This window comes from Ixodes scapularis, unplaced genomic scaffold (genome assembly GCF_016920785.2).
Source record: "Ixodes scapularis isolate PalLabHiFi unplaced genomic scaffold, ASM1692078v2 PGA_scaffold6__148_contigs__length_123643588, whole genome shotgun sequence".
Lineage (NCBI taxonomy): Eukaryota > Metazoa > Arthropoda > Arachnida > Ixodida > Ixodidae > Ixodes > Ixodes scapularis.
Genome location: NW_024609881.1, coordinates 18,942,956 through 19,015,044, shown reverse-complemented (window position 1 = coordinate 19,015,044; position 72,089 = coordinate 18,942,956). Strand labels below are relative to the sequence as shown.

The window sequence follows — 72,089 nt, the reverse complement described above, 5'->3', positions numbered from 1 at the left end:
GTTTTCTCTCTCCGATTGAACCAATCACACACAATAAATGCACCGTGATCCGAGTATTTTGTGTTTGTTTCGTGTGCCTGGTTGGTTTAGACGACGACAGCAAACCCACAATCAGAACGAGGGCCGTGACGATTTACTTTTGGCGCCGATTGGTTGGGTCCATTGGATCCGACTGACGTTGACGTTTGGGCTAGTTGCTCTTTCATGGTTGAAAACTAAAAACAGCGCGAAGACACGGACAAGAATGAGAAGGCAGACGAAGAACAGCTTTGACTTACGACTGAAGTTTATTTGTGCTAACATCGAGTGTGAATGCTGCAGCGCCACGCAAAGAAACCAAAAGAAAAGACGACAATTCCGAGGGCACCTAAGCACTTCCTACGAGTTCTGAATGTAAAAGCATTATCGGTGCCAAGAGGAGCAGAAACGGCCGCAGTACCGGCAGGGAGTACGGCGGTGCGCCGCGCAGACCGCCCTGGCTCGCTGGTGACTGCTGTGCCGCTGGATGAAGCAGCGGCGGGAGTGCGAAGCTCGACGCGGCGCCCGAGTGCGTGACGATGCATCTGCGTTGCTGTGCTTTTCTTTGTGTTCTATTTCTGAGGCGCGTCTGCTTTGACCTCGAGCGGCCTCGCATGCCTCCTTGACGAATCATCTGATATGACGCGTCGCAGCGAATGGGAATTTAAGGCTCGTTTTGCTGCTACAAACAACGCCGGCTTTGCTTCATGAGATCTTCCTGACATTAAACATGTCAGGAAGATTCGTTGGTGGATTCTTAGAGAATGCGTTACCATGACCCTTGGGAAACGTTAGCGCTGGCCCCTTAACTTTCCTCTTTTAAATTTTTCTTTTGGCTTTCTCTTTTGCTTATTTGATTTTTTCTCTGCCTCTTTTTGGCCCCATTATAGGGTTAGTGTTAGCGTTTCTAAAAAAGGGGACGTGAGTAGCGTTTCCCTAGGACCATGCTAACGAGTTCCCTAAGAATCCACCAGTGGATCTTCCCGTAATATTTTCGCCTCCTTTTATGTACTCTGTCAGAGTACGTCGACGCCCTTGGATAGGGTCATCCATATCACTCGTGAAAAGAACCACATCCATACCACTCATGGAAAGGACCGCATTCAAATCACTCGTGGACAGAACCGTATCCATCGTTTTTAACTACAAGCACACATCACAGCCCACGCACCGCTACTACGGAAACGCAGAGTGAAGAACAACCGCCGACGGCAGAGCGGCAACTGAGCACGCCCGCATTCCACAGCGCCGCGGTGCAACACCTCCTGATAACAAAGTGGTAGCGCTGAACGAGGCGGCGTCATCAGAGAAGGCAAACGCTGGGCACTGTTTGACACGACGATTGCGTCAACGTTCGCCTTAAACTTGACTCGAGGCCGAGCGCTGACGCAGCACTCGATTGCAATCGGTGTCTAGCGTTGACCTTCTCTGACGGCGCCATCTCATTCAGCAATATGGATTTGTTATCTAGGTGTGGCGAGGCGCGTCCTCCTCTCTGGCTCTGCGCCAGCTGTGCGCGTGACTTTGACGAAAACAAAAGAGCTTGCTTGGACGAAAACCCGACGGTGTCTGTTAGTTTGACAGCGCCGGGAAGAGAGGGCGAGGTCGACGAGTGCTGACGTCAGCGCTTGCGAACAATGGGAGCGTGCACGTGTCACCCGATCCACCTCCTTCTCTCTCTTTCTTCCCGTCGCTGACAAACGAAAGTCACCGCCGAAAGTCACCGAAAGTCACCAAGCACTTTAATACCAACTCGTTAAAGGGACGCCACGTGCTCCTTAAGCCACTGTCACACATTGCTTCAGTGCACCTAAAAAGTAACATTCTTTACCTGACAGATATAGTGATGCTGCGCTGGCACAGTTTGGTCCTTAATTGTCTCCCAATTTCTCTTGCTTCTATCATTTCTTGAGTGAGCTTATTTCTTTCTAATCACTACGCACTTGTCAAAGTTGGGACTGTACTGAACGTCACGCCAATGCGAGCCCAGAAGTCCTCTACTTACGCTCTCCTAAGTGATCATTTAAGCATCCCCCGTTTTTTTTTTACGTATTATGACCACTTGACAGCGGCATGGAGTACACAACGCCCTCTACACAAGTTACAGATCAGTCGTGGTGTATCTTTGTGCATTCCTGCTTTTCTTTTAACATTAAAGTTGACCTTCGTAGAGAGCCCAGATAGCTTTGCGGGAGCTGAAAAAAAACACATCGACACCAACCCTACGGTCAGCTTCCTTCAGGTTATGTGGAATCTTATGGAGGTAAAGTAAGATGGCAACTTTTTTTAAACAGTATTAGCTTGCACAGTAGTTATCTGACATCTTTTCATAAGCCAGCTCTCTGCAACTGGCGTCAACAAGTAAGAAAAACTCTCCGCTGCCCCGATCCTTGAAGCTTGTCTTTCAGAGATTTAATTACCTTTGTGAGGGCGGGACTTGAACTGGGAATTTCTAAAACGGAGGTTAATAATTCCTCTTTTCACGAGCTTCGAATGCGCTGAGGTTCCTTAGCCATCGCGTCATGCAACCAGCACACATGTACATCATCAAAGTGAAGGCTCAGATCCAAAAACTTAACGGCCCTATTCACAAATATTTCTTTCTTGAAAAGCAGTTGTTCCAGACACTCTTGAAGGGCTTAAAATGCACAAGACACCTCGGCCTTAAAACCTTTTTTGTCAGAATATAAGAAATGCTAACAGCTCTGCATATATGTTGCTATGGACAGAAGAAATGCAGGCCCCTATGCACGTGACATTTCTTTCAATAAAGACGCCGTCATTCCATGTTACGAATGTCGCATTTAGATAAAAGGATAAAAGTTTTAAAAAGTGCTTCACACTCCGTAAACATGTATTCTGAAAGTCCACGGAACAATGACTGCAAATACTGTCTTCAACAGACGCCAACAGATTGTTAAGGGGAATCGAGTAGTGCAAGTCTTGTATACATCTGTCGAGCAATTTAACAAACTTCCGACTGTTTGGTCATTAAAAAGCTATATGATTTGATCAGAGATTTTATCCAGCAAAAGATCATCAGACACGAACATGTTCAATTTTAGTTGCAGAAAGGAAGCCACAGATTTTCGCAATGTCCCGTTCTCTGACACTATCGCGCGCAGTGGACAGTCAGTCTTTTCCGTCCTAGCAGAAAATACTAACTCCACACTTGAGCTTTTTGGCCTTATCGACCACTTGGCCCAGTTTACCTAGGTTTATCAATTTGCAAACTATACGTGCGCGAGCCTTTACCTGTGGTAGTGTCATATTTTCCCGACGTATCAAAATGGCCGTTATGGCGTCAAAGGCTTTGGACATGAACATCCCCCAGAAACTACCGCAAACCCTCTATTTATTCGCTGGCAAAAGCGACAGGGGATCTTTTTTTAAGTAAGCGACAGTGGTTCTCAGCGGAACCTTAAACCTAGAGGGCTTTCAGTCTAACCAACATGTACACACCTTCGGAAATACATCTTTCCAGCTTTGATTCCGGAGCCCGTCCGGAAACCTGTTTCAACAATGCTATAGCAGCTCGGGAGACGATTTTTTTGGCTCGACAGCAAAGTTGGGGCTGCGGCTCAAGACTCCTTCCGCATTGACTGGAAGTTCGACGCCCCCAAGTTCTAAACCAGTTTTCCCACAGCTAGCGTTGTCTTTGCTCTATTTTTCATTTGTATACCCATAGAATCGTAGCTCGGCTGCGGTCGAAAGGTAATTTCGTTTGCTCTCCTTCCCTGCCACGTGGTGGCAGCTTGTTCCTAATTTCCGCAGTGGGCATAAAACTTAATATAACCAATACTATTATCGATCTTTGTGTTAAAAAGACAAAAAAAAGCTTCATTTTGCCGACCTCCAATCTCAAAGGGTTTGCCGCAAGTCTACTCATGGACAGTTACCAATTCAACAGGATCAAAGGGGCATGTCCAAAAGTCACTTTGCCTGCCTTTCTTTTTCCACTTGGGAGAATTGTAAGATATGTTACCATTCAAAGTTAATTCTACGTTGAGTTGCATGCCTATTCTTGGTGAGACAGCATACCCTGTTCATTACAAATATTGTCACAAAAAAAATGTTTATCACTCAAATTAGGCACAAAAAAGTCCCGGCACGTTCATTCCCGTTTGAACCCGTCCCGTCCTGACCCATTCCCGAAACAACCTTCCCGTTTGAACCCGTCCCGTTTCAACCCGTTCCCGAAACGCCCTTCATATTTGAACCCGTAGCCAAGAGATATTTTACGTTTGAATTTGTCCCGTTTGAACTTGTTGGCATAAAGCACCGCGCACTCAACCTCTTGGCGAAAAGTGTCCATCGTTCTAATCCTGGTTTACGCAGTTTTTCTGTTTAAGAATGTGTCCCAAAATCATGTTAATGCAATTAATGCAAAGGTGCAGGCAAGCCGTTCAGTTATGTTGTGAAATATTTTTGCTTGTAAACGTATTCTTAAAATATGCAATACTTTCAGACAAGCTTCAACGAAATAAATTTCTACTGGTTTCTTTCAAGATGGTCCCCAAAATGTGTAACTACGAAATGGACTATATACACTGCGCGACAACGTTACCACGAACACGATGTGACGATTTTTCGAATTTTACTTCGAAATGGTATTAGAAGGTACCACATTTTACCGCTTAGGTTAGTGGCCCAGATGTGCACTTCAAAACACACTAATAATATTAATGGCAGTCTTTTGATTTTTTTTTTTAGACAAACAGCTAAAACCAACAATCGCTTGTTTGCGCTAACGGTTTCGCGCTCTGTACAATAGGGAGTTTTCGTAGATCGTTTCTGCTGTCCCGCAACGCTCTCCGCAACCAACTACGCTAGCCGGAACTCTACAGTCAAGGCCATCGGCGCGCCGGCGCAGTAGCGGCTGCTTCGTTGCGGAGGGCTTAGCGGACGGGGAAACGCGGTCTACGAAAACTCCCTATTATCAGGGAGCTTTCGTAGACCGTTTTCGACGTCACCCGACGCTCCTCCACAACCCGCTACGGTATTCAGAACTCTACAGTCAAGGCCATCGGCGCGCAGGCGCAGTACCGGCTTCTTCGTTGCGGAGGGCTTAGCGAAATGGGAAACGCGGTCTACGAAAACTCCTCAATAAAGTCTTAGAGTAACGCAGGCAGGCACTTTGAGTAAGCAAAAATTAGCGTTGCCTAAGTTTTTATATCGCGACGCTATATTTCGACATCTTGTAAACCCTGAGATGGGGAACGATAAAAAAACGGACGAACACAACAAAATCTCAAACGCAGCTGAAGTTTTATTGATAGAAGCATACCAATAAATAGACTTTTACACAAAAGGAAAAGAGAAAGGGCAACAAAAACTCAAAAGCAAAAACAAGACGGCCAACGCGTTCACCCCAGACGGCCTAAGCAACTCCCCGGCTCCAACAAACCCCGGAAAGGGCGCCGACCACTCGAACAACAACGACCCCACGGTCACCACACATGGTGACCTCCAAACCGCTAAAGCCTAATCCCCAAATTTCTTACTCGAAGCAAACGCTTCCCGGTCCCCCCCCCCCCCCCGCCCCCCCCCCCCCCCCCGCCTTTTTCAAGGTTTACAAAGCTCCCTTCATACAAGCAAAAACTCTTTCATTCGATCAGTGATCACCAAGGACGGCTGGCTGACACAATTCCCCCGCTCGCGAATGCATAAAGTCTCCTTAATTAGCCTTCTAAACAATTATTTTTCGTTACACAACACAGAAGTCTTTTCCCAAAGAGGGGAACAAAAATTACAAGAACTAACATGATTAACCAATTCAGAATTCTGCGCCAAATTTTTTACACACCTTTTATGCTCCACAAGTCGGTCATTCAAACAACGCCCCGTCTGACCAACATAACACAATCCACAGTCAAAGGGGATCTTGTAGACTACCTCTGTGACACAGGAGACTGAGGGATCTCTGTGTTTTTTCCTGCAACATCCCTCACGTCTGAAGGAAAACGGAGTAAGCCTGTCTAAACGGAAGTCCGTCCTAAAAACTACATTAACGTTAAACTTCGCACCCACGGCCTTTAGGCTATGAGAAAAACCATGAAAATAAGGAATTACAGCAAAGGTTCTACCCTGAACCCTCTCAGCGGTCACGGACGCGCGTACAAGCATCAGACTTGGACGTAGTTCAACTACTCTACTCAAACTACTGTAGTTTAACTACTTTTTCGAGTAACTTGGTAACTTTCAATTACAACTTGATTTGGGTAATTAGTAGTTTAATTTAACTACTTTTTTTCAGGTAACTTCTACTCAAATTACTAACTACTTTCGAAATTATATAGTGCTAATTTTGCCCTTTACGAGAGTTTGAGCACAGAAATGAATAAGACGCCGGCAGATGAAGGGGCATTCCCCAACAAGGGGGCCCCTTGTTCGGGAAGGCGTCCTTGGACCAAGGTGACGACGAGCAGCCAAGACATAACACCGGCACGCACGAACGAGGGAAGAGATGCTTAACAAGCCTTGGTCGGGTATTGACCTAATCCGGTAATGCACGCAGACGCCGCGTTTCCAGCTGCAACCGTGAAAGACGGGGTCACTCTGAGAGTTGTTGTTTTCGTGTTGTCTGTCTTTAGTGAGTTCTGAATCAAGCGGTACGTTCCACGGGAGGCGCCACTGGAATGACCTCGCAGCTGGGCGCCTGTTCCCATGGTCGCCTTGTCGTCAGCGCATACGCCTTTGCAAAGCCGGACTCCCCCGCGCACAAACCCTGGTACGGATAATCCGTTCATGGGAGCACGTTCCAGCTTCCAGCTGCAACTTTATACGAGCGACGATGCTTGTTCACGTAATCCTTCGCGTCCTTTCGAGCATCCATGCCTGGGAGACCTCCTCTTTGTTAAAGGGGCACTGACACATCAAAATCATATTTTTTTTTATTATCCGAAACGATTGAAAACGATGCCGGGACATTACCCTCAAAATTTGAAATTTGGGAATTCAGTATTTGTGAAGTAAAAAAACAATTTCCAAATGCCGAATTCGAAGTTCCCGCGCGATCGGCGCCGGTGCCTTGACGTCAAAAATCGCGGAGACCTGAGGGTCGACTTTCTTTCACCACTCCCTTCTGTTGCCATGGCGACCCAAAGCGAGGAGGAAAGGAGTGAGCGGCGGCGTTACGGCGGACCGGTTTTGAGCGGTGTCGCCTGTTTTCCGTTGGAGGATACAAATCCAGGAGACGGCACCACAACGAACTCCCGATTTTTGGTATTTCAAAAAGAAGGGCCGTAGTGCGTTCGCAATTGCGTTAAAAAACATGTTTTACGATTGCCGTTATTAAATGTTATAGAGATGTCGCCTACAAAGCTTCTAAATTTCCTGATTTTTGACGTCACCGATCAAAAGAAGCGAGGAGGCGAGAGGCGGGAAAATCAAACGCCAAAAATAAAAAGGCGCGCGCGCGCACGGGAAAATTTTTTTTCGCGATGCGGTTTTTTTTGCGTGTCTATGACTGCAACTTGCATCGTTTTAGACAATAAAAATAAATACGACCTTTGGGGTGTCAGTGCCCCTTTAAAAACGATTCAGGCGCGTCAGAATATTGTTGTCGCCGGCGAGGATTGCAAGTTACCCTTGGGATATCCTTTTTTTAGGCCCGGCGTCAGCGGCAAAGTATACTTCGGTTCATCTTCTGTTAAACCAAAACAATCTTTTTTTTCAGTAGCGTAGCACTAGCACTACAACGGGACGCGCAGCCCTCCGGATGATCTCATCGTCGTGGCGCGAGACTTGAACCCTTGGCTGCCTGGTGCACTCGCTCAGCGTACTCTCAGAACGCCGTCGGAATAAAGAGGGGCCAGTTATAACAATCTCAACTTGACGAAGAACAAAGAAAAAAGGAGGAAAGTTTGTTATAAAAGACCCTCTACCCGAGGCAAACCTCACATGTTTCGTCATGGACACCTAAGATACCGACACTCGCTTACCGGACCTTGCACAGCCTGTTTCTGAAATTCAACGCTGCCGTTCCATCCAGCCCGTCGGTGGAACGTCTATTTAGCTTGGCTGGGGACGTCTTTAGAAGAAAAATATGAAAACTCTCCTATCAAGAACTTTAAAAGTCAATTCCTTTTGCGAGCGAATGAACTATTTTGGCGAAAACGCAAGCCATAAATAGACTGTATTTATTTTAGGCTCGCAGGGTTTTTCGTTGATCAGAACTGCTGTTCATTTTGCTACCACAAAAATATAAAAAAGTAACTCCGAAAGTAACTTCAAAGTAATTCGCTACTTTTTACAGTAGTTAGTAGTTTACTCAATTACTATTACGAATACGTAATTTCTACTCTACTCCAATTACTTTTGGCGTCGATACTCAGTAACTTAACTTAACTACCTTTTTTGAGTAATTTGTACATGTCTGCAAGCAGTCTACGTGCACTAGAAACGATAAAATCCAAACTATAACCCGCTGACAGTAAACGTTTGGTTTGAACGTCGAAAGCGTTACCAACACAATGAGAGCAAGATTTTTTCAGTGCACTGCCAATTAATGATCTCACCGCCCCCCCCCCCCCCTTTTACCAGTTTAGAATGAGCACTCCATCTAGAAAGAACCTTCTTTACGGTTTCCCTACCATAAGACCAACAATGCCCCCTTTTATTAAATAGTTGCAAGTCCAAAAACTGTAACTTCCCATCTTTCGCTGATTCAGAGGTAAATTTTAATTCCGGTGCAGCGGTCAAAATAAAATCATGGATCTGAGTAGCAGAAAGCTGATTCGGAGCACAAACCAAGATATCATCAACAAACCTCCGAACCAGAAACCTTTCTCCATCCAAACAGCCAATAAAATCTGTTATTTTCTTGTCAAGAGTGTTAAGATAAAACTCAGTCAACACGGGAGCCACCGCCGAACCGATGCATACACCTTTCTGCTGTATATAACTGTCACCATTAACGTTAAGCACAGTTGCCCTCAGATAGCACGTCAGAAGCTCCAGTACCGCATCTACAGAAGTACCCGCTTTGGCCTGAAAAGAGACCAAATTATTTTCTAAAAGCTCCCAACCCTTTCCAGCAACAACACGCTATCTAAAGAATAATACAAATCTTTGATGTCCAGGGACATCAACGTGCACGAGCTGCGATGCAGGGGAGAAATGCCCTCGATTAATTCTTCCGAGTTCCTAAGGGCAATACTGCCCTCCAGAGTCACATGGCCCAAACATCCCTGAAGGAAAACCGCAAGCGACTTTTGCCAAGAGCCATTTTCGTTAATTACCACACGAAAGGGGTCACCCAAAGCGCTTGCGTACATTATTCTAAAACTTCCTTATAGTGAACGGGATATTTTTAATAGTGATAAATCAGACCGGCTGACGGGCATATGATAGCGACTTCATTATCTTACAACTTGAAACAGAGGACCATCGCGTACACAGGCAAAAATCATAAACCACAAAATGCTATCGCCTTGGTTGAGGAAGTCGAGCAGGAAAATCGCGCCATCATAAAGGCGACACTCCAATCGTGATATTTCGCGGCGGTCACCTGGCCCGCACGGCACCACCACTTGCAAGCTGCTGCGACATCCTTGTCAAGGCCTCATCCCGTTTGCAGGCCGATGAAGTCGTAAATGTTCGGGTGAGCCTTCCCTGACACAGCGTTTATATTACGGTGCCATGTCTCCGAGGTTGTTTCGGGAGAGGAAGAAGTGATGTGAGCAAGGAGAACAGACACTGGACACTTGAACCTAATCAACTGTTAGCGAACAACACAAACGAACCGAACGATGGCCGAAGCGGGAACGTTGTTTCGGGAAAGGGCGAAATGGGAAAGGATGAAAGAGAAGGTCGTTTTGAGCCGGGTCGAAACGGGAAGGTACAAACGGCAAGGTTGTACTGGGAATAAGTCGAAACGGGAACAACCCGCCCAGGACCCTTGACCGATACCAGTTTGTTACTACCAATGAGGCAAATTCTTGCCTCAGTGCCGTCACTTCTGGTGTTCCCCGGGGGTCCGTTTTGGGACCCCTTCTGTTATTTATATTAATGACTTACCAATGTATGTATCATCCCCTATTAGCTTATTCGCAGATGATTGTGTAGTATATCGTGAAATTACTAATGAATCCGACGCGGCACTTCTTCAAGCAGATTTATGCGCGGTATCGGAATGGAGCAACTTACGGCAAATGACTCTGAACACTAACAAATGTAAAAGTATGAGGGTGTCTCGTCGTACCACATCACCATCACCATACTCAATATGTAATATTCAGCTGGCATCTGTAACGTCCTTCAAGTATCTCGGTGTTCACGTCACTTCTAATCTGTCGTGGAAAACTCATTCTGATCATATAATCGCTGACGCAAGTTCAATGCTTGGATATTTAATAAGAAACTTTCCTTAACCCCTCTGTTCCTAAAACTTATCTTGTATAGGACTTTAATACGTTCAAAGTTGGAATATGCCGCAGCTATCTGGGATCCAGGTGACTCAACTTTTGTAACAAACATCGAAGCCCTGAAAAATCGCGCTGCACGATTCATCGTCTGCAACTATCATCGCACCGCAAGTGTCTCACCTATGAAAACCACCCTAGCCCTGTCTCCTCTTTCCTCACGTCGGAAAATATCTCGTCTATGCCTCTTCCGTAAAATCTATCATTCCAACGCTTCACTGAAAGAACAAACTATTCATTAGCCTTTCATCAGGTCATCTTATTCATTAGCCCCCCCCCCCCCCCTTTCATTTCTTCCCGCATTGATCACAAACTTAAAGTTGGCATACCTCATTGCGAAACTTCTGTTTACATCAACTCTTTCATGCCTAGAACGTCATCTGAATGTAACCACCTTCCCGCATCATTAGTAACTATTCCATCAATAGATTTATTTAGAAAAGCTCTAACTACTCGCTCACTTTCGCTAGGATTATGGGGTACTCACATTTATAACCAAGTTGCCTTGTTAGAATTTTATGCAGAGCCAATATTTTATGTCCACCCCCTGTGTAATACCCCTGGGCCCTGAGGGTATTGAAATAAATAAATAAATAAATAATGTATTTTTAAGGGGGGGGGGGGGAGGGGGAGGACATCGGCAAATTAAAATTCGGATTTTATTCGATAAATTCGAATTAACCAGAATTTTACCAGTGAGTGTTTTTCGTAGTTCTTTCGGATTTTTTCCGAAAACACAGAACCCTAACTATGATACAGGGAGCTCCGGGAAAAAAGAGAATTGTATTCTTTTGAGCCCAGGTAAATAAACATCGCAGAAAGATCAAGCTCCTTGAGAATGAGAACTTAGCGGTTGGTATACAACGCAAAAGTTTGAGACGGTAACATTGCCTGGATGAAAGGGAGGCTGAACCAAACATTTCAGTGTCGATAATAAGTAGCTCACGATCTTTCCACGCGCCAGCTGCCGCCGGTGTGCGCGCACACACACAACGAAATCGACGTCATCATATCCCCCATTCAGGCTTAATAAGCGTGAATGGGGGATATGATGACGTCGATTTCGTTGTGTGTGTGCGCGCACACCTGTGGCAGCTGGCGCGTGGAAAGATCGTGAGCTACTTATTATACACACTGAAATGTTTGGTTCAGCATCCCTTTAAAAGATAATGGAAAAAAACGAAACTTCTCGATGAGCCGGCGTTCACTTAAGCCTCATACGTGAAAACAAGAAATGATATTGCGAACGTTCTTGGGATTTTTAAAAGTGAAAAACACTTGCCACCAAGTAAGTATTACTTTCGTTCTTGCTGATAAAGTTGCTTCCTTAAAATAGATGCGACAGTAGCTCACAATGTCTCGTTTTTTGTTTGTTTTTTTACGAAATTATGTTTAGGCGGACGTCGGCTCATAGAGAAAGTTCGGTTTTCTCAGTTGTCTTTCGATCCAGGTAACATCATGTTCTGAAACTTCCACATTCTTTCACAACAGCTTGCGTCTCATTCTCACGGAGTTTGAGCATTCTGCGAAGCATACGTAGTTTACTTACCTGGGCCGAAAAACAAGGCCCTTTTTTGTTAAGCCTTGTGGGGTCAGTGATGGATGAGAAAATTCAGGAGCTCCAGTGTTTTATGAGGGTACTCTGGGGGACCCCTGGTTATCCAGGAAGACAGTCTGATAACCCATGTATTCCAATCGTTAACGGCCATCAAGTTCCTTTTATTCAAATAGTTCGTACCGGGACATTGTGGCCTTCTTTTTCAGGTTGGAAACCGAAGTCGTCTGGCCTTTCCCGACTTTACCCACCCGCTGAGTGGAGACTATTGGAGCAGGATGCTCTCCTATTTCCACGATGTGGTGTCTTTCGACGGCCTCTGGCTCGTGAGTGATGCTTTGTGGACCGCAACTTTTTCCCGCTCAGTTCTGCGCAAAGCATGCACATCTTTTGGGGTCTTTTAGGTCCTTCAAAATGCTCTGCGCGTTTTTATACCATCTGAAAGGGGTGGTGCAACGGAGTTTCCGAAATCCGAAAAATCATGTAGACCAACGCGCGGCTCTGACGTCATGCCGCGGCGGTGGCGCTGCTGTTTGCACGGCACATGCCCAGAAGCTTCGTCACACGCAAATCTGGTTCCTGCGAACACGCAGTGCCTACAGCTGGCGCGGGCAAACGCGGGATTGTTTCTGACAATATGGTATATGCTTCCTGGACAAATATCCAAATCTTTCTCGTGTTTTTGAGACATTTCATATATTACTTTAAACTAATATCAATCTATAAGTTCCGAGTTTTTTGCGTATGTGTAGTACATTTTGCACGAAATAAGTGAACAGTTTAGTTCAGCTGGTATATTTTAGTCGAAAAATAATGACGCCGTAAATTTCCAGATACAATTTGGTCGACTCCTGACGCACGAGTTTATAAATGCGATACTATTTCTTTCGGCAAGGCCGAAAGAAATAGTATAATAGAAAATATGGTGTCCAACTTATTATATGCCGCTGGGAAAGAAGGAGCATAAAGGACGTTTCCATAAATCGTCGCGTGCTTCGCTCTCGACCACTGCTCACAGAATTTTGCAAAAGGGCTATGTAGGCCATTTTTACGTTCGAAGCTACGGGGTAAATTCTCTTGAAGGGGGGGTGCAACGATTTCCGGACTTCGGTCAAAGATTTCTGGAAGTTGCCCTCTTAAACTTCTGAAGTAAAGAACAGAAAAGGGATTTCGCCTGCGTGTCCTAGTTGTTGCGTAGAAAAACGATAAATATTGGCATTTCGGGCACCCCTCAACTCACTCCTAGCCTTCAGGGTCACACCTGGTCCCCCTCCTAGTGATGTCATTCGGAGTGCCGTGTAGGTTCCCGTGTGTTATCTCGAAGAACGCTTCCTCTCCCTCTCTCTGCTGACATTAGCGGGCGTTATGCTGCAGCTTAGAGCCGAGCGAGGTCACGTAAGCTTTTCGCCGTAGTTCCTCCGGCTGCCACTTGGGGCTGCAGGTGGGGGAAAAAGCTCGACTTTTGCTTTGCGATTATGCAGCGGAATCGCGACATTTTTAATGAAGGAGATGTTTTCTCTGTCCTCCGGGACATGATAAACAACGTAAAAATTACGAGATGCAAATTCTTTTAATCTTAAAATCGTTGCACCGCCTCTTTAAGTGCGACCGAGTTACATTGGTCTTTTATGTTCCTGTTACTTTTGTGAGCCCCTTCGCAGAACCTCCCTGGAAGCAAGACCATAGTGCTGAAGTACCTCCGTCACCAACCGGAGGCCAACGCTGGCCAAGGATTAAACCCAAATCCCGCGCAGCGTCCAGCTGAAACTCGTGTCTTCGCTGATTGAACACGAGCCCTAGCAAACGCTGACGCAGCAATCGTTTTCAATGTTCGCCCCGCATTGGCCCTGGTAGGTGACGTTGAGAAATCATTACAGAGGCCTTGCTGTCAAGGAAGTGTTAATTAAGCGTGCCAGCTGTGAAAGGGACCATAAAATGATTTTCCAGCTTTTTTTCAAACGAAGAACCCAATTAATCTTCAATGTTCATAGAACCTTGAGCAGGAATTCGTTTTCGTTTTATTGACTCCAGTTTTACACACACAGAAAGAAAGATAAATATTTACGTCTGCTTTGCTCTTCGACTTGACCGGACTCGGCCAGCAACGTGTGATATCACGTGGCCGTGACGTAAAGTATGATTTTCTGCCGGAAAGGTATGTTATCTCAGCCGAGCAAAGGAGCCACGTTGTATACTTGCACAGATCGCCACTGACAACGAAGCTTCTTTGTCGCGGTGAAATTTCGAGGATAAAGGGGACTATTTTCTTCAGTCTTGCCATCGCAAAGCTTGATGACGTAATTGTGGGATCGAAACCACCCGCCTCACGACAATGGAGCGCGGCTTATGGATTGGACAGGAAGACTGCGTGAGCACTCCACTCCGGCTCATAACAATCAATGTCTCTGCCAACACTCGGGTACTGGCTCGTGTCCAAGCACTGCGGTGATGAGAATAGTCGAACTCTATCAATTCCTGGAACTCAGCACGCGTTTTCAACTTTGCCAACCCCAGCGTGTGCTTATGATTAACGTTGGCTGCATAGGATAGTCAGCAGATCACGAGGACGCTTGTTCTGGCTCCGAGTTGAGGGAATCAGCGGTGCTCATCTTTCTCGAATCTTTTTGGCAACTACCATTGCCTAGAAAAAAGAAAAAAAAACTAAGGGAAGTTTGTTCAGTCAGTAACTTTAGGGAGTGATTCAAAGCCGTAATTAGCGAAAGCATAAAAATCGTTCCATGGCTCCTTTAAGGACCTGAACGAGCCGTCCAGCCTGTACAACGGATCCGAGCGCGGCTGCCCGTCGTCGGTGCTCGAGGAACCGCCTTACGTTCCCGGGGAAGGCCGCGAGGCGCTGCGAACCAAGACCCTGTGCATGAGTGGGAGGCAGTTCCTCTCGCGCCACTACAACCTGCACAACCTCTACGGTTACACCCAGACCCTCCGGACCTACGAGTGAGTAGGGCGCTCGTCTCGCGCTTCGCTTACGGTGCCGGGAACGTGTCGCCGACACTGCTGGACTTACTGCATCTGCATTTGTGGTCTCTCTATGTCCGCTTGATACGTCACCATTGCGTCACGCTGTTGCCCAATGCAATGCTGGCGCTGACACAGCAGCTGAGTGAGATTGGGCAGACGACTATAGGTCGCTTCTTACCCTTACAGACCATGAAAACTTCACCAGCCACGAGTTAGGACGCCGCGACGACAGCGACACTTGCGTTCCCTCGCACCTTTTCCAGGAACTTTCACGACTAACCACCAGGATCGCAACGACACACAGCGTTGCAGAACGTTTTAGAGCGCAGCTCTTAGGGGCCCGTTCCCGGCTTGAGCGGCGTCGCCGTCGGCGTTGGCGTCGCCGTCGCCGTCGGCGTTGGCGTCGCCGTCGCCGTCGGCGTCGGCGTCGGCGTAACCAAGGTCATCCCAAGGTCACGTGACCCCCAAGGTCACGTGACCCCTCCCAAGGTCATCTCAAGGTCGCGTGACCCCCTGAAGGTCACGTGACCCCTCGAGGTCACGTGACCCCTTCCAAGGTCATCTCAAGGTCACGTGACCCCAAGATGACCCCACGTGACCCTTTGAAGGTCACGTGACCCCCAAGTCACGTGACCCCTCTGAGGTCACGTGACCCCCGAGGTCACGTGGTCGCCTCCCCAAGGTCACGTGACCCCCGAGGTCACGTGACCCCCAAGGTCACGTGACCCCTTCCAAGGTCATCTCAAGGTCACGTGACCCCACGTGACCCCCAGGTCACGTGACCCCTCCAGGTCACGTGACCCCAAGGTCACGTGGGGGTCACCTTCGGGGTCACGTGGCCTTGAGGTCACCCCCAGGTCACGCCTCCCCGAGGTCACGTGACCCCCTCCCCGAAGTCACGTGACACCCCCCCCCCGGAGCATATTAAAGAATGAGGGGAGGAGGAGGAGAAGGGGGAGGGGTCTACCCTCCCCTCAGTACCCTTCACTCCTCCTCCTCAAGAGCTGCGCTCCAATTCGGCGTTACAGGGATTTGTAAACGGCTTTCACTTTTTTTGTAACGTAATATCTTGCCCCTTCTAAGCCACTTTCGATACATTGACGGTATAGGAGAAAAACACCAGTCGTAGACGCGATCTAGGCGCAGTGGTGCAGTTCTCTATGGAACACCTGTCGTGGTCTCTATACTGATCGAAAGCGAAGGAATCTCATACTTAGATTTATTGCAAATAAAGCCAACTGAGTAATATAACGCAGTCGAGGGACAAAATGTACTAATAAATGCTTTAACTTCCAATCCGAAGACAAACAGCGCCGAGGCGGAAAGAAGCAAAACAGAGAGACCCAAGTAAAGAAAGTTTCCGATGTATGCGTGCAAGTTTATCCATAATCTGGGTTTAGCCTTCTGAAGTTTTTTGTTGTGCAGCTAGACATACTTTTGTGATGATTCTCGAGAAGGGACAGCTCCGTAATGCTCCCAAAATTTGACGGGTATTTTTGTTTTCTTAGGCTTGGCTTTTATGTTGATTTGATCGGATTTTTATTGAGAATCCAATTTTAGTTTTACCATTATACTTTTGGGGCTTCTAGTCAGTTGATGTTAATATATAGTCAAAGAAGTTAAATTAGCGCAAAAAGAAAAGATCCACTGCTGATTTTTTAGTGATCAAACCTTCACATGAAGAATTGTGCTTTTGGGGGAACGCTGAGCAAGCCGACCTTCAGTCTGAGTCTCCCTGGCGCGCGCCGCCATATCTTCCCAAAGCGCCGCCACGTCCTCCTTTTGTATTCCTTTTGTTTCTTCCATCTGTTTGCAATCTTTTTTATAATCTTGCCTAATCTTCGATGCACCCCCATCTTCTCGGAGTTCTCTTTCCTGCCTCCTTTGTTTCCTCGTTGTTGTTTTTCTTTGTTTTTTTTTTTTTTGTAAGTTTTTGATAATTTAAGAACTATTACTCTTGCATACGACGCTCGCAACGTGGCGCTCTGAAATCTGGGCTTTCCTCCGAATTAATATAATTCTGCATTAAGACATTTGATATCTTTATTATAAGCGTTAGAAACCCAAAACGGCTAAAACCTCATTCACGTGCGTTCAATGCAATCTAAGATATTAAAGACCATGCTTTGTTGCTTAGGACGAAACAAGTCATAACTTTTCAAAAACATACACCGTCTGTTTCAGCTCCTTACGGCAGGTCACCTTGCGCCGACCGTTTATCATTTCCCGGTCAACGTTCTCGGGCCAGGGTCGTTACTCGGGGCACTGGAGCGGAGACATCGAATCTGACTGGGACTCCCTCCGCTCTTCCATATCGTGTAAGTATATGGTACACGTGGAATCCGTCTTTGACTGGTGTGTTTAGCGTCCTATACCCCCCGTGGATCGAAGTTTCGACAAAACTGCATCAAATTACGTAAATAAAAGTTAATCCGAAGGCGAGCTAATGGTAAATACCCACTGAAAAAAAAACAGAGATACGGAAAAGAACGAGGAGAGGCAGCGCAACAACGTAATAACAATACGTTTCGAAGGCCGCGGGATGAGCATCAGAAATAGTCAACCTGGTCAACTTGTCTTAGAAGGGATGGAACAGTTGCTGGCGTCGCTGTGCACCAAACAGGCCTCCTGTACCAGCGCTGGCTGGACGTTCGGTCGGCTGTGTCAGAAACACAGGGCAAGGCGTGGCCTATTGAACTGGTTAAGGCGAGCGTGTTGTGATTATGAATGCTTAAAATCGAAAGATTAAAAACACGAAGAACATTCACAGACAAGCACACGCTTTCATAGAGTTGTTGTGAAAGGGTGTGGTTGTCTGTGAAAGTCCTTCGTGTTTTTAATGTTCTTATTCTTTCCATTTTAAGTGGCCTATTACGTTTCTTAGCTCGTGGTTGGCTCCTCGATGTTCTTGTCACATGATACCGCAGTCTGATTGGCTCTGGGGCAATAATTAAATGCTCAGGACTCGAAACGCCCTGCATTTCCTAAGCTGTCAGTTCTTGTGTTCTGCTAGAGAGCGCTGATGAAGCAAAAGAAAAGTCTGCTGCCTCCGCCGACGTTATATTGTCGGACAGGTGACTGCCTGCTATGACCATGGTTCGTAATGTCCGCCGACAAAAAAGTTATGTGTATCAGATAAAATAAAAAGAGGTGAACAAACCAAGTAGATATGTGTTTCAAGCATGGTTCCACGTACTACTGTCTTGTGCGCAATATCACGCTGGAGCTCAAGACCTGCAGCCTGACCGAAAGCGTCGCTTTGGTCAGCCTTTCATGAACGGTCTTGAGCTCGCTGTAGCATTGTTATACTTCGTTTTACCTTAAAACAAACTAACCGAGAGGCAACAAGTGCCAGCGGGTAGTTTTGCCTGGTGCTCCAACTGCACAAAGGCTCTTGCAGCGGTAGCGCCGATCACAACAATCAGCTCGCACTTGCTGAGTAAGTACCATGAACCAGCCGTCTTTGCGGTTAGTAATTGACAAGTGGAGACGAACTATAGCAGGATTCTGTTTAATTGCATACACAAAATTAAGGGGAATATCAATTTGTCGCCAAGACCAGGGGTGTACTACATTTACCGTTCGTTCAGCAGGAAGGCCGGCGATGCGAAAACACGAACGATACGAACATCATGCGCTTCCTCGCATCGTCGGACATGCGCCTGCGGCACGAGTGGTAACTTTAGTGCATCCCCGCGCCTCCCACCTGCTTCGAGTCGTCCAAAAATACTGATTTAGGAGTTTTCCGTGACACTCAGCATGTTTCAAATTCAAACCATGCGTTTATTTAAAATAATTAAGGGGTTGCTTAATTTCAGGTAATTATTAATCTGATTCGTAGCTTTTGGCAGTCCTTGACGTACGCCGTGACCGGCAGTTTGTTTATGAAGACAGTTTCGCTTCTTTTCTGAAACACCTTACTTTTATGAATGTTTAAAAGTCTTCGCAGAAACACCCTGTATATTGGTTTAATTCTGCACATTTTTGTTTTTTGTGCTTACGTTGCCATGGTAACAGAACCAGTCGTGCTGACGTGCACTCTCATGAAGTATGAGTCGGTTTCCTGTTTACTGGGTTTACATTTTTTTTTTTGTTAAAATATGTTTTTTTCGGGATTCCTTTTTATCGCAGATTCGGTGTTTTTCAGTGCAGAAAAAAAAATTGCTGTTAATTGGATTCCCTAATCCGAAGTTGCGCGTGACTCGATAACTTAAAAAAACGTTCCTTGTACTGATAAGGGAACAAACGAGACAAATGGTTTTGTTCTCGAAGACTGTAGTAGCGTCGCAGCGGTTTAGTGACGGTTGTGTTCTGGACGTAGAAAAATTTTTGTTCCGGCTAAGTTTCGGATTATTTTATTCAAGGGCCTCTACAACTCGGGCTCTTTCGGCTTTCCCCGATTTTTGTCAAAACGGTCTCGGGAAGCCCGTTTTCGGGGCCTATAAGTATGCACGGAAAACGGAAAACTGTATAGGTACGGCGGAGAGACGGGCACTTTCTTCGAATTTTGAGTTTCCGTCAAAGCTTACAAAAATCTTCAGCCTTTCCAGCGAAGCTGTACTATGGTGGGAATAAAGTTTTTATAAATGTGAGCATTAAGGTGTGATGGTGTAAATGGGTATTTGAGCGATTAAAGAACCACACATATAGAACACAGAACATAGCTTTATTGGTAGAACAATCATTTTTCAAAATACAATAGCGAGCCGGAATAAGCCTCAAGGGCTTGTATATATATAACGATCCACGGTACTTATTGATTTCGTAACCACGAGGACGACGTCCTCGTGGTTACAAACGAAGACTTTCGCGAGGACGTCTAGGACGACCTCAAGGACGACTTCTTGGACGACCTCAAGCATGATGCCTAAAGGATGACGTCTAGGACGACCTCAAGGACGACTTCTAGGACGACCTTGAGGGCGACTTTTAGGACGACCTCGAGGACGACCTTAAGGACGACATCTTGGATGACCTTAAGGACGACTTCTTGGACGACCTCAAGCATCATGCCTAGCGGACGACGTCTAGGATGACCTGAAGGACGAATTCTAGGACGACCTCAAGCATGATGCCTAGAGGAAAACGTCTAGGACGACCTCAAGGACAAATTTTAGGACGACCTCTAGGGTGACTTTTAGGACGACCTCGAAGACAACGTCTAGGACGACCTTAAGGACGACTTCTTGGAAGACCTCAGGCATGATGCCTAGAGGACGACGTCTAGGACGACCTCTAGGATGAATTCTAGGACGACCTCAAGGAATTCTAGGACGACCTCGAGGGCGACTTCTAGGACGACCTCAAGAACACGTCTAGGACGACTTTAAAGACGACTTCTTGGACGACCTCAAGCATGATGCCTAGAGGACGACCTCAATGACGAATTCTAGGACGACCTCGAGGGCGACTTCTAAGACGCCTCGAGGACAACGTTTAGGACGACCTTAGGGATGACTTCTTGGACGACCTCAAGCATAATACCTAGAGGACGACGTTTGGGACGACCTCAAAAACAAATTTTAGGACGACCTCGAGGGCGACCTAGGACGACCTCGAGGACGACGCCTAGAACGACCTTAAGGACGACTTTTTGGACGACCTCAAGCATGATGCCTAGAGGACAATGTCTAGGACGACCTCGAGGACAAATTCTAGGACGACGTTTGCGACAAATTCTAGGACGACGTAGCGTTTGTCCTGTGTGCTTCTTCGTCTTTTTGTCCCGTCTCTTTTGCGCTATTTTTAATATGAATGTCCACTACCAACTTGCCCAGCAGACCAAGCTTCTAGGACGACTTCGAGGGCGATTTCTAGGACGACCTCGAGGACATCGTCTATAACGACCTTAAGGACGACTTCTTGGACGACCTCAGGCATGATACCTAGAGGACGACGTCTAGGCCGACCTCAAGGACAAACTCTAGGATGACCTCGAGGGCGACTTCTTGGACGACCTCGACGACAACGTCTAGGACGACCTTAAGGACGACTCCTTGGACGACCTCAGGCATGATGCCTAGAGGATGACGTTTAGGACGAACTCAAGGACGAATTCTAGGACGACCTCGAGGGTGACTTCTAGGACGAACTCGAGGGCAACGTCTAGGGCGACCTTAAGGACGACTTTTGGACGACCTCAAGCATGATGCCTAGAGTATAACGTCTAGGACGACCTCAAGAACAAATTTTAGGACGACTTCGAGGGCGACTTTTAGGGCGACCTCAAGGACGAATTCTAGAACGACCTCAAGTACGAACTCTAGGACGACCTCAAGGGCGACTTCTAGGACGCCCTCGAGGACAGCCTCTCGGACGACCTCAAGGGCGACGTCTAGGACGACTTCAAGAACAACGTTTACGACGACCTCGAAGACGTCACCTAGAGGACGTCGTCCTCTACGCGTCGTCTTCGAGGACGACTTCTAGGACGATGCCTAGAGAAATTGAGCCTTTCTACTCTAGTAAAAACCAGCCCTATTGAAAATTCTATCAAGATACGTAATTTGGGACACTGACTGCCAGTCAGCAGCCCTGGTGGAACGTGCCCTGACGGTCCATCAGATGACGTCCGACTGCCACTGATGGAATGTCCCAAATTTCGTATGTGGTGGTCTTTGATGGAACATACTTGATGGAAGATGTGATTGTGATCACTGCTGAGCTGATAGGATAGGCTAACCATATTGCAGCGTTGCCAGAGAAACTTTTACATACTTTCGACTGCCATAGGATCACTGGAAGTTAACTTGGAGGAAAACAGCCCATAAAATGACAAGTAAAATGCTAAGTCAAACCTGTTGTATCTTTATTAGGTCACAGAAAACAACTGCCTTGAGCGATGCTCGATCTGAAAAGGTAAAACAAACCGCACTGTTAGAATAAATTAAGTTAAAGCAAGTGGGAACTAAAATGGTGGAACTGACAAGTGGTGATTTGGAGATCTTGTAGCAGGTAAAAACTGGTTTTGGGGCAGAGATTCTCACTTTGGGAGCAAACAATTTTGAGCTTTCAAGTCAAACAATTTTATACAACCTCTTTAAAAGTTAGCCCGTAGAAAAAACTGCAGTTGCTGGAGCATAGAGAGACTAAAGTCTTATGCCTAGAAGACCTGGCCTGTACACATATTTATCTATGCATTGAACAATCATACGCCGGCAATTTTGTAGACGTCTTAATTAACCTATTGGCAGTACCGATGGCGTCTTCAATCTTTGCTTGACGTAAAAAGATGTTGTGGGCTACTTTGTAGAGAGTTTGTATCACGGTGACGTAATTGCCGCGAGTTCGACATCAAACGGACACTTCTGTGTTGAATATGTCTCACAGTCCCCTCGCAGGTATTTAACCTGCTGCTGTTCATAGAACCCGCCGCTAAGCGGAGCACATAGCTATTCATTGCAATCAATATGAGCACCATTTTCACAAGACCCGACAACTCTTCGTTAGGCATGTGCAAATAATGAATTTTGAGTTTGAAGCAAATTCAAAGTGAACAGTGGTTTTGGCCGAATAATTTCGAATTGAATATTGAAGAGTTTTTTGCACCTTTCTCCACGCCTTTTCCTACTGTTACACCATTCTTAAACAAAAATTCTGCTGGACTCGCAAAAGTTGTTCCTAATTGCCCACTCATGAGCTCCGTTAAATTTAATCTAGCAATATTTATAGACTGCAGCCTCAGAACGTTCAGTACCTACATTGGGATGGAAAGCAATTGACAGATTTGACATAAAATTAAACCTATAAAGGAGCCCAGTCACACCTAATTCAGGGGATTTATATATTTTCTTCCTATACGAGAAGTTTTTTTTCAATTTTGAATTTAAAGTAAAAACACAAATAATAAACGCAGGTTTTTAGAACATCACTGCCTAACGTATACCCTTGCATAATAGCCATAGTTAAATTTTGAAGATTTTACTACAATGTAATATCAACGATCACAAAATTTAGTGCTTTTTGTGTGCGTTTTTTTATATACACCTGGCACGCAAGCACCATACTAGCTTGAAGGTGTGCTTTAATTTAAATTTAAATTTATTGACCTAGCTGGTATCCAAATCTATAGCAACACTAAAAGGTTTTCAACCTAAGAGGAGTGCACAATAAATTTCTTGGAATACAGAGATAATGCAAAAGCACAAACCATTCTTTTTTCTCTCGATCGATTCTTACAAAAACGACGCTTCCCCTCCATTCGAAATTTCTTTACATCTTCTTCAGGGTCTGAAAATTGTGCAATCTTATATTACATTATGGGTCATTACCGCACGTTCAAATTCGAATAAAATATATAACATTTGACCAGAAGTTCGAAAATGCTATAATAATTTGGAACCTAATGCCGGGGCTGAGGGTTTCTCAGCAATGGTGACAGGTGCTCATATTGAATTCGAACAAGGGAATTTCATCAACAAGGGCAGAATTTATAAAAAAGCTCGCATTCCGAGATGGCCACCTTGGATTGCTATGAAACGGTTCGCAAGCCGAGGTGGCCATCTTGCATGGCTATAAAGCGGTTCACAATGCCTTAAAATGAATGTACTTCATGACATCAAAAATAAAAGTGTGTACCCGTCCTTATTTCTTGTTTTTTTTTTCACTTTTGAAATTTGCGTTTTTTAGGAAAAAGGGGCATTCCTTTACAAACGGGCCCACGTGCACCTAAAGCATCGTTCAGAGAAACGCCCTCGATTTCTGAACCTTTCGGGACGACCGTATACACTTTAATTCACAAAACGTATGCGACTCCGTTGAAGCTAGAGAGCAAGCATGCATGCTACGACAGGCAGCCCTGGCTTCCACGGACGAACGCGAGCAGCAGACATATCTGAACTACGCTCGCGGATGCTTTTTGTCTGCGCTCTTCATGAAACAATAATAATGAGCTGCGACGCAGCGGTAAGGCCAATAGCCCACACCAGATAGAAAGGTATGAACTTTTTAGCCTAAACCTCTCGGACCTAGTCAAGAGCATTTCAGTATTGCAGCGCGATGTTCCGACAATGAGTGCATCGCTCTAAACAGTGCTTCGGCTGTATATGCAGTTAAACCAAGCACTCGTACATCAATCGCCGTATTTCAGTTCTAGTCACCTGCCATGTAGAGTACTTTCGCGTCGATAGAATCCTCCTTTCGTTCGAGCGTCTCCGGCCCAGTATACCTGGAACACCTTGTCGTCTTCAACTACGCCACTAAAGTTCCTTATGTAGTCGGAACTCACGACGGACTGGGTCTTGTCGAGGAGAAATTCCACGACAACATAAGCCATTGTAGAGCAGGCGGGCAAACAAACGGGTCGAGAGCGATCTTTCATGGAAGCTCGGCAAAGCCGCTATGGGCGAAGCGAAAGTGGCGTGTTCGGCGTTTCGGTGGGCAAACTAAACGAGTCGAGAGCGATCGTACTACATGGAAGCTCGCCGAAACCTCGAAGCGAAAGTTGAAAGTGGCGTGCTCGGCGTTTCGGTGGGCACGGCTTTTCGGTGGGCAAACTAAACGAGTCGAGAGCGATCGTACTGCATGGAAGCTCGGCGAACCTCAACGGACGAAGCGAAAGTAGAAGTGGCGTCGGTGGCGTGTTGGGCGTGTTCGGCGCACTGGTTCGGCGTTTCGGCGGGCTTCTGATCAGGGTTGTCGGGTGTCCTGCTTGTCATATCTCTAACATTAGCGGTTTTATAGGCTCAGGTCCCAAAATCGTTTTCTCGTGCACAGATTATTTACGTATCCATAGATTTGACGAAATAGTGGTATCCGAACGAACTTTACGTCCTTTGACCGTACGTCTGTCTGCACGTCAAAGCTTTTTGACGTAGAGTCAGAGACAATCGATGTACAATCAGAATCGCCACCAAGAAATCTTGACGGAATTTCGCGGCGGCCGACTGCACCAGGAAACCATCAGAAAGCCGACAAGCGGGGTCTGACTGGAGTTTGACGGTCGGTCAGAGTAACTTGTTGGCCAGTCAGATATGCTTGACGTACAGTCAGGCACAGTCAGCGGTCCACTGGAAAACATTGACTGCCAAACAGGGTTACATTGATGGATTTTTCCTTCGGGAGAGTAGAAAGGCTGGAAAGGTTGCCGCCATCTATGAGTGACGGCGGCAACCACAGAACCGGCACACCGATTTCTGTTTGCCACCGTCACTCATAGATGGTGGTAACTGTCCGGAGTTTTGTGTCAAGATTTGTTTGCCCGCAGACACGACACTGGAGAAACTAGCCCTTAACAGCTCCGCTGTAAAATTTCGTGTTTAAACACACCTATTGTCTCGACGTGAGCCAGGTTAAAGATGCCCCAACAATCAACGTAATAGAGTCAGCCGGTTGAAACAGCGCATTTATGTTGAAGAGCGGGGACTTGTGTGGCCGCAGCGATGCTCACCTTCAACATTCTGGGCGTTCCGCTGACCGGCTCGGACATCTGCGGCTTCTGGGACAATACCACCGTGGAGCTGTGCAACCGCTGGCACGCCCTGGGCGCCTTCTATCCGTTTGCGAGGAACCACAACGCCAAGGGAAACATCGTGAGTCGAGTACCGACTTATTGCGTGTTACAATTACACTCGGCGTCACTTTCACGTCCATGGCCGCCACGGTAATGCTCTTGGCACTCTCGGCGCAGTAAGAGGCAACGTGAACGACGCTCTCCGGGTATGCGGAGCGCAAGTTCGTCTGCTTCTTGCAGGGGGGTTTCGATGATGTCAGAACGCCCAGCTCCTATTGGATGATTGAAAGAAAAATAGGGGGTAGACCTCGAGGCATCAAGCATTGAGGTCTACCCACTATCTTTTCAATCAAAGCCATTCAGAGCTCGGAGTCGATCTGGCGTCAACGCAACTCCTGCGCAAGAAGCAGACGACTTGCTCTCCTAGTAAACCTTGATCTGCGGTCTGGCACGCCGTCTTTTGCGGTTGCCTGCTACGATCGCGGATGAACCGATCACGCGCAAAGAAAAGCGCAAAATCACAGCGCTTTCATTGCGCGTGATGACTTAGACGGCGAGAGCAAGCGCTCGAAAACGACGAGCGCCGTGACGGTGCATTTTTTGGCGCTGCTTGGTAGGCTAAGGTGGATCATAGCGTCGGCTGCGGTCAGACTTCGAAGGGAAATGGATATAGGGGTTCGTGTTCACTGTATACAGGGGACTTTTCTAAAAAAAGGAAAACAATTTAAAAAAAGAGGCTATGAAAACAAAGACCGTAAGTTATTTCCACGAGATAAAGTTACCTACCCCGTCAAAGGATGTCAAGTATGGAGTTTAAAGTGTTCATTAGCAAATAGTGACCTAAAAACTCGCCACTTATTTTTTTATCTATGTGCTTCAGCTGGCACACACCAATTATAAATGTGTTGCTCGTCGTCAAAATAAGCCATAGTATTGTCTCTTTTGCTACATTTTCTAGTGCAAGTGATGAACTTTTCTTGATGATAATGCAATTAGTGCAAAGGTGCAAGCGAACTGGACAAGAATGACGATAATAAGTCCCGGAGCAGGGGAACAAGGGGGACAAAGGACAAACACAAATCTCCAAACACAGCTATGTGACTGGCGCGCGACCGAAAATGTTCATTCTTTTCCAGCTCGCTTGCACCTTTGCATTAATTTCGTCATCAACATCAACTTAAAATGCAGACCGTTCATCCTTGTTGGTGTTAGACCAGTGGCGACAGATAAAACCTGTTTGCTCGTCTGACGCCTAACTCCTGCTTAGCTCAGTTGGTAGAGCATTCTGCTTCTTGCGCTCGCACCGCACAGACGTAGAATGGCTGGCTCCGATGGAGCAGTGATAACGGCCAACTCTGGCCGCGGCTTATCTGTTTTTTCGTCGACGGATGATTACCGTGTAGTTCTTCCTGCCCTGCCATCAGGAATCTTCGCTGCCAACACAGTCTTCCTTCACTGCGACGTGACCGGTCGCCCTTACCGGGTGGAACATTTCAGGGCCGAACTCGAACGCTTGGGCGTCATGAAGGAGACCGCAGCGATAGGTGCCTACCAGATGAATCATCTGTGGATGCTGTCACTTCACTCGGCGGCGGCCAAGAAGAGGCTGGTCGAAGCGCGAGAGCTTACGGTGAAAGACAAAAGATGTCTTGTGATCGACCCGGACAAGACCGAAGTCCGTCTGAAAGTGCACTGGGTGCCTTTCCCAGTCCCCGACGCCGCCCTGCGCAGGGTCTTCGAACCATACGGGAAAGTGCAGGAAATATCCCGAGACACGTGGAGGGCAGAAGGCTTTCAAGGAATACAGTCATCTACCAGGGTGGTTCGCCTCGACATGAAGCAGGGTGTCACCATCGACAGCCTTCCACACCAGCTCAAGGTATGCGGCGGTAACGTCTTGATTGTGGCTCCCGGGCGCGCACCGCTGTGCTTACGGTGCAAAAGAACTGGCCACATCCGGAAAGATTGCAGAACACCCCGGTGCCAGCAGTGCCGCAGATTCGGACACGTGACCGAAGACTGCGTCCGCACGTATGCCGCCGTCACGGATGTTACCATTCGAGACGAACCGCATGACTTCGAGATGGATGAAGACGAGGCAGAGGCCACAGCACGTAGCGAAGGGCGCGAAGAACTACAAGCTCCGACTGGTGACGTCCAGGAGAGCTTAGAAGCCCACCCTGCCACCGAGCCGGCCGAGGCCAAGATTTTGTACGAGGTCCTCCCGGACATCTCGGAGCGAGGAACCCAGGGCACGGAACTCGTTGCAGCTGTTGACTCCACAGAAGGAGCGGCGGCGAACTCCGACACCCTACTTGCGAACCAGGCTCCTCCACAAGAAGAAACTGCCGCCGACACCGTCGACCTGTCAAAGATGGACGACCTCCCAGAATTCCCACCCCTTGGCCCCTATCCTCCGACGGACCCTCAAGACAAGCCACGCAAGGCTGACCAGAAGTGGAAGGGAGGACTCTCCAAAATAGGACGCTTTAGTCCTATGCCCCGCATTCCCCCGGACGACCGGCGGCGCCCAGACCCCTCATAGGCGACAACCGGAGGAAGCACTCCGGGAAGGCCAAGTCTCGCTCGCAACACGGTGAACTTGACTTCATTGTACTTTCTGGTTCTATTTCATGTTCTAAACTATGAAGCAAGCTAAAGTTGCAACGTTCAACTCGGTTAGCTTAATTTCGAGAATAAGGAAACAGTGGCTGTTAAATTTGCTTCTGAAAGAGAACGCTGACATAGTTTGCTTGCAGGAGACCAAACTTTCTTCCGATGCCCATGTAGATGACATGACGCTTTTCTTTGATAGACACTTCTTTTCTTATCACGCGAGGGCGGTTGGGCACAGCGGCGGTAGCACTATCATGATACGTAAAGACAGAGGCTTCATAGTGTACCCCGAGTGGGAATCTGACAAGAACGGGCGGGTTTGCTCGGTGGAAGTTATCTGGCGGCATGAGTCGTTAAAAGTGATATCAGTATACGTCCCCAACGAAGCGTCGGATCGAAAATTTTTTTTCGACAATCTCCGGCAATATTTGGACACGCCGGTCAAAACAATTGTTGCGGGGGACTTTAACTGCGTTTTAAATGCACAGGATTGTTCGCGCGGCTTACAATCAGACTCAAGCCTTGCGGAACTCAGGAAATTATTACGCGACTTTGACCTCGTCGATGCAACCGACGGGTGTAAAGGCCCTCTTCCTGGATACACGCACTGGCAAGGCGATTGTCACGCACGACTAGACCGGGTATATATGTCCAGTGAGCTTACAAGTTCGGTCACTGCATACAAGGTGTCCCCAGTAGCCTTTTCTGACCACGCAATGGTCACGATGCGAATAGGAAAAGCGGACCGGCGAACGAGAAAGCCGCTCTGGTGGAGCTCTTGGAAACTTAACGAAAGTTTTCTTGACGACGAGAATCTGTCCTCTCAGATAAGAAATATTTTATCAGAAGCAACTGCGGAAAGGAAAGTTGACGCGGTAGTGTGGGAAGAGGTCAAGGAAAGAATTAAACTGCTCTGTCTCGAACACGGACAAACACAGGCAAAAAAAGGGCGCGAAACAAAGTATGTGCTAGTACAAGCCCTTGAAATGCTAATTGCTGAAGAAAACAAAACCCCTGGAGTCTTCAGGGAAGATATACGTGATTGCAAAGAGCGTTTGCTTCACCTAATGGAAAGCGAATACAAAGGCGCAATGATCAGATGCCGACTCCGAGCACAAGAAATGGAGGAAGATCCTTGCAAAATTTTTAAAACCATAGAAAGAACTCGAGCCCAGCGTAGCAGGATAGACGCACTCAGTGTCGACGACAAAGTGCTAACAGAACAAGAAGACATTGAGAAGGAACTCGTAAGAGTTTTCCAACAACTATTTACTAGGAAAGACGAGGCGGCAGACATCCCGCTGGATGAGTGGTTCAAAGAGCTCCCAAAGATCCCCTCAAGTGTAAGGAAACGCATGAACAAAAAGATCACGAAAGCTGAAATCGAGAGGGCTATAAAAGAGCTACCAACGCGAAAATCCCCCGGGGTGGATGGTCTAGGCTCAGCCTTCTATAAAAAGTTCGCTGATATTTTAGCTCCAATGCTATGTGACGTGTTTGATGACATCCTTCAAAGAAATTTACTTCCACCTTCTATGCGACAGGCACTAACGGTCCTTATTAAAAAGAAAAACACGAACTCCGACTCTCTCACATCGAGCAATTTAAGGCCAATCAGTCTCCTCACCACTGATTACAAACTACTGGCGAGAATACTAGCAAAACGCTTGGAGATGGGTCTTAAGTTTGTTGTAGGTGACCACCAGGCCTATGGCTTTAAAGGGAGGTCCATCACCTCCAACGTTCACACTATGCGTATACTTACCGAAACCGCTGAAGCGACAGGCTTATCCGCAGCAGTGCTACAAATTGATTTAAGTAAAGCCTTCGACAGGGTTTCGCATTCTTTTCTGTTCAGTGTACTCGAGGCCTCTGGTGTCGGGAGAACTATAGCCAAATATATTAAGCTGTGCTATAAAGATATATCCACGCGATTATTGATCAATGGAATAGTAACTGAAAAGATAGCAGTGCAAGCCTCTGTTAGACAAGGCTGCCCGCTCTCGCCAATACTTTTCTCACTTTATCTTGAGCCTGTGTGTAGAAAGATTATTAACGATAATAGAATTCAGGGAGTCTCCCTTGCCAGAAATGCAACGAAAATATTAGCATACGCAGATGACGTTACTGTTGTTGCTGCATCTAGACATGAGGTTGTCCTCGCCGTACAACACCTCCTTGATTTTTGTGAAGTGTCTGGGGCTGAAATGAATCACGAGAAATCTACAGGCGCGTGGCTAGGAAATTTTGATGTAAAGCCAGAGCGTTTTATAAATATTACCTGGAGCTCAAGTATCCAAAACTACCTTGGTGTTAGTCTAGAACCTCACTGCTTAAGTACTGGCAAGGGAGGAATTCATCTCAACAGTTTGAGGGCCAAAATGCTGGACTGGCGCGGCCGAAACCTTTCTATGCTAAACCGTGCCTTTGTTTGCAACTCCGTTTTTTTCCCTACCGTATGGTATGCGGCTCAGGTTGTGCCGTGTCATGCAAGCGAAGTCCATAAGATGCATCGTTTTTGTGCTACCTTCGTCTGGAATTCTAGTTTTGAACGCATGAGACGCGCAAACATTTTTATCGGTCAAGCCAAAGGAGGTTTCGGAGTCGTGAATCTTGAGATCAAGCTAAAAGTTCAAAGGTTTTTATTTTTTCGTGACCAGCGTAACTCGGTCATAGTAAGATCATTCGTAAAACTTTGCGGACGTTTTTTAGAGCGCAGCTCTTAGGGGCCCGTTTCCGGCTTGAGCGGCGTCGCCGTCGGCGTCGCCGTCGCCGTCGGCGTCGGCGTAACCGCGCGGTGCATCATGCGAAATGTCCCATAATGCACCGCGCGAGCCCCCCACCGGGGTCACGTGACCTCGTGGGGGGGCACGTGACCCCCCCCAAGATCACGTGACCCCGGTGCATCATGGGAAATGTCCCATAATGCACCGCGCGAGCCCCCCACCGGGGTCACGTGACCTCGTGGGGGCACGTGACCCCCCTGAGGTCACGTGACCCCGGTGCATCATGGGAAATGTCCCATAATGCACCGCGCGAGCCCCCCCACCGGGGCCACGTGACCTCGTGGGGGCACGTGACCCCCCCCCGAGGTCACGTGACCCCCCGAAGTCACGTGACTCCCCTTAGGTCACGTGACCCCCGCCGATGTCGCGTGACCCCCCAATGACGTCATCGTGACTGATGACGTCACCGACATCCACATCGTCATCGTCATCATCACTGATGACGTCACCGGCATCCACATCGTCATCATCACTGATGACGTCACCGGCATCCACATCGCCATCGTCATCATCACTGATGACGTCACAGGCATCCGCATCGTCATCGTCATCATCACTGATGACGTTACCGACATCCGCATCGTCATCGTCATCATCACTGATGACGTCATCAGTGACGTCACTGATGTCGTCACCGGCATCCACATCGTCATCGTCACTGATGACGTCACCGGCATCCGCATCGTCATCGTCATCATCACTGATGACGTCACCGGCATCCGCATCGTCATCGTCATCATCGCTGATGACGTTACCGACATCCGCATCGTCATCGTAATCATCACTGATGACGTCATCAGCGACGTCACTGATGACGTCACCGACATTCGCATCGTCATCGTCATCATCACTGGTGAAGTCTTCAATGACGTCACTAATGACGTCATCGGTACCCGCATCGTCATCGTCACTGATGACGTCAGTGATGACATCATCGGCATTGGGGGTCACGTGACCCCCAAGGTCACGTGACCCCCAAGGTCACGTGACCCCCCCTGGTTAGTTTAACCCCCCCCCCCCCAGTGCCCTTCCCTCCTCCTCCTCAAGAGCTGCGCTCTAATTCGTCGTTACAGGGAGTTGTAAGCAGCTTTCATACTTTTTAGCCCCCTGGCTTGTTGTAACCCTGGAAGGAGCGACGTCAAGTGCAGTACTGAGGTTCTATAAAGAAATCGCTGATGCCATTAAATTTTTTGAAGCGCGCTTCTCTCGGCAATGCCTGAGCAAAGTGAAAAGAAAAGCGCTATATTGGGACACCATAGACACTGTCTTTCCACCGCCACTTTATCGCTCCTTCCAAGGGACCAGTGAGAAATCCACAGTCTTTAAGCGCCTCCGAAATTATCCCGTCCGAAAAGCTGCAATGGACTTCTTTATTTGCTTTCACACCGAAGTACTGCCAGGGAAGACGTGGCAGGAGAAAAAAGGTTTTTTTGTTCCGTGGAATTTGAACTGCGCACTGTGTCCAACGCCAAAGACTCTGCAGCATGTCTTCATCTTCTGCCCAAATGCAGAACTGTTCTGGGCGGACTTACGCTCTAAACTGCAAGTTGATTTGTACATGGACTGGCACAGTGCAAAATACCTCGAATTCGGCACTGGCCCCGACAGTAAATGTTATGAAGTACTTGCTTTGCTCGGGTTGCATGCAATATGGAAATCCCGCACAGATCACCTCTTGATTCTTGAAGGGGGCAAGCCGGCGTGGCGCCACTTTGAAGAAAGCTTCATGAGTACGACCAGCCTCGTTGAGGCAGCGAAAAGCTGTGAATTAGATGGATGGTCTGATTTGGCAGCGCGTCTCAAAGCGCCAAGGTCACTTCGAAGCCAGAGGTGATGGGTGCTGTTTTGTCAAACTGGAACGCTGAGCACTCCCTACGTCAATATGTGTTTTTAACCATGTACATAGTGCCCATTTTATGTAAATAAAAAAAAAAAAAAAAAAAAAAAGCTCAGTTGGTAGAGCGCTCCAGTGGAAATGGATAGGTCCCTGGTTCGATACGGACCAGGCGGATTTTGTCGGTCGCGCACCAGTCACTAGCCGTGTTTCTAGATTTTTGTTTTTCCTTTGTTTCCCTTCTCCAGGGCTTATTATAGTCAACTTTTCTTCGTTAGATTGGATTCCAAGGACAAAACTGATTACTCGTTTTACTCAATGTTTGTCTGTATATTTGCTTTGCTGGGTTTTTTATTGTTCTGCCTATGGCTATGACTTGGCCCGCTAAAGTTGGATAGCAGTATCTTCAAACTAAATAAATAAATTAATTAATTTTCTGGTAGGCTGTCCTGTGTCCACCACACTGAAATAAAAAAAAATGCCGAAAACTTCGTACTGAGACAGCTGAGTAGGGCGCGCCTTTTCAATGGCCACGCGACCCTTATTGGCTCGTGGTGGCCCGAGCCGTATCTCTGTAGATTTTTTTCATTAATTGGTAAATATGCCTCAAAAATAAGGACTAGTCATTGGCCGAAATTGTTTCAATTACCTTGGGCACGATGATTGACAGCTCTTGTGACCAACCATTAGCCTCAAATATTCCCCTAGTGGAGCAGTGAGCTTAAAAAATATCTTCCAATCACCATTTCTAGGTAGAGATGTATTTAAGTATATATTATTTCAGTGAGCCAGAGTTGACATTTGCGACTCTCCGTAACTAAAAGGGCAACGCACGTAACGTTGTCATAACTCGACATTCACAACGCACTCAAACTTTCTTTTGACTGCACTCGTGACCGCGGCTACGACGGAGTGGGCAGTAAAAACTGCGGATTAGGCTTCTTGGAAGTTTTAACCGAAACATCGAACACGCACCACACATTCTGACGTTCTGCAGGAATCCTTTCTTTTATTTAAATAAAAGAAAAGTTTCCTGCAGAACGTTACAGACTACCACGGACGTGAGGTTACGAGTTCAAAGCGACAATTAGCAAAGTAATTACCTGAAATTTTCTAAACGTTTACCCTCTTAAATAATAAAAATAAACATCGAAAATAACTACCTGCATTCATAGTAAACCTGAGAAAAAGAGTAATTAAAAACGAAATTCTATCCACGGGATGTACTATCAATGTCATTCACCAACACGCCTGCGTTTTTATTTTTATTTTCTTTGTAATATTACCTATTTAGACGGATTTAATAAAATCGCGGAAAACCCTAGTGAAAAATTTTTGTATGTATTAGAAATGTGTGGGTTCAGTAAACGAATGTGATCAAATAAGATCATATAACAGCATATAAGAACCTTATAAGAACATATAAGAACAATGTAGGATTATATGAGTAGTTATAAGAAACTTCTTATCAGTTTCTTATAGTTTCCTATATACTCTTGTACGGCTCTTTAATGCCCTTATGTGATAATATTTGATCATATGCGTTTATTGGGGAAAGGTATGTTTGGCACATAGAATATATTTCACTCGGAAACCGAAAAACCGAAAACTTGAGTTGTCTTTGAAGGACAAAAAAAAATGCGAGCTTCCCGGAAATAAATATCCCTTATCTACAACTGCATGTTTGTTGTGTTTACCCAATACACATGTCGACTAAACTGTCCATGATACTGCTTTCTTCGGAGACCACACCCTGTAGCTTGTTTGCTTCTGTTATCGGTGCCGGGACCCTTAGCCGGTAAAGTTCGAGATTCGCAATGTCAGCTGAATTGAGTGACTGCGGCCACCAGCACGTAAAAACAATGCCTTCGCCTTTTCCCTCCAACGGCATTACAAGCGGATCTACGCAGCGCGCCGTCTAGGTGGCCTCAGCATCGCCGACAGCGCCTCGTGGAGCGTCGTGGAACGTCATGGAACGTCGTACAACGAGCACGACGTTATCACGAGGCGTCAAGACGCAGGTGTTTGCCGCTTGGCGGTGACTTTCGTCGATCCTCTGCGTGACTGCCGCTTGGGGCGGGAATCCACTAACGATGGCGTGATGCATATATGACGTCACGCATGACGTCGTGCGCTTTCAGTTGCGTGGTACGTGTTGGCGCAGCCAGCATTGAGATCAGAGACACTACTTGTTGCTTATTTTCACTTCCTCGGACGAAAAGCTAGAGGTCGCACCAGCATAGCTCTACGTGCGTACGAGGCTATAGCCTTTCGTTTCGTTGCATGCGAGATCGCGCGACAGGTTTCTTACCACGTACGTAGCCGTGCATCTGACAACGCGGCACAAATGTTACCTGTCGGAGAAACCGACTTCAGTTTCTGATTATGGGTAAATAACGATTGCGAGCGAGCATGTTTTACTATTTGTGGAAGGTACTCATCAGTGTGAAATCAACCATTTGTACCCATCAGTGTGAAATCAGCCATATTCCCGAATTTTTTGTTAATCGACCAGAGTTGCTTTTTAGGAACTACGGGCACTAGCTTACCCCGGTCCATCTTCTTATTGCCAGTAGGTGGGTGAGACTGCAGCATAACTCGGTAATAACCGGAAACCAAGACCGTCTTTATAAGGAGATGTGACCCCTGAGTGTGAATGCGGCTAGCAATCACGTGCAGACGTAGGATTCGTGGCCATGTAATAAATGCAATTTGATTTCAAGGGTATTCAATTCATAAGAACCTGAAGTCCCACACTTGTGAATTTATGGGTCGCATTAACGAACGCGGACGCGCCCTGCCTCCAAGGACCAAGACCCCGTGGCCATGGGAAGTCAGGTGGTGGCGACGGCCAAGAAGACGCTCAAGATACGCTACTGCTTCCTGCCCTACCTGTACACGCTCTTCTACCGCAGTCACGCCTTCGGAGACACAGTGGCCAGGCCACTTTTCTTCGAGTGAGTCCACTGAATTACTTGAGATCAAAAATCAATGGAAGTAAGGTGATCCACAGCTCTGATTACGAAGCAAAGTATCACAACACACTAAAATGTGTGACTCCTTAAAGTTCTCTCAGGGCGGCGCCATTTTTTTACCACCGGGCATTTCACCGAGTTTGGCGGAGTAATAGTGGGAGAGGGCACCCGCTTGATATTGATAGCAGACGACAAACCGGATATCCTCAATTTTTGGGCAGCGCCCGTGGGCTGTAGCCAGGCTTGTACGCAATGAGTTACAACTAACTGATTACTTGTAGTCAATTACATTTTATTGTATTTTAACTCTTTAATTACTTTTTTTTCTGCCGGTAACGTTCGCACTATTCGCGACTCCAGCGACCTATAGGGGGCGCCACCACCATAAAAACATGGCGGCTGAGTCCAGGTCACGTCGGCTCGGCCGGGCCACCTGAACAGGGGGCGCGTTGAATTTAACATATTTTCTTTCGTTTAATTCCCAATTTTATAGGTATTTGAACCAGGGTATCGGAACAAAACGAAAACCAAAAACGAAAAACGAAAAAAACGATATTTTTTGGCGGAACGGAAACGTAATCGAAACGTTATTTATTATTTTGTTCCGGAGTGAAACCGAAAAATTTTCTTATCGGTTTTCGGTTCAAGGGAAAATATCAGGTATTTCAGTAATTCGTTTCACGCAGCGAAGGCAGCGAAGAGACTGCCGTTGGTTTGTACCATAATTAAAGAGAAGACAAGCAAGCCATCGCCCCCGCGTCTAAACTCCGGGCGAACAGGCATAGCAAAAACAAAGACAAAAAATACAACGAGAAACAAAAAACATGACGCAAGGCGCCATTGCTTCCCACCAATGAGAGCGCGGTGACGCGACGCTTGGCTCTTGCGCCCTCTCCCTCCATGCTTTCTTCGGACGACACAGACAGGCAACAGATCACGGCAAGCGCGGGAATTTGTGACCTGGCGTTGTAGAAGTCCATCTTTTGTTTTTCTACGGATACAGCAGTCTGAGACTCTGTTGCAAAAGTGTACTTCTTCATCCCTGTGGGCCTTCAGGGCCTTCTCGGCGCTGAAATTTATTTTATCGGACCAGAGGTCTTGCCTTTCACCGAGCACACTTGATGACGTGCTGCTTCTGAGATCATGCTCGGGGCCTTGATCATGATCTAATTCTCAAGGCAATGAACATGATCTCAGAAGCAATGTCGTTTCCGCGGATTCCTCTAGAGCGCCTGAATTATCTATTTTTGTGTAAAAATAAACGTTACGTTCCTTTTAAGTTTTGCTGCGATTTTTTTTTTGCATAAAAAGAAACCGTTACGAACCGTTATGGAGCATTATTTTTTCGTTCCGGAGCGGAAACGGAACGGAACTTTTTTGTATGGAACGAAAATAAAAACGGAACGAAAAACATTTCGTTCCAACACCCTGATTTGAACTGAGACGGTTAAGTGTAGCCAGTGGACATAAACCTGCAGAGCATAGTTTTGTTTTCCAAGTGTGTTTTATCTTATTTTTGTGTCAAACTTTCGTTTCGGAGATTTCGTTCGAAACCGAAACTACGGGCTCTGGAGAGACGGTAATATACTAATCAGTTTTGATCATCTAAGGAAAGCGGCAATGACTGCAGAATTCTCCCACCGACGGTAACTCTCAGCCAACTCGCATGCCTCGACCATGCGACTTATCTGTCCGCGAAATCGAGCTTTTTGTGCGTATCCGCGTTGAAGAAACAGCTTCAGTCGTCTGCTCGGTCAACAGCACAGGCTGAAGGAAAATTACGGAAATTAAGCAAGCGCTTCTTGAGCCGAGGAGCATGTTAACCTGCTGGCGCCTCACTAAGCAGCTGATACTCGCATTTCAATCCAGGTTTTAGTAGCATTCGAAAAGTCATTTTGACGAGCGGGTTATGTATTATATTACATACTATGTCCCACCAAAGCGATATAAGTATATTCTTCGGTTTGAAACATGAGCTTAGTTAACTAGCTATTAGGTGAACTGCTGAATAAAAGTATATTTGACAGACAGAGAGATACTAAGTTAAACTTAGCCAAATGGTTCTAGCCGGTAGCACGGAGAAGAATGCGGACAAACTGAAGAGAATCTTCATTGGAGATTCACGCAGAACCTCTCTGCATTGAACATGACTTCAAATCGTGAACGAAAAAAATTAGTATTTTTGTGGCCGGTCAGCCTGAGCAATGTAGACGTATATTTCTGTTGGCTTAATTCGACGGGGGTATAATATAAATATTGAAGGCGCGATAGGTCATAATGCCATGACAGCTTCTAACGTTGCGAGACGCGTGCCCCACCTATTGAAAGCAGATAATTTCCCTCATTCATCATTTGCAGCGAGCAGGTTTTTCTGAATCAAGTAATTGCGAAATCAGCCCAACTCCTTCAGAGTGGTCCAGAGGATTTTTCGGCGAAAAGCAGCCAAGATGAATAGCCAATGCACCCACCGGCGTGGGTGGCTCAAACTTGAAGCTAACCGAATACAACCAAACTCAAGAAAAGCAGCTATCGAACTTTCCCATTCACTTCACTGCAACATTAGTGTTCCCTCCAGTGAAATGCCTCGTCCGTCGTCCTCCCACTGTTCTACATCCTTCTAAAGAAACCCCTTATCAGTTACCCAGTAGTCGTCACTTTGAATGCGATCGAGACACAAGTAACAAAACGTTTTTCCGCGAATCCTCCCCATCCAAGAAATCGAAAACACGTGATGGAAGGAAACAATCTACTGAGGCTTCGCCACACTAATGAACACTCAGGCAAACTTAAGAAATTTTCGGACCTTCGTGAAATTACACGGCTCGCCACCGCGTCGACAACACGTGTCCGCGAAAGCCACCAGAGACGCGGAGGGGCGCGGAGCGACCTGGACCGGCTGGTTCCCGATTTTTTCGCTTGGTGGCGTCCGTTTCGCTGGAGTCGCGAATTTCAATTACCATTTTAATGTAATCAATTACAAGATGATCCATTATCTTTCCGAAAGAGCTAAAATTTTTAGTTGAATTTCTTTATGTAAGAAATCGCTCTGTCTGCTAGTGCATCACTCGTCTATGTTGCACCAGCGTTGGATTTATTGTTACCCCTAAACGACTAAAAAAAATTAGAGGACGCTTAAGCTTTGCCTTTAAAAGTGGAACGCGATAGCGTTATCGGGCCCCGTTCGTATCGCCTTCTCATTCGCTTTTCACGTTCTTCCTGCCAGTGAGCAGGAATTGCGGAGGGCCCTGCCTCGTCAGTAGCGTGTCTGGCTCGCAACCGGAGGGTCGTGGTTCTGAATCCCGCCTAAAATTCTTCCAAATTTTCTTTAAGGCAAATTAATTGCTTTATGAAGTGAAATCATTTGAGACATGAGGCAACCTCTAATTCGCATTACGTGACACGATTTTTAATCGCTTTCATTCCACGCATGACGTCATGTTTCAAGTAAGCGTTGTAAGTTGCTTGAAATTCCCGCGCGAGACCATGTGGCTCCGCGCGATGTCAGAGTATCAGATGTTTGAAAAAACACGACCTTTTTTCCCCACCCTAAATTTTCACGTATGCGCCATTCAAGGGGGGTCAGGACATCTCCAACCTTCCCCCCCCCCCTTTTCCTCTAAATCCGCCAGGGGGACAACGCCGATGTGCTTCAAGCACTGTTTGCGCATTGTGTTAGTTGCATTGCGCGCTCGGGTGGCGAGATAAAATGGGCGAGCACAGAAAGCTTCCACTGCTATTCACAAAACAGGTCTTGTCGGCACACCTTCGTATAAATTGTACAAACGACAGTTTGAACGATCGCTCACCCTATGGCGCTGCGTGTCCGCGAGGCAGCGGCTCCACCGTTCCACGCCCAAGGTCAGCGCGTTGTACGCCGCATATTGAAGGGAGCGAAGAGCGGCGTGCGTGCTTTCGCATTCACAACTCATAAGAAGTGCTTAGGTGTACCTTGAGCCTTTTCTTCTTTGTTATGGAATTAAACGTTTCTGACTGACTGAATGACTGGCGTTTTCCAAAGGCGTTCTAAATGCATGGCAATTAAAGGGCTCTTTGCGCTATTACGTAGCCTAACGTGATAGTTACGCCGCCTAAGGCCACGTCACGTCATGGTACCACGTTAGTGTTAGCTGACGTCTGCATCACGTGATGTCACGGTGCCATATGAAGTCATATTACCACGTAACGGTGTAGCGAGACGTCACACTTTCATATTACGTCACGGATGACCTATAAATTTTATGTATTTAGAGTTCCTTTAGAATGACATCACAGCGCTACCTGACACTGTGACGTCGAAGAGACTGTATGCAGATATACGAAAACTCTAAGGTGTGACCCTATTAATTTAATGCAATTAGAATGAGGCGGGCGGTAATTCTAGGTTGAGTGTTCACTCCCGATATCACGGTTGTCCCGTTTAGTCTTTTGTGCGCGATACATGCACACTGAATCGTTTTGAACACAAAAGGTATAAAATGCGTAACAATATCGTCGTCTACGCTATGAAGCTGACCTTCTACATATGTCGCTTTAAATTAATCCAGGTTTCCGAAGGATGTGAACACGTTCGCCATCGATTCCCAGTTCATGTGGGGACCGGCACTGATGATCCTGCCTATTCTTGAACCGGTGAGAAGTTCCGTTTAACGCGTAAAGAGCGCGAATGACAAACAAGGACACAATAGAGTTCACTGTACTCCGTTACATGCAAATACTGGGAATGAAGAAATAACTCAGCGCCTTATTCCATTTTCGTCTGTTTCTTCAAATATGACGGCAGATGTGTAAAACAAATGATTAAGGCCTACTGTCACTACTGCTTTAAAGGAGCTGTGCAACGGTATTTAATTGGAATGGTTTTCTCTCTACACGAGCTTACTGGCACACATGGGACTCAAGGATACTCACACGCAACGCCATTGGCCAAGAAACTCCTTTGTTGCGGTGTAATTTCAAGGACAAAAGCGATCATTTTCGTTCAATCTCTCCTTTGCAAAATTTGGTGACGTAACTCGGGGATCGCAGTACACCCCAATGACGATATCTGAATGCGGTTCATAGATTGGACCCGCGCATTGCGTGGGCACTCGACTTGGGCTCGTGACAATTGCTAGCTCGAGAAGCATTCGGGTTGTGACCCGTGTCCAATCGCTGCAACGACGACAACAGCCAAGCCATAACAATGTCTGGAACTCAGCGCGTGTCCTGCGCTTTGCCAACCCCAGCGCGTGGCTATGATCAACACTGGCGGCATATAATCGGCTCCAGATCACGTGGCCGCTTGTTCTGGCTGAGAGTTGAGGGGGTGAACGCTGCTCGTTTTTTTAAATTTTTTTCTGGGACTTCTATTGCGTAGGGTGAAAAACGAACGCGTGTTTCATAGGTCATTAACGTTAGGGATCCGTTTTAAGCGGTATTTGTGCACAGTACAAAAATTGTTGCACAGCTCCTTTAACTGCTTCTGAGGCCATAAACAATAAACGTTCCTCCGCAGAACATGACGGACGTGAAGCCATACCTTCCCCGGGGCATCTGGTACGACGTGATGCTGGGCGCACCGTTTCACAGCGCGGGCGAGGACTTCCAGATGACTCCCCTGAACGATACCCTGTGCCTGCTCATTCGGGGTGGCCACGTGGTGCCGTCGCAAGAACCGGCACAAACAACAGCAGCTAGGTAAGCAAGGTTTGAAATAAACGTCAGGAAGCAAAACCCTATTAGGCCGTAAAAAGAATCGTTAAAGTGCAACGAGTTTTGTACTTTCCGTGAGTACTGCTTAAAACTAGTCCTTGACGTTCATCACCTACCAAACATGCGTTAAGGTGCAACCCCACCGATAATGACGTTTCGCTACTTCTTAGACGATTTGGAACTTTTTATGCGTTTACTAGCGTCATAAATGTAATGTCAAATTAAAGAGCCCTTATTTAGCTATACTTTAATGTTTCGACATTATGTTTATCCTTAAATGTTACTTTGTTTTCTAGCGTTTAATCAACCATACTATAACATATTGAAATTTTGTTCTCTCAAGTTTAAACCTCCCAACGTCCACAATAATTTATGTGAACGGTCGGGGGACACAATAAATAAAAAACGTAAGCAATAAACTGTGCGAAGAATGTATATATTAAAAGAAACGATAAAGTTTAAAATTGTGTTATTTTCCCGTGCTATAGCAACTGAACTACGAATACAAATTATGAGGCATTAAATTACGAAACATCCTTCAACATTACATTTTCTAGAATTTATATATCGATATATTACTCGTGAAGTATAGTATTTGACCTCAAACTTTTCCCCTTCAGTCACGGCAAGTTGCAGTTTCTTAATATCGAATATAGACGGCGACACTTGTTCTAGGGTAGCTTGATGTGCAATTGCAGGGGTGTGCCGCTTGGAAAGCCACGTGAAGGATAGAAAGGGCGCCACGTGTTTGGGTGTCAGGTGCCTGGATGCTTTGCATTGAGCGAGTCAGAGATGTCAGATCAACAATCGCGAGGCTGCGCGTACACCACAGCTGCTTTTGCGTGCGCTCCACTGTGCGTGCGTCAGTATATACATGTCTGACGTGATCCAAATCAAATAAGCGCCATGAAGGGGATTCCGCCACGTATGCCAAAACAAAACAACCCTTTCCGAAATCAGTTTGGCCGCATTGATCACTATCATTACCTGAAGAATGGCATCTGTACCGTACTAATGGCGGCCTTCTATTGACTGATGAAAGGCGTTGAAGATGCTCCTAAGCGGATGATGCGACGCCTATACACTCGAGGGATTAGTACGATGAGACGCAGGCATAGAATACAAAAGCTTCGTAAGCATTCATTCCTAACTTAGATTAAGTCAGTCTGTTGGTGGCACACAATCGGCTCTAAAGCCCTTCGGTGTTGAGAATTTTATTGAGGCATCGTTCTGACTGAAGTAACTGGACCGTAGGAAAGTAGCGCCAAGCTTACCGTAAGGTCGCCGTTTTGGCTCATTAAATGAGCAATTTCTCCTTGACCTCTTCATTCTTGGTGAGCGGATCTCGATTCCCTGGTAACGGGTAACTTTATAGAGATCGTTTCTTGCATACCGAGAGTTTGCTATTCACGTAGTTTTGAAATACGTAAGAACAATATAGAGATCCTTGGAGATGGGCATGATTGATAAGTTGATGGCATACACAGTGCCAGAGACGCTTATATAAGCGAGGAACGCCTTCAGTATGATGATGCTTTATTGTCATGTTAGTGCGACTGGATTAGAACGACACTCTCAAGGCTTCGAAGATTTGAAGGGGCCAAAATGGCGATTGCCAAAGTTATGGTGACCGATTAGACAATCACCTTGCGAGGTTTTGGTCGTCTGTATGTAAGTATTTGTTTGTGTTCTGCTAGCAAGCAGGGAAGGCAATGGCCCTACTTTCCTCGGATCTTGTGACTTTAGTTCTGACCAGCTGTATATTCGCTACCATTGAAACTGAAAGTGATCGAGAAACAACAACACAGTTACGATTCCTCACCTCGCGAGTGTGACCTTGCCCGAAAATACAAGTTCATTACCACCATTGGTATCGCAAATATTAAATTAAAAATTAAATTCAGTGCCACGAGGTGGCACTGAATTTTGGGAAGGGTCACGGGCGTACCAACTGGGGAGGGGGGGGGGGGGCAAGGGGGCGTTTGTTCCCCCCCCCCCCTAGTTCTCAGAGTGGAGGGACAAGGCATGTGTTTTGCCCTCCCCCCTCTCCCCCCTGAAACAGCCGCCACTGGGCAGGGCAAACACTGGCCGGCGGCACCCAAGGGATACCAAGGGCACCGCCCCCGGCACTGGAGGGGAGGGAGGGGGGGGGGGGGGGGAAGGGTCTGGTTTGCGCCCACTCAAAAACAAGTTGGTACGCCACTGGGAAGGGTCTATTGCAGAAATCATTTTCGCAATCAGACTATGGCTTGTCGGAATGGTTCGAAAATATTTTCTTTCACAGCCTCCTGAATAGCGTTTGCCTGGCAAAGTTATTAAAAAAAAAAGTAACAACATTAAAACGCCTTGAAGTTGCCTGTCCGCAGGCTGCAAATGACTAAAGCCAGGGTCACACTGCTCTGCTCATACCAGCATACAAAAGACAGTCTACAAACACGCGTCACCGCAATGTTCGTGGTTTGAAAGCCGCGTGCCAAGTTTCCTCCTCGAACTCATTGCCATGCGGCATTCGAAGCAGGAATTTCGCGGTGACTCGCGTTCGAATCTGTATGCAGACTGTCATTTGTTTGATGTATAAGCAGTGGGACCCCGGCTTAAGAGAAAGCTAAAAGAAATCTTTTGCAGGGCGTTTCTTTGCTTCTTGCGCTATGGTGGTTGGCCGCGTAAAAGCAGTCTGAACCATGACATTACACTCCTTAATTGTGCAACCCAGTGGTGGTCCACGTAGATCATGGTTATTATTGTTAATAAAAAATGGCTATAAATAAACAAGGATTATCTGTCAGTGTTCGAGCAACTTAAAATTATATATAGATGTTTCTTTTCTCTATTCTACATAAAGTAAAACTCGGAATCAGAGCCCTAAAGTTTGCTTCTATTGCGACATTAACAATAGCCCTTTCCGATTTTAGGACTATATCCACCGCCCAGCGTTCAGTAACTTGATTCATTTTGAATTTAAAAGTGTAGCGGACGAATTGCGCCCTCAACATAATTTGTAATAAAATCTCGACAAAGCTATAACTGGAGCTTTACAGTTTTTGTTTGAATTTACGTTATTTGGAGATAAAGACTACCAGGTCCTTTTATTGTTGTTGTAGTTGTTGTCATTTGATGAAATCTTTTCGTTTTCCGTGAAAATTTGCTTCCTCTACGACTTGATACGCAGTCGCCTTAAACCCTTCAACCTGCTTGTGGCTCAAAACCGAGACGGGTTGGCCTCAGGAGAGCTGTACTGGGACGACGGAGAGTACATCGGTACGTTACATTTCCCTCCCCCTTCTCGTGAGCGCACGCCACCTATAGTAGCTGGTGCATCAACTATCCAACTCCGCCATTGTTTGGGCACGCAGTCTGAACACCTATTGAACCCGAGGGTTGTGGCAACGTTCACTGTACTCTGCTCAACTCGTATCAAGAACCAGTACTCCATATGCGCACGCTTCGTGCACTAGAAACGGTGGCCAAAATTTTGTTTGACGAGGTTTTCAAAAGGGTCCATTGATAGTTTTTAGACCTATATGTCAGAAGCTTCCATTGTTCTCCAACGCGAAACTTTCCCGCCCTTGCCCGCATGCACCTTACTAGTATACAATGGCGTACAGACAGTTGGATGCAGCGCTCAAATAGTCGCTTAATGTACATTAAGAAACAAAAGATAATAGAAAACAACGGTTTTGTGTTTGGATGCCTTTAGAGTTCGAATGTAAATACGGAAGTTGAATGTTGAAAGGAGCACTTATACCGCTCCGGTTAGCTCATATTTCCGTTTCAGGCGTCACTTTCAATATATAGAGTCTTGAAACAGAGCCGCGAAAGCCTCCTCTTTGCCACCAACAATGCCCTTCCAGCGGCTTTGAAGACGGTGCTCTACCGGGACACTTTACAGACGTGTTGTCGTTCGTTATTAGGGCACCCCGAACTACATTATCTCGCGCAACTATGCTTATAGGCACGCTGCAACACGGTCGTTCCCCTCGGCGGAATTTCCTAAATATGGGAGAAAATCTAGCTCGATCTTACTCAATATCACAATTTTCTCCCAGGTTCCTACGAGAAGGGGGAATACAGCCTCGTCAAATTCATCGCCGTCAAGGTAAAGAGCGAGTGAAGCGCCCTCAGTTACATGTTTTACCAGAAAGAAAAAAAAATTCTCTAAATATTACGCGGCCCGAGGTTCGAAAAGCGCCAAGCGAGGGATCTATGCTGGCACAAGTTTGTCCGCTTCTTTTGCAGGGGTTCTGGTGACGTCATAACGCCGAGCTCTGATTGGTTCTCAATGAAGGATAGTGGGTAGACCTCGAGGCAGCTTGCTTTGAGGTCTACCCACTATCCTTCCAATCAGAGCCAATCAGAGAACTCCTGCGCAAGAAGCAGACGACCTGCCCTCCGCATACTCCGTTTCCGCAGCGACATCACGATAGTGTCAGTCAACGGCACCAAATCGTCGCGGCTTTCATCGCTTCTGTGCGTCTCGTGTCATCGACGAAAGCAATCACGCGGAGTGAACGTGCCGCGTCCTTGCGTTTTTGTTTGCGCGTGATTGGCTTAGTCGATAATAGCATATCCACAAAAAAATTAAAGACGTTTACAATTTTCTGTAACGCCGAATGGGAGCGGAGCTCTTGAGGAGGAGGAGGAGAGGGTATGGCGGAGAGGGTATGCCCCTCTTCCTTCGTTGCTAAATTTAACGAGGAACTTTTTGCGCTAAATTTAGCGGGGAAATTTCACCCTCGTGACGTCACACGTGTTGCCACACGTGACGTCACGAGGATAAATTTAGCGGTAATAGTTTTCCGTCAGATTTAGCATGAAAAGTTCCGCGCTAAATTTAGCGGGAATATTGGCGATTCTAGATGCGTTTGACGTCACGTGACGTCATGTGTGACGTCACACATCACGTGGCGCCTTACGTCATATGTTTACTAAAATGAAGTCACGTGTGACGTCACGGGGGTAACGTCGTGACTACTCTCGTGAGGGTAACCATCGTATCCCTCGCTTGGGTGACCATCGTGACGTCACACGTGACGTCACGTGTGACGTCGTTGTGGGAAACGTCCCATAATGCAACGCGTGGTTACGCCGACGGCGACGCCGACGACGACACTCAAGCCGGAAATGGGCGCCTAAGAGCTGAGCTCTAAAATCACGAGTGCCGTGACGATGCAATTTTGATGCTGATTGATGGGCTCCATCGGATCTTGGCTGCGGTGGGAGAACTAATGCTAAACAAAGTGCTAGCCTACGTACCTCCAGTTCGCCCATATACGACACTTTTATTTTGCTCTAAATAACCCGAGGTAGTTCAAATGTACCATGAGGCTGGGTCTTCGTCTTGTCTGCTTAGCGTCTATACTGTATATACATCGTGCCCATGCATCAAAAGTGGTCCCAAAAAGGGAACAAATGACGTCACAGTCGAACTTCTACAGTTGGCCGTAGAAGTTCGACTGTGACTTCTATGGCCTTTTAACCTTTTAATGGCCGTAGAAGTTCCGGCAAAAATCATGAAAGTAGGCGAGTGTCGCTGTCATCGGGACGTCCCAACTTCTGACTGCCGAAGCTCTCGGAGACTGCCAAGCGGAAGAGCGACTCGCAGCAGGAGTGGTGTCTGTTGCATCCGGGGGGGGGATGCAGGTGTTTACAGAGCGGGGGGTCAGAGTACCCGATGTCTGAGAAACCCCCCCCCCCCCTCCTCAAAACTCTTCCACATGCGGAATTACCAAAAAAATTAAGGGGGAAGGACATTCTCCCCTCTGAATCCGCCACTGCATGGTTACATCCACCTGTGCTGATGTGGCAGGCCACCACCAGGATCGTGGCCGGCGACCACATGACACTTCTATGACATCATGAGGCGGAAGTCGAGGGACCTCTTTTTAGGACGCGGTAAACGCACCGGTCGAAGATGGGTTCCAGGCGCGTGTGCTTCGTGTGCCAGGTGTCTCTCGAACGGTCGGAATCCATAGCCCCAAACACTTTCTTTCCCTGCAGAACACGGTGTCCAGCATGTGCGTGCACTGCAGTTACGACACCATCATGTTGCTGAACGCCGTCACGGTGTACGGCATAGGCGAAAAGCCCGTTGACGTCCGCTTCAACAAGCAGTCCACCAACTTCACCTACAACCCGTCCGGGCAGGTGAGCCTCCGGGATTGTCTGCCTTCTCGAGTTAAGTTGGACATTGCGGCTCAGCTCCGCTCGGTTGCGTCAGTAGTCGGCCTTCCGTTGTTGCCCTCGAGTTGTTGGCGCCTACCCAAGGAGAAGATTGGCCAAGGATCACTGTTGTATAAAATATGAAAGTTTGGTTGGGGTTTTCTTGGCGCAAAACCAGCTAGGTCTACAGAGTGCCGAGATTGGACGTCCCTTATCTACGAAGCAGAATGAAAAAAAAGTAAACGCAATATATATTTTATTTGCGTAATAATACAGACGGGATTAAAATCAATTTTCCACTTTTCAACGTATTCCTTTCCGCGTTCAACGCGTATGCTCCAGCGCTTTAGCAAAGGGTGGATGCCGCGGAAGAAAACATCTTGTTGTTAACTCCGGAGTCCGAAGCTACAGATTCGCAGCCGCTTCCAGCTCATTCCTGGACGGAACTTCATTCTGCCGACAACCGCTTTGAGTGGATTGGACAAAAAATAAAATCGCTCGGTTCCAGGTACTTTGAGAAAGGTGGATGATGAATGCACTAAGAGCGTAGACCTTTAAATTTTTTTTTTTCTGTTTTCCCTTATGCCGCGTAGGGGCATTCATTGTGCTGCAGCAACACACAAAAAGACCGCTAATTACGGCTTTTCGACCTGATCATAGGCTTCAAATTGTGCTCAAGCAGATCACAATGCAACGTCCTTTTGACACCGAACCACCTGGGAATGCAACGTCTGATTACTGGTCCTTTATGGTCTCAGAAGGCCATAAGAATAACCTTGTCCTACGTCGGAACTGCCTGGAACGTCTTGGGTCTTGGTTTCATGCATGGTCTGAATCTATCACTGAGGGGGCCTTTGACTTTGTCAAGCTGTCAATGTGACAACGTTTTTGTGCAGGTCTCCAGCATCACGCACTCTTTGAGGCAAATAAACTTTATTATTATTTTAACTTCAACAATAAAATAACAAAAAAAAAGCAAACCAAACTTAATAAAAAAAAATTTTTTTATTTTTCTTAAACGTTAGAATAGCTTAAAGACAGGACGAGCGTGTTGTCAATACCTTAACGACTAACATAAGAAATGAAACACGCAGATAGTCATGGTAGTACTAACAAGAATCATGCATAATAATAAGCTCACGATGACTAAGAAAACTATAGCTTCTTCTGCGTCTACGATAAGGAAAGAGGGACATTGAAGACAAACAGACAAGACAGGCTTTCGACTTTCAACAGAACGTTTACTGGCTCGACTTTGCCTCCTGAAGATCGACGGGGGCGCCCGGGAGGTTGAGAGGGAGGGTGGTAAGTTAGGGAAGCGTGAGCCATGTGGCCCAGCTCGCAGCTACGCGTGCACGGTCGCCGTTACACGCAGGCCCGAGTGTCGACGGTGCCCTCTTGGGAAAAGGAGGGAGGAGGGGGGGAAGGGCGTTGAGAAGAGGTGGGGGAGAAGATGCGCCGGCGGTGCCCTCTTGGGAAAGGAAGAGAAAGGGGGGGGGGGGGGGTGATGCGCGGTGAAGGGAAGGAGCCGAAGATATACGGGAATTTGAATTTTTTTTATGCCTTTGGAGGAACCCTCTCGCCCCGCAAGAAGGGAATCTCTCGACCGGAAAGAGAAAGGGATGGGCTGGACAGGTTTGAGACAGAAGATTTGATAATCTAGAGACCCAAGGATTTCCCTGCCGAATCGAGATTTGTGCCCGCCTAGAATTTTGGTTTTCGAGAACTTGGGGGTGCACGAGGGGCAGCTTTTAGCGTGAGCCACGACTGGATGAAAAGAGTCGGGAGAAGGAGACGAGATTTCCTTGAGTGCTCCCGAAGACGGTCATTCACGCAGCGCCCCGTCTGACCGATGTACTCGGCTCCGCACACAAGAGGGATACTATATACTTCTCCCTTGTGCAGGATCGGAAGCACTGCGTGTGTCTTTTTGTGCATGTGGGTGGGGGCTCTGGGTTGCTGACTTGGTTGCACATGCCTCTTAATTTAAATTTACATGTGAAAACAACCCTGGTACCGAATCGATGTGCAAGTGCGCGCAGTCGGTGTGCCGTGTTGTGGTAGTGAGGTATGCACGTAGGGCGGGCAGGCCGGGTCCCGGAGGGGGCCTTCTTTGAGCGGCTTCTAGACTGCAGGATGAGGTTCTTGCTGGTGTTATCTAGGAGGTCCACCGGGTAACCCGCCTTCCGGAGCCTGGTTGCCTGCAGCGGCAAGCTCTCTCTGACCTTGTGATCGCAGGACTTTTTTCAAGAGGAGGAAAGGGGAGACTGAACAATTCCGGACTTAACGGTTTTTTGATGATGGCTAGAGAACGGGAGGACAGGTTTCTGGGAGCGCTTTTGAAAAGACCAGCATAAAGGGTGGGACGAGTGGGTTAGTCGAAGATCGAGAAATTTGAGACCCTCCTGAGTAGGGTCTTCCTTTTTGAAGGTGAGGCTGTTGGCGTTGGTTTGGAAAGCCTGAAGGATGGGAGCATCTGAGTTGGAGACGGGATGAAGAAAGAGGTAGTCGTCCACGTACCAGACGATCTTACATTCATTACCCGAGCGAGCAAGAAGCTCCTGCACCGCGCGATCCACAAAAAGAAAAAAAAAAGATGAATCTCGCTGAGGATCGGCGCGAGGCAGGAACCGATACACACGCCCGACCTCTGAATGAGGACTCTTCCCTCGTGCTCAACCAGAGTAAAGCTCAAGTAGAGCCGGAGGAGATCGCGGAAGCCTCCGACCGGGATTGCGGACGCGTTTTGGAACCTCGTCATTCCATGCAGGTCGATTGCCTCGGACACAGAGCACAGAAGAATTTTGAGGTCGAGATTGTAATACACGTCTTCGACATCCACCGAGAGCATGTTGTGGTCCTGATTTAACTGCAACGGTCGAATAAAATCAATCACCTCAAGGGAGCCCTTAACGCGGAAGGGGTGGGGAAGATCAATGGAGGAAAGGTGCCTTTGTAGGAAGAGGGCGGGAGGTTTCTGGCCAGCATCCCCCCTCAGAGAATATGCTTCGAAGGGGGATGTCTGGCTTGTGCGTTTTGCCGTGAAAAAGATGGAAAGGTACTGTTTTGACGGAGCAGAAACCAGCGTTTTTAGGGAAGGGAGGCTGAGAAAATCGCAAACAGATTTGACTTCGGACCGGAGTGTACCCGATGGGCGCTTTTTTAGGGGGACAAAGTTCTTTTTTAGTGCCTCATCTACTTTCTCTCCAAATTTGTTTCCGCTCATTACAAAAAATCGGCCCACCTTGTCCGCCTCCAAAAGCACCAGGTCGGATCGGCGGAGATCCTCCACGACGCGTGTCACCTCCGAGCGCACCGGTGCACTCGCGCCACCGTGATGGCAAACCACGCCGGCCGCCGCCCCGACAAAGTCCTGTCAATCACTCTCCGGGACCCTCGCCGCAATCTCGTAGACGGAGGCCAGCTGGTAAACTCTTGATAATGGCGAACTTGGAGCCTTTTGAAAGAAGGGCAGTTGCCTGTGCCGACAAATCGGTGTCTGACAGATTGATGGGGGGGATCCAAGCCTGCCTTGCGGCGGGAGGCAGAACCTGCGAGGATGCCCTGGAGCACGCGTCTCCACGATTTCTCAAGGAGGAGGTCTGAAGACTTCCGAAGAAAAACGAAGGCGGGCTGCGTGTAGAAGCAAGTGCCGAAGCATCCGGTCATCAGAGGGCACAGCCCAGTCCTCATCACACGGATTTCCCGTGACACTTCCTTCCTTGTTATCTACATTACTCTGTAAGGGGAAGGCCAACTTGATGGTTCGAAGCCGAGGAGACGGTGAACTGAGGGATGGGCCACGTTTTCCCGAAGGCAGACTCCCAAGGCTCGCATTTACAGGCGGAGGAGACTCATCCTTGACACGAAGATGGCGGCCTGGAAGAACGAGGATGGGTCAAACTCCAGGTGGTTCAGTGGGTTACCAGCAGGACAGCACATATATCATGAAGCTCACGGAAGTATAATGTAGATGGTTGAGCGTGTTGGTTTCTAATTTACGATATGGAAAGAGGGACATTGAAGACAAACAGACAAGACAGGCTTTCGACTTTCAACAAAACGTTTACTGGCTCGAACGTCGACGAAAAACTTTTCATTCGCATAGATTAAGATAAACATAGAAGCACAAGCTAACAGAGGTGACAGAAAGCAAGATATCCGTTTTTTTAGGCAAAAATAAAAGTTATACAAAGAAAATACTAATTATTTAGTAATGATGTTTTTCATCCGTACCGTTGGAGGTAAATAAAAATAAACACGAGCCCTAGATTTTAAATAAGTTATCCAACCATTATTCGCGAGTATTGTGTCAAAGTGTCTCCGCTGTTTCTCTCAACGTTCCCATACAGAGTCACCTAATAAGCTGGGCTTCACAGTAACGGCACTCCGGCCATCTTGTAGCCAAAACTTATTGTTGTAACTTCTCTGATCAGTCGAACGAAGGTGAACGAAACGTCCGTACTCTAAGCGTAGCTTATGGCTCTAATCAGTACTACCTAGAAGCCAAGGTCCGCGTCTTGGTCCCCCAAATGTCGTCACAGGTATAGACCTACACAGCGCACTCTAGCTCTCATCAGTGTCGCCGACAGTGCGTCTGCGGCGATGCCAGGACGCATGTCGTCCTGGCCTGACACTTGTCGGGCTCGTCCACTAATGTTTGCGTAAAGCGCCGGTGGTATTGCTCTAATAGACCAGCGTCTGCACTGTTCCATGGGCGCCGCCAGGTTTGTTTATGCTGACGTGATGACAGAGTAAGGGGTCTGCTTTCTTTGCAAAATTCTGTATGTTTGTTTGTTTGTTTGTTTGTTTTAATTTTTGCACATATTGTAGTGCAAGAAAGTCAGAAATGCATAGTCACGAAATTCCAAGAACAACACCCATGCCACAAGTGCTACAAAAGGCAAAAATCTTGCTTTATGCGCAGTCCCTCTCTTTATAAGTGCCTACTTTTGAAATTATTTCTTAATTTATTGCTGGGGCTGGGATTTCGGACACTGGTCTATATGCACACCTAACATTCCATTTTTTTGCCAACTCGCAGTTCATGAAGGTGTCCAGCCTCCACTACCAGCTTACGAAACCTTTCGTTTTGACATGGAGCCGCTGATCGCCGAGTGGATCAGCGACCAGGCCTCCTCGGCTGCCAGGACCACGTGCGGCCTCGGCATCATAAATAAACATTTGCGAAGCATTAGGGGAAAAAAATGTGTTTACCTAATTTTCGTTACTTGAAGATGTGAGCGTACCTGATTTCACTGACATATTTTTGTTAATAATTTAGTTGGTCGTGTTTACGATGCTATCCTTTTTATATAAATATACACGATTGCTGTTTAATTAAGGCCTCGCCCGCATTCCCACGTTGCTTTCGCTGAATTTATGTGCGCACACGGCTGCGGCCATATTTGAACTCGGGACTTGGACACTCGGCGAGAAAGTGGACAATCTTGACGTCTTTCTCGCCGAGCGTACAACTTAGAGCCCCTGCACTCCTTATGGTGGCACTCTTTGTGTCCCACAAATGACCTTATTTCATTTATATTTTTTATACTTAATAGCTCCCATTTACCGCATAACTCCCCTCTTCGAGTTATATTACTTTCTTTTTTTTCTGATACAAGCGATGTTATTAATCATCACAGCTCTTAAAACTATTTTTATTTTCTTCAGATACAATACAATACAATACAATACAAACTTTATTCTCACCACAGATACATGTGGTGAATGGGAGGCCGGAGAAAAAGCTGCAGAAATGCAGCTTGACGAGCTCCGGACCCCCCACTCAGCAGCTATGACGGAGCACAAAAATAAATAAAATGCGTTCAGAAATAAACAATGCAAATATAGTGCGCACATAAGGAATACGTTCTTAAGTATTAAAATACAAATTGAGTACACTGCTGTTTGACATTTCCACTACATCTATATTTTGATCACAATATTCATTCAACAAAAAAGGTAAAGCATAACGTATTGTTTGTTTTCCATAATTTGTAATACATGTAGGGGCAATAAAAGTACCATATTAAACGTGAAAGTGTATAGCAAAAGGCGTTGAAAAGACTGATTAAATTTATTTACAAGTTTACTACATCGCTGTTACGCAGACTTATTTATTGAAAAGTAAGTACGTGGGGCTACTGCTTTTTGAAGCGCAAGACTATAAAAATTATTAAACACCAGCGAACTGTTCTTTCATTGAGCAAGTCATGCGGAGAATTAAACGCAAACTTTTTATGTGTGTGTGCGTGTGTCCGCGCGCGCGTGTGTGTGTGTGTGTGTGCGTGCGTGCGTGCGTGCGTGCGTGCGTGCGTGCGTGCGTGTGTGCGTGTGCGTGTGCGTGTGCGTGTGCGTGCGTGTGTGTGTGTGTGTGTGTGTGTGTGTGTGTGTGTGTGTGTTTAAGATTAACAAATTTGTTTTAAGAAATTCATGAAAGCCACACTTATGAGGTTTGTGCAGGTGAGTTATACGGTTATATGATCAGTCGGCTAATTCAGTAAATATGTTAATTCACTTTTAATTACATCTTGTTTCAATTACAAACTTGCTGAGAGTCGTCGGAAACCACCAAATCAATTATTTTTTTATAAATATTTTTAGCGCGTAGGAAACAGTATTGCGGTAATTGTATACCACTCGTGCAACAGGTACAAGAGTGCAGCTACGATAAGAAACGTAAAAATCGCGCCTGCGCCTCATCGCACCGATTCTAGAACTCACCTGCAAAGACTACATAATTGTAATTTCCACGACTTTTTTTTTCAAACAAATTTCTTAAGCTTAGAAAAAACACCCTGTATAATTAAATTTTAGGCAGAAGGTATTTATGCCACAGACACGTTCCTTCATCACAACCTGCTAGAACAGAGGTTTGTGCCTTAAACATAACGAAGTTCAACAGCGTCCACTGGTAAAGGAAAATACTAACCAAAGCAATTCCATTTTTACAAGAAGGGAAAGAGAGAATCATTTTATTGGGACAGGACTGAGGATGATGGAGGGAGTAAAAAGGAGATTGAAAAGCGACCGGGCTAAATATGAGACAATGGGCGATATTGACATAGAGTTCAGGATAATTGGGGCAGGAGGGGTCAAAGCGGAAACGGTACAAATAAAGTTTTGAGGGAAGCGTCCCAAAACGATGGTCTGAACTAGGGGATCGCTGGAGCCTGGTCAAGAGTCTCGCGGGTTTGCTGATTACACAGCTCATTTCCAGAAATCCATGAATGTCCAGAGATCCACTTTATATGTGGTACGAAGTTTCACACTCATAAGAGCCATATCTAGGCCAGACTTTTTATCCGAAGGTAAGGTGCGCTTTTGAAACGTCCGAAAGGTGGCTTAGGAATTAGTTTGCTGGATTGGAGGAAGATCTGTTTTCGCACGTGTCCAGGGAGGAGCGGTGTGTAATACTGTCCTCTTGAAGGATGCCGAGGCGTTCCTGATATCGTGCGTTGTGGAGTTGAAGCCGGACGTAAGCTTGAGCTTGAAATTTGGCTTTGGATACCGACCAAGGCACGGGCTCGGGCGCCTGGTTTTGGAAAGCGCTTTCTGTGCGCGAGTCCTTGTGCGAGCGAAGGATTTTTCAGAACTACGCTTTTGCAGCCTGGAGGCTGGCCTTTGCCAGCGCCGAAGCCAGCTGGTGAGACGGAGCATGTTCTTCGGCTCCCCACTAGATGGCGCTGCCAATTCGTCCTTAGAAGAGTTCCTTAACCCTTTGTTTCCCATAACGTTACCACTTGCACAAATACAAATCTTACCACGTGGTTTTACTTTGAGGGCAATAAATAAAACAGAAAAACTAGAACGGGTCTAAACAACGTTTTTTTTTTTTTTTCTTGAACAAAAGTGATGTACAGATATGTGTACGCCAGGAATACCAGGTCACTCTGCGAAATTGTTCAATTTCGCAATACTCTTTAATACAAAGGTATCCCAGCACTTCCTGCATTGCATCCTGCTACGTCGGTTGCATCCTGGCAGCTTTCATCGCGGCACATTCTTTAGCGGGACCTTCATCAGGACATGGTTAACACTAGAGTCACTGTGACACCATCGCATCTCACCGAATCTGGAATGTCCGAGGCTAGGTTCGACAGTGTGTTGAACCGACTGTTTTCGAGGCCTGCTTCAGTAGCATCTTCTTCGTTCATTAAGCCGATTGCCACTTGCAGCTTGAACTCCGCAAGCTGCAGCTGGGAGAGCCCTTTACCGCGTGGTAGGGCTCAAGCAGATCAAGCAAGTGAAAAATGATCCTCGTGTACCATTTCTTGCTCTTGAGTTCGTTTCGGTAGAATGAAAGAAGCTGATCCGCTCGGTGAACACCACCCATACTCTGGTTGTAGACTTTGACCCAGCTCGTTCTAGGTACTTCGGACTTCAAGAGACTTCTGGTTCTTCAGTGGGCAACGCCCCATCCTCTTATTCCTCAGAGTGGCGGTGCATCCAAGCCCGCGGCGCTTCATTTCAGTTAGAAGTTCAACTGACGCAAACAAGTTGTCACAGGAGATTTCTTTTCCTTCACAGCCATCAGTAAGTCGCACTTCAATCTTTCCACTTTCACCTATTTCGTTTTAAATGTCTTCTAGGTCAACAACAACGTTGTCACCGTAAAGATTGATTTTATAGACATAGCCTGACCTTCCAGCAAGTGTCCAAAACTTCATAACCCCACTTTTTCGGCTTTTTCAATATATAAGCCTTCAGGTTGCGTCTTCCCTTAAAAGGTATCATCATCTCGTCCACTGCAAGGCAGGGCTCCATTTCTGCGGCTTGCCAAAACTTCTTATTGAGTGGGTCAAGGATGTGATGTATCTCGTAGAGCCTGCCATAGCCGTCCTGTTTTATTGTTTTGTTGTTTATTGCTTTGTTGTTTTTTTTTTTCATTATTGTTGCTGTTGTGGAACAAGAAAATCACTTCATCGAAGCGATTACGGGGCATGCACTCAGCAATTCCTGACTGGCGCAACAACCGTGACCAATACATCGTCTGAAGGGCAAGGACACTACAGACATGTAGAGAATCATCCCAATAAATTTTCTGATTTCCTCGCTTCTGATCAGCTTCACCTTTGGTTTGTATTCCTGGATCCTGTATCGATTTGCTTCAATCGTGAAATGTTCTATCAAATCTTCATCAACGATCTAAGTGAACATACTTAGTGGTGTTTTCACTTCTGCTGCCGTCACCCATAGAATTATTTCACTTGTCTGAAAGCCCTCATTGAGTTGCAAGTTTTTTTGACCCAGTGCCATGTCCTTTCTACCTTGTCGTTCACAGTTGTTGATTCCTGCACTTGTGATTCATCTGTGTCGGATGAGTCCGATGAATACTCATCGGAGGAATCCTGACTGGCTGGGGCTTCCACATGGTCATCATCTGAATTGTCCAACTCGGAACATTCGCTACCACTTGGGCAGTCGAAAATAATAGCTTGAATATCTTCTTCTGTAAGGTTGACGCCTGTCACAGAAAAAAAAAATGTTTGCGAGAACACTTCCAATGTGTGCGTATGCAGACACACTTGTTTTATAACGTATGTATCACAGGAGAGACCTCCACGGTACCGTGAATGCTGCGAGCGAGAATATAAAGCACCATTTTCCTGACGGCAACGCACGTGGACGCTGTCAAGAAAACAGGCGCTGTGCACATTTTACAGTGCTTTTACCCTTTAAAATTATGCAGAATGCACCGTCAGGGACTCCTATCTATGCAAAAAAGTAATTCATACAAAAAAAAAGTTTTTTTTATAAAAGAATAATATTAAAACAAGGGGAACATACAGTGAGCCGCACCTCGTGGAAGTATAGCCATCGTGTTGTTCTGCCCGCCGCACATTACTGGACGCCTTGTGCCATCCATTGGGAGTTGTTTGAAGCGCGGGAATGGCACGAACGTAGCAGTTGGGATTTCAAAGTTCTGTTCTTTAGACATGACCTGTAATAAATCAATTACTTTTGGCAACATATGTTGCCATTAGGTTATAAAGGGTTAGTAGAGTTCCTGAATAGGCTCCCTACGGGAGCCAGAGTTGCGCGTCTGGTTTCCACGTGCCGCCGCGCCGCTATTCGCCGATATCCGATCACGTGAGGATCGGGGTCAAATGCCGTGCAGGAAAGTAGACGTTGCACCCGCCCCCACAGTACGTTCCCCTGCTTTTGAGCGCGCCGCGCGCCTCGAACGCGCGGCGCCGCTAATCGCCGAATTCAGTTACGTGACGAGCGGGATCAACATGCCGTGCAGGAAAGGCGGTGCTACGAAGATGAACGCGCAACTCTGGCTCCCGTAGGGAGCCTATACAGGAACTCTAGTCCTTAGTAGTGCAACTCTGGTTCCCTACGGGAGCCAGAGTTGCGCGTTCATCCCCGTCGCCGTCATTTCTGCACGGCATGTTGATCCAGCTCCTCACGTGACTGAATTCGGCGAATAGCGGCGCCGCGCATTCCAGGCGCGCTCAAAAGCAGGGGAACGTGCTGTCGGGACGCGTGCAACGTCTACTTTCCTGCACGGCATTTGATTCGGATCCTCACGTGATCGGATCTCGGCGAATAGCGGCGCGCCGGCACGTGGAAAACAGACGCGCAACTCTGGCTCCCGTAGGGAGCCTATACAGGAACTCTAGTCCTTAGTAGAGTTCCTGTATAAGCTCCCTACGGGAGGCAGAGTTGCCCGTTCATCTCCGTAGCGCCGTCCTTCCAGCACGGCATGTTGATCCCGCTCGTCACGTGACTGAATTCGGCGAATAGCGGCGCCGCGCGTTCGAGGCGCATGGCGCGCTCAAAAGCAGGGGAACGTACGCCAGGGCGCATGCAACGTCTACTTTCCTGCACGGCACTTGATTAGGGTCCTCACGTGATCGGATCACGGCGAATAGCGGCGCGGCGGCACGTGGAAAGCAGACGCGCAACTCTGGCTCCCTTAGGGAGCCTATACAGGAACTCTAGTCCTTAGAGACCTAGACAAAACCCAGCCCAGTGCACCCGGGTTGGCACTGGGCTAGGTGTTGTGTTCACCTAAATTCGATTACCACTTCATATTATTCACAGTGTTGTAAATTATTATTATTATTTATTATTATTTATACATACTGCAGCCCCACTGGGGCTATGGCAGGAGTGGGAGTTAAACACAGACGGTCCGGACATCACTGTGGACCACTGTCAACGGCACACAGAAATTCATCTGGTTGTAGTGATCGGATGTTTCCTGGTAATAAATTCCAGCGTTCAATGGTGTGAGGAAAAAAACTCTATTTAAACATATCAGTACGAGGATGAAAAGGTAAAATGTTTAATTCATGGTGGCTCCTAGTTGCAGTTGGCTCGAGAAACTTTATGTAGTTATGTAACGAGTCAAAACGTGATGAGTTAACCATGAAATACAGAGACTTTAGGCGCTCGATACCACGACGCTCAGAAAGAAGTCTTAGGCCTAACACGGAAAGATTAGAAGAAGGAGAAAAGCTTCTGTCATACCGACGACAAATAAAACATACCGATTTCTTTTGTACTGATTCGACCTTATTTATATCGGACTCTTTGTAGGGAAACCAAATAATAGAACCATATTCGAGGATTGGGCGAATCAAAGTTTTAAAAGTTAAGAGCTTTGTATCTTGTGGTGCCACGCGTAAGGTACGCCACAGGTATCCAAGTCTTTTAAGAGATTTGTTACATGTCGTATCAATGTGCTTAGACCAAGATAAATCAGGCGTGAAAAGGAGGCCAAGATATTTATATTCAAAAACTCTTTCTAGGCATAACCCGTCAAATGAATAATTAAACACAGAAGGTGATGAACGCCTAGAAAAGGTCATAAAAACCGTTTTACTAAAGTTCAGGTTCATTTGAATGGTTTTACACCACGTACAAAAATTCACGAAAGAATTGTTAAGAGTTATATGGTCATCGGAGGAGTTTATCACATGATATAGTACGCAGTCGTCAGCGTAAAGTCGAACCTTAGTGGAAATACAGCGTGGCAAATCATTGATGTATAACAAGAAAAGTAGCGGTCCAAGAACTGACCCTTGTGGAACACCTGATGATACGTCAACTGTACTAGACTTGGATGAGTTAAAGTAGACAAACTGAGACCGTTGAGAAAGAAAACTGGATATCCAGTTCACAAGGTGATGATTATTTAGAATTACGTTAAGCTTGTGTAGGAGTTTAGAATGAGGAACTGTGTCGAAAGCCTTTGACAAATCTATAAATATCGCATCAACTTGGTTACCGATGTCAAGAGACAGACCGATATCATGAACAAACTCTGCTAGTTGTGTCATAGTACTATAACCACGTCGAAAACCATGTTGGAAATTGCATAAAATATTGTTAGTATCGAGAAACTCTATTACATGCCTGTAGACTATATGTTCCAATAATTTGCATGAATGTGACGTTATAGAAATTGGTCTATAGTTTGACAGTGATTGTGAGTTGCCAGATTTGTATACGGGAATAATTTTTGCGAGTTTCCATGATGAAGGAACTGTGGCCGTTGACAGTGATTTCTGAAAAATAACCGTGAGATACCGACTGCACCATTGGGAGTACCTGACAATAAATGAATTAGGAATGTCATCAGGACCAGGACTTTTTTTAGTGTCTAACTTCAAAATCAGGTTTAGTACGCCCCGAACGTTCACATCTATGTCGTCAACCGCAGACTGCGAAACATGAGTAAAAGGAGGAACTTCGAAATTATCAACTGTAAATACTGACTGAAAGTACGTATTAAACGCTGTAGCGATTGTCAGCGCGTCCATAGTAGTTACGTCGTTAATTATAAACGAGTTTGAAGTTGTGCTGCCTGGTAAAATAGATTTCCAGAATTTTCGAGGGTTGCATTTTATTAAGTTTTGTAAGGTAACACGGAAATAGAAGTCCTTCGCGGAATTAGTTTTTAGTCGGAGTTCCTCTTTAGCTTGAATAAACTGAGCAGACTTTACTGGGTCAGCGCAACGTTTTCCACTCCGCAGTCTGCCGACCCGTCGCGATAAATGTAATAATTCTCTTGTTATCCAAGGTTTGACAATGTTACTTTTTTTAGTTTTGAGTGGCACAAATCGCTGGATACACGATTTAACCAAGTCTTCAAAAAATGTAATGAGTACATTCACGTCACTGGAGATACTAAGTTGTTCAAACACTTCAAAGGAATAGCTTAATGAGTCAATTATGGACACATCATCGGCACGGTTAAAATCAGGAAAAGTGTGGTAAACAAAACGTGTTTTAGGGACAGAATAAGCAACAGAAACAAAGACTGCCCTGTGATCTGATATACCGTCAACGACTTCACATTCAAAATGGTTTTCTAGAAGAGCTATACTAAGAAATACCAAATCTAAAACTGACGACTCTCTCGTGCTTTCCTGAACAATCTGTTTTAAACCAAATGACAAAGAAAAGTTTACTAACTCTCTAGATATTTGAACGTCAGGACCAGATAGCGACAAAGACGACCACTGGATGCCAGGTAAATTGAAATCACCCATTAATATTAAATTGGAAGAAGACAGGTTATGCTCGTACATAAAGTCACATAAAGCGTGTAACTGATCAATGGGAGAGCCGGGAGGGCGGTAGACAACGCCAACAACTAAAGATATATTATCCACATTAAGTTTGCACCACACTGATTCAATCTGGGGAGGACCCTGTATCACTGAAAATTTAATATTGGTCTTTAAAAAGAGTGCGACGCCACCGCCACGCCCGTACTTTCTATCACCTCTAACCACGCAGAAACCAGAGGGTGTAATTTCGGTGTCGTATATGCCATCATGTAACCATGTTTCAGTGACTCCAATAATGTGAGCAGAGTGGGAAGAAATTAGTGACAGAAAATCGGGGAACTTATTTACTAAACTTCTGACGTTAACATTCAAGACATGAAGATTTTCACTTAAACCGTCTTTTAAACCGCGGCCGAGTCAACGACCACCAGTAGACGGGGCGGTGGTAGCAGACTGGGCGGAGTAGTCGGAACACTTAACCAGAGTATTAGTTTTAACATCCCAATTATATCGCTCATTATTGATGAACACATGATCATATCGAAGGCGGACGGAGGAGCCACTGTCACGGAAAGAGGCCGTCTCATCCCATATTTTCTTTCGAACAGAACGGACATGAACAGGGAAGTCTTCCGATATACGAATATCTGAACCCTTGAGCTTGAAAGAATTTTTCAATACTTCCATTTTTTCGCGGAAATCAAGGAATTTCATAATGACAGGACGTGAACGATCGTCGTGTTTTCGACCTATTCTACGGCACCTTTCAATACGTGGGCAGTCAATAATCAGTTTATCCGAGAATATTTTTGATACGTTAGAGAGTAATGACTCACTAGTTTCGTATGCGCTTTCGGTGAGGCCATATAATATTAGATTATTTCTGCGCGAACGGTTTTCCATGTCGTCATTCCTCGCGACGAGTCTGTCTACCACACCAGACAATGACTTAAGCTCTATAAGCAGACTGTCACAAGATGTACAAGGGACACTTGGCGTGGCAGAAGGCGAGGGCAGCCACTCTTGCTTCAAGAGCGTCAAATCGGGAGTTAACTGACTGTTGGAATAATTTGATTTCAGCTATGTCCTGAGCCATCTTTTTCTGGCCAGCCAGCAATTCAGCAAACATATCCGAAACTGTGGGTTGTCTCTCGATCTCTCTTCCGTCATTATCGCTCTTACCCGAATTAGCAGCCCTCGAGTCCTCTGTAACCGAGCTGTTACTGGAACAGGACTTTGAAACTACGTTATCTTGTTTTGTTTTTTTGCTGTCTTTTTTTGGTGGTCCTGGATTCGTTTCAACGTCTCCACTAAGGAGAAGGCTATTGATGCAACACACCAGCTGAGAGCACAGGTCAACAAAACAAATACTGTGATCGTACCCATGTGGACGAGGAAATAGCAGTAAAAAACGATTATCGGACCGTACACAATGAGCGTTCTGAAGGTAACATACCTGCGAGAGAAGCAGACAGCGGTTGAGCATACTGTCCTCGCTGCTATCGCCTCGCCCACTGAAGAGGAAAGATGTCGGTGAAGCTTTTCTATCCTCGCTAACCGACGTCACAGAACTGGGCTTTTCAATGATTGGACGATCCAGGAGGGCATCACCGACGGGGGTGACTTGCAGATTCACGGATTGTAGGCCGTTAAGGAAACCGTGAACACCCTCAATTCCGCTGGCAAGGAAGTCCATGGACGAACAAGACGGGTCGACCACGCAGCAAGGAACAATTGACGAAGCAGGAAGCGCCGGCAGTAGCTGGTATCCGTGCGCCGCGGTAGCATTGTACACAGGAACAGCGAGGGACACGAAGAACTGCGAAAGAAGCAGACAGCGGTTGAGCATACTGTCCTCGCTGCTATCGCCTCGCTGCTATCATCATTTTTCTCTTTTTCATCTTTCTTTTCTTCTATTGGCTCGATCTAATAAAAGGACAGTCTATCAGAACGCTCGGACCAGACTGGTTGCTCACTTCACAGTGTCCCCGTAGCCCGGGACACAACACTGGGTGCCACCGCCGAGAGGGCCAACGAAGAGGTGGTGGTGTTGGGATTCTATCGTGGAACACGACAGTGTGGCTCAGTGTAATGTATCCCGGGCGAAGCTCAAGCCACGACACCAAGGAGCGTCCAGATGTGCTTTTAATGGCGCCTGGAATTGCAATGCCCGAGCACCCGTCCCGTGCCCCAGGTCCGTGCTCTTGAAAAGCGCGGGATAAGCGCGTGTGCCCGGGGACGCCATCTCTTGGCCACCAGCGGATACATGACACTCAGGACGCTCGATGGGTGCAGAGATCACATCTGGGTGGAAGGAGAGTTGATAGCTGCAAACCCAAGTGTCTGTGTGTATTGTCTATCTCTTGGTGGGTAGTGCGCGCTACGAGGAGAACGAAGCTACTATGGCGTGCGTCACCAAAGATATGAAGGCACTGGAGAAAGGCAGGAATGTCTTAATCATGGGAGACTTTAACGGCCATCTCCTCGAACTTGACGGATGGGAAGAAGCTAACGGGCGTCGGCTCCTGAATCCAGCAGTCGAGTTTCAACTTGAACTAGTTAACTCACGGGCATCATGCAAGGGTCAATACACGTGGTGTGCCCGAGGAAGCAGAACCTGCATAGATTACGCTTTGGTCTCTTCGCGCCTTGGTGCCTAGTGAGGACGACGAAGTAGCATGAGGAGCAGCAGCGTTCGCTTCAGCTCCGCTAACACCAATGAATTCCTGCCATCAACTGGGTCCCCCGACCCAAATCTTTTACCTAAGGACGGCGACCCATCGAAAGACTTCCAGCAGAACCAAATGTAGGCGAATCTTTCTTTTAATTCTCACCTCGAGAGGCCGCCGTAGGCCCGGACCCCGGGTAGGCAGAACTAGGCCTGCCCATCACCCCACATTCTGAACATGGCGAGTACTGAAACAACGACGATCGAAAGGTGCACCGAGAACGACGAAAACAATAGCATGGAGCTAGATACCAACAAGAACAACGCAAGAAAGGTGATAATTCCGGCGAAAAGATTCCGTAGTCAGGACCGGGACGATAGTTTTGAGATCAGCGATGACGAGATTAACAGGATAGCTAACATCAACGATAGTCCTCCTCCTGAAACGACAAACAGTTGGACGCGAGTCACATACAAAAAACAAAAACCACAATGGGGAACCCACCTTGAGCGCTTTGACGAACCAAAGATTGTGATTGTGGTGAAACCCACGACGCAAACCAGAATATCGAACATCTCATCGCGGATCCTCATGGACCAACTGAAACAGCTTTTTACAATTCCTTGCAACAGAGACCGACTTAGCTACGATCCCAATCACAGGAACAACACCATAGCCATTACTGTTTACAGTGAGGCGCACGCAGGAGACATCCTCCAGATTAGCACTCTGACGCTGGGTGACGGCAGAGAGGTAGGGGTCCAAACATACAGATCCACCACGGGCCTCATGCCCAGAGGAGTAATACACGACGTGGATGCAGAGTTCACAGCACAAGACATTGTCGACTACTCAGACTCTGACTACTGCAATGTCCTACATGCAAGACCCATTGGGAGGAGAGGCACATTTCTTGTTACGTTCGATGGAAATAGAGTTCCTAGAAAGATCACGCATCGCGGAAGGCTGTTCAGAGTATACACGTACAAACCAACAGCCGTCCTGTGCCTCAAATGCCACGGCATCGGGCATAAGGCAGCTGTCTGCACGAGAGAGCAGAGATGTAGGCGTTGTGGTGTACCTCACCCAGAAGGAGAACAATGTGAAGATACGTATTGCCCTAACTGCCATGTGTCGGGACATACAGCCTTCGACCCCAACTGCGAGACCAAAAAAAGCACGGACGCAAAGCTACAAAGAAGAGCACAGACAATGACACAGACAAAAAGCAAAGCAACAAATGTGGCAAGTGCGTCTCCATGGAAGAGGATGGCTACTGCCCTGCACAACCAAGGCACAGTTAGAGGAAGAGCATCCTTTTACCAAAATCGCTTCTCCACCCTACAAGACCTAGAAGAGTTCCCGCCGCTGGGAAACACCGGCAGTACCAAGAAGGGCCCCACCGGCATCAACTGCACGACATACAAGCAGGATCTACCAAACGCCAATGCCAACATGGCCAAGAGAACGTCTTCAACGAACAAGACATCGATCGAAGCCAAAGAAAATCAACTAAAGGAACTTGAAAGACGTGTGGCCCAGCTCAAAGTGGAAATTGAAAAAGACAAACAAGAAGAAGAACGTGCCAAGCAACGCAGACAAACAGAACTGGAAAAAAAGGAGCAAGATGCAATCAAGAAGACTGTTGAACAAACGATGGTGCTAATTCCCTCCTTCACAAAGAACTCAACACCATCAGAAAACCCGCCGATCTGCGCGGTCACCCGAGCTAGCCAAAGCGGGAATCGGGAAGAGAAAGTGCTGCGCTTCGTAGAAACACAAGCTCAGCAAACGCAACAAACACAGCAAATGCTACACCAACAAATTCAGCAACAAATACAGCAGCAGCAACAGATGCAGCAGATGATGCAGCAATTTCAAATCATGTTCATGCAGTTCCAGAAATCGCAAGTACAACAATGCAGCATAGAGGATACCTCTACCCCCACTCACAATGCAGAACAAACCATCTAGGGATTCCCGGAAGACTAAGACACTCGATTTTCTCCAATGGAACTGCCGGGGCCTCCGAGTTCGCAGGGCGGAACTTAATTTACGACTGCAACAAGAACCTAAAGATGCACTACTATTACAAGAGATAAATGGGGACAACATCGGTCTTAGAGGATACAGAAGCTTCACATCCCCCTCAATCATCCACAAAAGAGGCAAGAAAGAAATGGTCCGAGCCCAAGTTGCGGTGTACCTAAGAAAACCACTGCCATATGAGCAATTAGACACTACTCAATGGTGCAACCAGACCCAAGAAATAGTAGCAGTCCGCACAACAGATAACGACATCAAGATCATCCTCATATCGGTGTACTACAGACCAGCACTTTTCACGAACGACGAGCACAGCTGGCTAACACACTTTGTTAACACGTATCCCAAGCACCACATCGTAATTGGGGGGGATTTCAACGCCTGGCACGCGGACTGGGGACAAGACCAACCCAATGAGAGAGGCGTCAAAATTCAAGAAGAATATGAAAAAGCAGGGCTCAACCTACTGAATGACCCCGAAATTAAAACCAGACTCGGACAAGGGCCCAAACAGAAAGACACAACACCCGATTTAACCCTTGCATCACAAAAGTCCATAATAACCTGGAAATGCGATAATAATGACCCATGGGGAAGCGATCATTTCCCAATACACATAACACTAGAACTCGGAAGCAAACTTAAACTGAAAAGAAACAGCAAGACCATCATCTGGGATGATTTTAGAACAATCTTGAATCAAGAATACCACATAACTAACATAGACGAACTAACCCACGCTATGAAAGAAGCATCTGGAAAAGCGACAATTCAGAAAGCAGTAAACGCGGATGACCCAAATCCTGACACACACCTTCTCTCACTCTGGCAACACAGACAGGAATTCATTGACAAATATACAACATCAAGAAATCGCAAAGACTTAACTGAGGCAAACAAGTTTGCAAAGGAAGCACAATCTTACGCCAATAAGCTATGTATCGACAATTGGAACGACCTATGCGAATCATTTAACGAGTACGTCAATAACACGAATGTGGACTATTTGTAACTCAATGCTCGGAAAAAAGAAATAGTGGGGTATAACATCCAATATAGCCCTACGATGCAACAAAACGCTAGAAGAAGTACTTGAAGAAACGGGCCCACTTTTCTTCCCTCAACCGGCAACCAAGCCGAACATAATAATCTACACCCCAACGGTAGTAGAAGACCAACACCACTACAACTGCGACTTCACCGTCTGGGAGCTTGAAGCAGCAATTGCAAACGGTAGGACTAGAAGTGCACCAGGCCCTGATCAAATAACCAACAGTATGTTGAAGAACCTACCCGAATGTGCGAGAGCTGCGCTATTGGAGCAGATCAACATCATCTGGAAGTTAGGTGAAATGCCAGAGGACTGGAAGATGTCGTGGGTCACACCCATACCCAAACCCGGAAAAGTCCCAGACAAACCTCAAAACACATGACCAATATCCTTGACGTCGATACTGTGCAAGCTCGTCGAAAGGATGACTCTTGCTAGGATCGATTGGTTTACGGATAAGAATGGTACATACCACCCGGCCCAAACGGGATTCAGAAAGAACTTGGGAACGCACGACAGTCTAATACTACTTAGAGAAACAATATTGAAATTCACCCCCGAAGCCCACAGTACGAGAACGTTGGTGGCTGTAGACATCAAGAAAGCGTTTGATTCACTACCACACGACGTAATAATCAAAACCATGGAGACGCAAGGAATCCTAGGAAGACCCCTTAACTTAATCAAGACATTTCTCAAAAATAGGAGATACGTAATCAAAGTGGGCAAAGATCAAAGTAGCACAAAGAACAATGACATTGGAGTGCCGCAGGGTTCTGTCCTTTCCCCCACGCTTTTTAATCTAGCGATGGCACCGCTAGCTTGGAGGTTGGACGAGGTAGAGACACTCCATTTTACTATATACGCAGATGACATCAAACTCTGGACGACACAAGGCACGAAAGAGGAACAGGTCGAAACACTGCAGGCAGCACTTCACATCATAAAGAGCTTCCTAAAAGAAGTAGGCATGAAACCATCAGCAGAGAAGACTAACCTCCTCATATTTGGTAGAGAAAGAGACAACATTAACCCCACTCTAAAATTCGACGAGCAGACAATAGAAAAGAGTGACGAACACACCATCCTCGGAATCCACGTCAACACCAAACTCAATCCCGACAAATGGATCAAAAGAATGCGCGACACATGGAGACACGGCACCTCGATCATCAGAAGAATAGCGAATAAACACGGCGGAGCAGGTGAGGGAATTGCCAGAACGATAGTTCAAGTGGCACTCATACCAAAAGTCATGTATGGCTGTCGCTTTTACAGATTAACACTGTATCATTGGGCCCGTCTCGAAACCCTGATGAACGACGCTAGAAGATGTATTTCGGGCCTTCCGAGACAAACAAGACTGAAAGAACTACATAAATGCGTGCCATTTCCGTCGCTGAAAGAATTGGCCTCCACGCAGGAACAAGCACAAAAGTCAAGATGCAACACACCAAGCAAGGCAGAGAAATCGCCAAACTACTTGGTTGAAAACTCGAGAACAATACACCCATACCAGACCAACTACCACTATGGGAGAGGATCGACATAGCCCAATCGGCCCCTATACCACGAAAAATGAACGGCGACAAAAACAAAGACGGCGACACAAGGCAATGAAGCACGCCGAGGAAGTAAAAGCAATCATCGAATGTAACGACTCACATACCATCGTCTGCTACACCGACGCAGCCTTCAGTGAACGAGGAAACGCTGCTCTTGCGTGGTACGTTGAAAACACGAAAACTACTTGCACAAAACTTGCACCGTACTGCAGAACAGCGCAAGAGGCTGAGATCACGGCCATTGAAGAGGCCCTGAATGCACTAGGACAAGAAGCCCAATGCGGCACGAGCATCATCATGTTCACAGACTCCCAAGACGCCATCCGTTCACTGAAGACGCATCAAGAGACGTGCAAGGCGATTCGAAATATTACGACTACGGCCATCAAGCTAAGGATGCGCGACATCCGAGCCTCGGTGCGCTGGATCCCGGGTCACGAAGGGATCGAGGGCAACGAGATAGCCAACGAGGCAGCAGGAGAGTTAACTCGTTCCTTCCTCCGCTGCCTTCAATGCCACTCCGAAGCCCCTGCGCCCTCTCGAACCCATCAAAATCCACCACAAATGTCACAATCAATCGAGTCTCCAAAGTGGGAACCTGACGGCTTTTACGACCCTTTTTGGGAAATTAAAGCAGTCAGGATCGCTCTGAAGAAAAATATCGACAAGCACAAAGACGTGGCACGGGAAAGCCTTCCCAAAGGATTCCGAAGACACGAATCCGTCCTGCTAAGAAGACTCCAAGCAGGAGCTGCAATCACTCCATCAATAACAAAGAAATGGGCGGACGCTAAAAAGAAGAAGAAGAATCCGGACTTTGTACCAAAACCAGACCAGTGCAAGTACTGCCTAGAGAATCTCAGGGCAGACACTCAACACTTGGTCTGGGAATGTTCAAAGCTCGACCAAGAACGCAATGACGCCCTGGGAGCGCTCAACCATGAAGACAAACCTTCAACACTCGACGAATGGGTAAACCCGGCAGGAGACTCAGAACGACGCAGCCTCATCCTCCGATCGCTAGTCGACTTTCTGAAGACGGCCAACGTCGGCAGAGACTTGTAGCTGCCACAATTACAACCCTACGCGCTTCCATCATCCAAATAACCCCCTCCCCTTTGGCCCTACCATAGTGTAAACCGCCAGCTGAATTTCATTCTTAATAAACGTTGTCTGACCTGACCTGACCTGGTGCCTAGTTGGTGTCTCTATTGACGAGGAAGACGAGCACAGCGTCGGCAGCGATCACAATCGCCTGCGACTGGACTTCAGTGAAAACACAAGGGCAAATGCGAAAACCCGTCCTCAGTACAAGAGACTAACGCATTTGGCTCAGAAGGAGGTGGAAAGGGTTAAGGAGAAATTTGAAAAAAGCCACATAAGGATACAAGCGTCCGGTTACGGACAGTACATCACAGAGCTCAAGCTTCTCATCAAGCAACATGCATCCAGGCAGCCCAGTGGACGGAAAGTGAGGAAGAGGTGGTGGGACACAGAGGTTAAAGAAGCTGTACTTGCTAGACAGAAAGTCAACAGTTTAAGGGTATGCATGGACCCACGAAGAATCAATGAGTGTCTGAGACGTGAGCATTTCGAAATGCCGAGAAGGGAAGATATACAAGCTGAGCTTGCTAGCGCCACAATGTTTTCAAAGCTTGATGCGCGGGCAGGCTTTCACCAAATCCCGTTGACTGACAAAACATCGCGGGTTTGCACATTCGGCACCCCTTTTGGACGATACCGATTTTTGAGGTTGCCTTTTGGACTGGCTTCTGCGCCAGCGGTATTCCAGCGTGCGATGTCTGAAATTTTTGAAGGACTGAAGGGGGTACGTGTTTACATCGATGACGTGCTGGTCTGGGGAGCTACACAACAGGAGCACGATGATCGGCTGCGATCAGCTCTGCAAGCTGCACACAGCGCAGGCCTGACGCTAAACACAGAGAAATGCCAGTTTGGGATTCCAGAAGTAATTTTCTTTGGGGATGTAGTGAGCAAAGAAGGTATCAGGCCTGATTCGAGTCTTTTAGAAAATATCGTGAAGTTGGATGCGCCCACAAACAAGAAAGCTTTCCAGCGCATGCTTGGTGTTATAAATTACTTTGGAAAATACTTAAAGAGATTATCCGAAAGTACAGCAAATCTTAGACAACTTCTTCGCGAAGATGTACTTTTTGAGTGGACAGCGGCTCATGACAGTGAGTGGAAGCAATTAAAACTCATGCTGACCAGTGCTCCAGTCCTCGCACTTTTTGACCCTAGTAGACCCACAAAACTGTCGGCTGACGCGTCTACAGATGGACTCGGATCGGCCTTATTGCAGCGGTACGACAAGTCGTGGCGCCCTGTAGCGTATGCCTCCCGATCACTCTCGGACAGCGAATCACGATACTCTCAGATTGAGAAGGAGGCGCTTGTGCTGGTATTTGGATGCGAGAGGTTTCACCACCTCACATGTGGTGAAACCTCCCCCTCGCCTACAACGTTTCTTTTTGAGATTGATGAAGTACGACTTCACGCTACAGTTTCTACCTGGCAGAAAGCTTGTGCTAGCTGACGCTTTGTCAAGAGCTGGGCAGCCTAGTCCTCAACACAAGCAATGCTTGGGGGATGTTGAAGTACACTCTGTGGGAATGCTTGCCGCACTTGTGAGCGAGACAACACAGGACAGACTCAGAACTGAAACACAGAGAGACCCTGAGTTACAACACGTCCTTCACTGTCTAGAAAACGGGTATCCACTGCAAGGCAACTTCAGCTCACTAGACCCTGAACTGTCGGTGGTCAGTGGAATCATTCTTAAAGGAACGAGAGTGGTGATCCCTTAGCCACTTCGGCGAGTTATGTTAGCTCGGGTCCACCAAGGCACTTAGGTGTAAATAAATGTAAAGAAAGGGGACGCCAACTCATGTTTTGGCCCAAAATAGCGCAGGACATTCACACCTTTGTTTCGGAATGCGCGACATCTAAGAAGTTTGCATATCAGCAACCCCGTCAAGTTTGCATATCAGCAACATCGTTCTGACGTCACCGCAACTCCTGCGCAAGAAGCTGACCACTTGCTCTGCGCATACTTTTTTTTTCTGGAAAAGGGGCGGGGGAGGGGGTTGTTCTCAAAATTGTTCCCGTAAGTGATGGCGTCACAACATGGCGCTCCGCCCCAAACAAACTGTAGATAGGGCCGTTGTTATAGACAAATGCTCCTAGACATGACAATTTCTAACGCCCCGTCGAGCACCTATGCATTCGTCTACATATATAACGGGTCTAGGAGAACTCGTCACAAGCCAACTCGTCGCAGCCAACTCGTCATAGGTAAACTCGTCTCATTGGGCAAGCCGTAATAGGGCACCTCGTACACGGGGAAGTCGTGACAGAGGGCAACTGGCCACTTGTCCACTTCATCACAATTGACCTTTTTCGCCGATTTTGCGTTTGCAATTCGGCTTCGATATCTAATGACAAATAAAAATTAAGTTGGCAGCTCGAAAGTTCGTGCACGTATGGCGCTTGGTTTGCTCGCTTTCCGATGCGACGAACACGCACGGGCTGGTTTGCAAATATCGCACGCTGGGCGGTAATTGAGAATGGTGTATTGTCAGCGAAAGTGAAGAACGCGCAGGTTAGCTTTTGGTTGGGCTACAGTGTTCTAGAGGGTGTAGTGGCAAGAGCGGCGCCCGCTTACAATGAAGCGCGTGAAGACGGTCGACGTAGGTACCGCGAGTGGCGCTGGAGTTCT

The 72,089-nt window shown here is 46.8% G+C and overlaps 1 protein-coding gene and 1 pseudogene across 1 annotated transcript; one reads left to right on the top strand and one right to left on the bottom strand.

The window, feature by feature from the left end:
• The first annotated feature begins 14,872 nt into the window (after window positions 1-14,872).
• On the top strand, window positions 14,873-52,597 carry LOC120844169 (lysosomal alpha-glucosidase-like). Its single transcript, XM_040502919.1, has 10 exons — window positions 14,873-14,952; window positions 17,161-17,294; window positions 25,354-25,505; window positions 35,471-35,619; window positions 40,182-40,266; window positions 41,132-41,313; window positions 44,498-44,586; window positions 45,375-45,424; window positions 47,326-47,472; window positions 52,532-52,597. The coding sequence occupies exons 1-10, from the start codon at window positions 14,873-14,875 to the stop codon at window positions 52,595-52,597; spliced, it is 1,134 nt and encodes a 377-aa protein (XP_040358853.1).
• A 3,048-nt stretch (window positions 52,598-55,645) lies between these two features.
• On the bottom strand, window positions 55,646-56,229 carry LOC120844168 (annotated as a pseudogene).
• Between the last annotated feature and the right edge of the window lie 15,860 nt (window positions 56,230-72,089).

What these genes read in the sequence shown, in the direction of transcription:
- LOC120844169 (XM_040502919.1), top strand. Translation starts at nt 14,873, where the DNA reads ATGAGTGGGAGGCAGTTCCTCTCGCGCCACTACAACCTGCACAACCTC. An exon ending in CAGACCCTCCGGACCTACGA is followed by an intron (nt 14,953 to 17,160) that starts GTGAGTAGGGCG and finishes CGTCTGTTTCAG; the next exon opens with CTCCTTACGGCAGGTCACCT. An exon ending in TCAAATTCATCGCCGTCAAG is followed by an intron (nt 45,425 to 47,325) that starts GTAAAGAGCGAG and finishes CTTTCCCTGCAG; the next exon opens with AACACGGTGTCCAGCATGTG.